We start from the raw sequence: 62,304 nt of genomic DNA on the forward strand, positions 1-62,304 counted from the left end.
GCTCACTCCCCGAGGGGAGGTGAGCAGGTTCCTTAGATGGAGTGAGGAGCAGAGGGTTGGGCAGGAGGTGGTGCTGTGTGCAGAGGTCGTGCGCAGTACCCTGCTTTGGCTCTGAGCCTCAGAAATGGCAGTTTTTACACAAATACTGAATGTGGCAGCTGCCCTGGAGAAAATGCGTTTGGAAGTCATTTAAGTATTTCTTGAGTGCCTACCGAGTGCTAGGCCCTCCCCTGAGCATAAGGGAGGAGACAGCCTTGCATGAAGTGGACCCAAATCCTTGTCCTCATGGAGCTTACAATCTGATGTGGAGACTGAAAATCAGACAAGGCAAAGAAGTAAAATGTGCTATTGAGTGTTAAGAGCTAAAGAGGACAGGGAAAGGGGTATGAAGTGTGTATTGATCTGAATGTTTGTGGGGGGGCAAGGGTGTGGCTCAGCGCTGAAACTGCAGGTAAAATGGCTGGGGGAGGGTTCACTGGGGTGACCCGTGAACCAAGTCCAGAAGGAAGTGAGGGAGAGGATGTAAGGATGGACGCAGAAAGCATTGCAGACAGATGAACAGCGAGGGCCGAGGGCCTGCTTCTGGGTGTGCTGGGGCAACAGGACGGAAGTCTGTGTGTGAGTGTGTGGGCACATGTGTGTGTTTGGTGGGGGGGTTCACACAGGTGTTATTCTTGAGTGAAAAAAAAGCTACTGAGAGTGGGACCACTCTGGCTACTGGGTGTGAAATAGATTGCGAAGGGGCGCAGGTGCAGCAGAGTTTAGATAAGAGTCTTTGGCAAGAGACCAGTTGGGAGATGGCAGTGGCTTGGACCAGGGCGGTGGCCCGATTCTGAGTATCTAGTGAAGATGGATTTGATGGCCTGGATGTGGCATGGAAGAGAGAGAGAAGTCAAGACTGGCATTAGTGTCACTAACCCAGAGGACAGGTTAATGGTGTGGACCAGTTTGCAAGTTCAATTCAGAATTCTTTTGAGAAAGATGGAAGGTCTGACCTCAATTTTAAAAAGAATGTTCATAAAGATTCTTTAAAGCTTGTCGGTGCTTTTTATTCTTTCCCATAATCTCATTGTGCTTAATCTCACTGTCAATTAACTCACACTCAGAAGCAGAACAGTGGGTTTTGATGAGCCAAAAAAGGTTTTAATTAGCCTAAACTGTTTCAGTTAGCATAACTACTTCTGCACTAATTATTGGTGATTGAGTTTTAAGACCCAACAAATGCAGACACTGGCTGGAAAAATTCTACCTGGGCCTCCTTCTGCACCAAGACCTGAGTGTTAAAAGAGGAGGGCAGAGCGCTTTGGCTCCCAAAGAGGGAAAGGCTCTCTCTTTTCAGCCCCAAGCTCATGAAACGTCCATTGGGTTCAGGCTCAGGCTGTGGCTTGGGACGGTGGTCTTGTGGAGGGTTAGAGCAGGGCTGTCACAGCTAGATTTCTGTCTAGAAGAGTCAGGGCTGGAATCCACTTCCCATGATTTCCAGCACATAGCCCCAGCCAGCGCCGCTCCAGCAACATCGCAGCTCCCTGAGTGAGCTCACCCAGGGAAGCTGAAATCCCACTGCTCAGGGCCCAGCCCCCACACCTTGAGGGCCTATCTTACGGTTCCTTGTATAAAAACTCTCTTAGCTCTTCTCCCAGCCCCATACGTAGGCAACTGTGCACATGTTTATGCCCTAACGACTTGGACCATTGACTCTGTTCTGGCACGTGCCCTAACCTGGGCAAAAGAATCTTAAATGGCTTCACACATGATGCCTAAATGGTTTTGCTATGTCTTCATATAAAGGCAAACAGGAATGCTCTGCACCTCCTGATGCCAAGTAAAAATTATAGTGTGTGTGTGTGTGTGTGTGTGTGTGTGTATGGTAAATACCCCAAATGGGCTAATGTTGAACAGTGGACAAGAGATAAAAGTAGGAAGATGAGCAAGGGCCAGATGAGAGGAAGAGAAAGAGAAATGAGAAGATGGAGGAGGGTAGAGCTCAGTGGTAGAGCACATGCCTAGTATGCATGAGGCTCTGGGTTTAATCCCCAGCACATCCATTAAAAATAAATAAAGAATCCTAATTATCCCCTACTCAATTTAAAAAAAAAATGAGAAGATGAAAATTTAGCTAGATAGGGCACTGAGCAAAATTAGTGGTTGAGGACAGAAACTGGAGTTCATGAAGACAGAAAATATCACTCCTGTAGCCAAACAGTGAGCCTACGGCGTCTTCTTGCCCCATCCGTCATCCTCCTCCCACGTGCTAGCATCGCCCTCCTCAGAGAGAGGTCACAGGCACAGCTTCTCTTGAAATAAGTCATGGCTGATAAAACGAGCCTTCCTAACCTGGCTGAGAACCTGCTTTTACAAACTCCAGAGTGCGGTTGGTCAAGCAGGTCTTGAGTTGAAGGGCAAGGTTATAAGCATCTCTCGATGGAAACAAACTGTTTAAACTTTGTAGTAAGTGACGGAGTAAGGCTCAGGTGCAATTAGGATGGGGAGTAAGACGTAGGCTCCTCCGGAACCCTGTCCCTTGGAGGCGAGGAGCCTGTCCAGTTAGCCACAGAGCCAAGTCCAGGATGCTAAGATACTGAGAGATTAAGCCGATGCTCAGCCCAAGGTCAGCTGTTCTGACAGCAAGAGCTTGAGCTTCCCTTACACTTGAGACGGCAAGTTCCCATGGCTGTCAGAGAGCATGTGGGTTTCCTTATTCACTGAGGCTGACTACCCTGGAGTGTTTCTGTTCTTAAAGCAAGATTTTCTTAGACCCTTCAGGGAACACTTTCTCGAGTCATCCTCATCCCCAGTCACAGAAGGTAGAAACTAGCAGAGCCACAGACGGCAGCAGAGGAGGTATGACCATGTACTTTGAACTTGGTTTGAAACTGTCTCTGCCCCCTACTAGCTGAGTGAACTTATAAAGCTTCTGCTTCCTTTTCCTTTTATGTAAAAGGTCAGTGATGATCCTTAAGTAATTGTAAAGGTAGAAAGAGAGAACACATGGGACCCCTCTTAGAACACAGCCTGGCACGTGGTAGGCACCTGGCAAACATGCCTTTCTCCCTGTAAACACTGTGCTACGACTCCAGTGGAGGTCCTGGGGAGCCAGGCGGCCAGCCTAGAGGGCAGAGGAGAGGAATTCATCCCCCAACACTAGGCAAGAGAAGTAAGATATGAACTGTCCAGATGATTAGGGTTTGTGAGAGCACATTTACAGTCACCTCAGCGGAGCAACACAGCAGTGCCCTCTAAATTCACCTTTTCTGGAAACTTTGGTGTTGACAGCTTGACTCCTGTTGTCATTAGAAACTCTTCATTCAGCAGACCCTTCCCCACCCCAGGGGGTTCAGGCTCTTTATGGCTTGAGCTGAGGGATCTGTTATAGCAGTGGTTCTCCTAAGGCGCTTTCAAAATATTGCCGCCCAGGCATCAAACCTCATTAAATTGGAGTATTTTTAAAGCTCCAGTGACTCTAATGTGCAGCCAGGGTTGAGAACTACTGCCCTAACTCTTTCACTGCTGCAACAGGTTTAAAAATATGTCCTTTAACATGTAATGAAGCTGTGCCATCCCAGCTGGGAGAACAGCTTGTCACCAAGCACAAGAGGAGCTCCTGGTGGGGGTGCGGGGCCACAGGCTACTGCTCTCAGGCATTTCCTGGTGAAGCTCCCAAATTACTCCCCAGTTTCCGGAAGAGACATTAATTCCTTCCACATGGTCTTAACATAATTACTGCTTAGATGCAGCCCAATAACCAAGAATTATTGCAGAGACAACAAGAGGTGAATTTTGAGGCGCAGCAAAATTATTCATCCATTCTTCAACTGTATTTCTTTGTGATGTACGCCAAATGCCAAACAAATAAACCAGACCTGCCTACACACAGTCAGACTATCAGCAAAGATGCTGGTGCAGAGCTCTAATGTGAGCAATGCTATCAAAACATCTCCATCCTAGCCCCACCCAAGAGATAAGATTAATAGTCTTTCCTGGTGCTAGGAGGTTAATTTAAGTGCAGCTATATCCAGAGATAATTTGGATTTATTTCCAGGGTATCTGATTCTCTCCTGAATAGACTCCCCTGACTAAGACAGTCATTATCATTACCCTAAGTTTATACTAGTTAAAAGAACAGTAAACAAAGTTCTAGAATGAATAAATGTCATCATTTATTAAAATAATTTTGCAAATTATTGTCACAAAGAATTTAGATATTTGACATATCTAGTACCATGCCATGTGGCTAGTAAGCTCATTTCTACATTTATATGGCTTGGCAATGAATTCCCTTTCTGGAACATTCATCTATAATCAGTATTTTTACTATCATGAGTGGTTAAGCAATATTAAGGTTCTGGACTCCTGCAGGACTCAGGCCCAGACCATCTCTCTGGACATACCTCCTCCTCGTATTTGACTGAATGTCCTGAGTTCCAACCTCAGTTTTAAAGAAACTACTGGGTTTATGCACATTCCATGTTTACCAGTTAGACAGTTCCCCACTCCTGTTTTGGGGGAGAGTGAAGAACTAGTGTCACTTCTCTGAGAGACAGTGCTACTTACCCAGCTCTTGAGCGAGCCCGTTTGATACACACAAATACATAAATAAGAAAGGGCTTCACAGAGCATCAAGCCAGAAAGACCCTGGTTTTAAACGCACATTGAGCTTGAACAGTAGAGGGGTGTGGGCACACAACTCTGGTGTGTAAGGAGCCTCTTTGTTTAGAAAACAGTTCTTCCTCAGCTTGTGCTTAGAATCAAGCATACATGCTACGAACAGAAGCAGAGAGCTCTGCTGCTGGCCCATCTTCCCCACTCAGGTCATCAGTCACTTTAGAGACAGGGTGTGTTCTCCCGGGAGAAATCATACAATGCATCTAGGGGGAGGAACAGAGAACGGGAGGGCTTGCAGAATTAATATCCAGCATTTAACTCATGACAAATGTACTGACTAATGAAAAGTGAAGAGAGCTTTTGTTCCAATACCTTTATGATCCAAAGTGGGTAAATCCCACTGTGCATTTAACATATCTTTTCCTATTAAGGAGCTCGTAACAACGTCTGAGGCGGCGGTGACCGTTTGACTACGGAGGTGCCCACTGTAAAAGGAAGTAAACGGGAAGAAGGAAAGACAGTCACCTCCCACCCCCATGTGAGAACGCTAGACTACACGCCAAGTTAAGAGCTGCCTTATACGGAATCGAGGTAAAAGGAATCCCTAGTAAATGAAAGTTTATTTAAAATCTAGTTCCTTCTAATTTAATAACGAATACCTTAAAAAGCACCAGGCAGAAGAGAAGTACGCTTCAGTAAAAGGCTTCCGCAAGAGGTTTGTTCAAAAATTCAAGACTCACCCTAAGTTTACTGACTACCTACTATGGACAGTGCTGTGGCGGGCATCTTCAGAGATGACATAAAGATGAGAGAATCCCTTGGAGGATCCAAGACAAAGGAAAACACTCGGGAGCCTTTTACTGTCAGAAGCTGGGACTCTAGACAGTCTTAACTCTGCTAATAAAGAGTTGTTCAAATTCACACATTCCTATTTTTCCTAACAAATAAACACATGTGTTCTGAGCGTTCTATACAAACACATCATAGAAGTGAAGTCCCTCAAAAGCTGAGCCCAAAACTACAAAACTACTAGGCTTGAATCAAGACACTGATGGTTGAGAAGTGCTAAGTCAGACAAGGCAGAGACAAGTACGCCTTAAAATAAAGAGGGCCTCTGTCGGTGCGCCCCCTCCTGGAGACTTTGAACAGCAAAGACTTCCATCAGCAGGACACTGGGGTTGGTGGCCCGACCCCGCCCCAGCACGCAGCCTCCTCCACTGCTCCCGCAGCCTCCTTCCCACCTCAGCTGCTCCCAGAAGCAGGTCCACCTACGTGGTGCTGCCTCTTTAGCACAATGCACCACTTCTTCAGAAAAATAGAAAGAACAGAAAAGACAACTCTATAGGCATAGAAAGTCGGTAAGTGGTTGCTTGGGACTGGGGTTGGAATGTGAAGCAATGCTAAACGCATATGAGGTTTCTTTTTGGAGCACTGGAAACATTGTAAAATTGGACTGTGGTGGCAGTTGCACAAGTCTGCAAATATACTAAAAACATCAAATTGTACACTTAAAACAGGTGAATCTTACGGTTTTATGAATAAAGTTGTTAATTAAAAGAATGTATTAACTGTGTTTAACATTAAGTATAAGTGTGTTTACCCAAAGATGGGAGAAATTGTTTTTTTGCAAATGCAGAAACACGAGCAAGTAGATCACAAGTTTGTTCAGAATTCCTTCAACTTTAATTGTGGAAGTAAGATCAGGCAGCCACTGAGGATAAAATGCAGTCCCTGGGAGGGACTGCAGTGCTGTTTTTTTGTAAAGTGGACATGACAAATTATTTTTTAATTCACGCAAATGGTCAAAAGTTGCCCAAACTGTCCTCATTCTTCGATTGTCTCTTTTTTCCCAGTTTCTTGACCTTCAAAGAGAGGATACCTGGCCTCCACGTCGGCCCACGTGATGCTGCCATTGGCCAGATCGCGGACTACACTGGGCAGCTCAGAGACCTGGGGTAAAAGGAGAGACAAGTCTCAGTGTCACCCAGCGTGATCAGACTGCCAAAAAGAGGATTCACCCTGAACTTGGGAAACCACAGAGAGCGCCAAGTCAGTGTCTATGTAATGACAGGATCCCTCTACAAACTGGGCCCCACACAACGTTCCTCGTGACTCCCACTGAAGCCTCTTTACCTAATTACACTCACCTCCTTCCGGACTCGGGTTCCTGCCCCTCTTCCAGCCCAGAGAATGCCCGCCAGCTCCCCTGCATAACTCAGTTCCCCCACAGAGCCTTTTCTAATTATTCAACATCTCCGTGCCACCTGAAGTGTGTGTGACATTTCCCTCTTAGAACAGTGTCAGTCAAGTAACACGAGTGAAGGGAGCCAGGGAGTGTGGGAAACTGGAGAGCGGCAACTAGGGGGGCCAGCTGTCCCTCAGCCATAACCAAACGTTGGCTGTCACCCAGCAGGGGTTCTCAAACCTGAGTGACAGTCAGAATCATCTGGAGGTCTTACTAAAACAGTTCTGCCCACCTTCTTTCCCTCTCCAACCCCCAACCCCACTCCAGTTTCTGATTTAGTAGGTCTAGGGTGGAGATTTCACTTTTCTAATCAGTCCCAAGGGGATGCAGGTGCTAGTGGTCCAGGGCCCATACTTTGAGAACCCCTGCCCGATGCGAACCTAGGTTCAGAGCAGCCAGATCTGGCTTTGTAAAAACACGAGCCATAAATCTGTGACTTCTGAAGTAGACTATACACTCCTGTGGAAAAAAGTGGTCTCTCACCTCTGTTTTCCCTATTATTAATTCTCTATATCAAGCAGAGCACGTAATAGGCACTCTAAATAAAAACTTGCTCAAAATAAATTAGTCAGGTGGCTAATTAAAGTGGCCACTCTGTCCTTTCCCTCCTGTCCTTTTCTCATCTCCATTATTCCCTTCTCATTAAGTAAGATGACTGAAACATTATTCACTGCTTTGAATGAATCAACATGAAAAAGTTATACAAACACATGTACACAGAAATATAAAGATAAAACTGTCTAAGCCCCCCCCAAGCCTGCCGATAAAACTATGGCAGCAACCACTTAGGATATTTCTCTTGTCCAAACCACCAACCAACTATAAAAGCAAGCTGTCAGAGAATGAGCCCAGAGTGATCCAAATAGCTATAAAATACTAGAGAAGTCTTAATGAATATTTTCATAATTAAACTGAAGGGATTTGGGAATCTGTGTTCCGATACAAACTTACGATTAAAATTAAAAAGGAAAAAAAGGGGGGACCATACATACAACAAAAATCCATCTCAAATCAGAAGGAAGCTGTACACATTTCTAAGATTAAAAGTGCCAAAGAGAGGGCAGCCACCTCTGCTCTTATCTGCCGCATGGAGTCTCGGTCCCGCAGGGTTGCCGTGTGAGGGGTCTTGTTCACTGTATCGAAGTCAATGGTGATGCCGAAAGCCACGCCAATCTCATCAGTCCTGGCATAGCGTCTTCCAATAGACCCAGAGGAATCGTCTACTTTGTGAGAGACACCGTGCCTGGTCAAGGCTTCCGCTATCCAAAACACAATAAGTAAATTAAACATTTGAAAAAGGACGAAGTCCCGATGTCAGCTAAATGTTGTCATACAAGCTCAGGAAACTTATAAAAGGGACTGACACAAAAGAGCAGTAAGTTGCAGCTGCAAGAGAAAGAAAAATCCTGACAATTTAATCCTCCCTGGAGCCCAATCCCTCACTCTTACCTACATTTCATGCGGCTGCAGGGGAACGAGTATCAGATTGAGAGCCCAGGCCAGGAGGCCTGCAGGACCCTGGGCAGTTCAATGAACTCTTCCCAATTCCCAACTCTGAAACACGTGGGCCGCAGTAGATGACCACCAGGATCCTTGTCCTGTGGATGTGGGTGGGTCCAGTGGCTGCAGATCTACTGGGGTTGTTACCCTCCACTAGGGTTCCCCTGATGAAGTGAGCACCAGGGTCAACAGGAGAAGCAAGGGTGTTTTAAATCTGACTCCTGGGTCCCACCTTGACTCATTCAACTGCTAGGAGAAAACATCCTGAGCAAGCACACTCTCAGCAGTAAGAGCGGACACTAAAAATCACAGATTCATTCTTTATTCAATACATATTTTTGTCAAAAAAAAAAGAGACATTTCCTAAAATTCAATCTACTTGACAGTGTTCCCTTGGAGATTACCCAATTGGATTTGCTTACATAATTCCTTGACAAATGGCATGAACTCCTGGTTCTGGCTCAGCGGAAGGACGGAACATTTGAATGGAGCTACTACAGCCGGGAAACTGAAGAACTAGATGGTTTAAAAAGAAGGATAGATAAATATGTTAGCGTATAAAGATCTCAACATTAACGTCCAAACTGCACTATCAACATACCAGAAAACACAGGAAAAGCAGTGCAACAAGACAGAGGAAGCAAGATAACCAGAACTAGAATCAGAAAGATCTGGTTTTCGGCTCTGCACTTGGACCAACTCAGTGAGCTTGACCTCTCTGGGTCTCAGTTTCTCCATCTAAAAAGGGTCTCTACCGTCGGTGCTGCTTCCTTGGCAGGTCCGTTGTAAAAAAGTTAAATGATGTGAAAGCATTCTGAAAGTTACCATCTAAGATGGTAATTTTTTGGTACCACATAAAAGCCTGGCTTCTTCTGTGGAGATCCCTAAAGAACCTCCCCCCCCCCAGATCATGAAGTAAGTGGTAGTGTCAACAGATAAAAATTCCATTCTGTCCTTTAAAAGACTCAGCATAGCTGAAGGATCTATGAGCCTTACTAAGTAAAACAGGAAAGTTTAATTAGCTCACAAATGCATGTTCAAAAGAAATAGTAGAAAACAAACAAAAAGATGCGCCATATACCCAAGTGAAAAATACAGCCCTCCTAAACTGCGCCTGAAACAGCCTTCAGAGTTACTCAGAAATAAAAGGAAGCAAAGATATTCTGTGAAAGGCAAACCAGTCTACCATTTTGGGCTGGAAATAAGAGCTGAAGATAGTTCTTAAATAATATTTGTACAAAAGGTTCACTTGAAGGCAAGAGTATGGGACTCAGAAGGAATAGGTCTCATAAAAATAATGAATTTCACGAGTTCCAGTTTAGCGCCCCCAAAGCCTAATTAATCTTAAATAAATGCCAGCCAATGGTGAATATCCTGCTTTATGTAAACCCTAGACTCTATCAAGATGGCACCTGAATCATGGAACGCTCAGAATTCCACTCCTCTCCTCCATCTTGTGAGAATTCCATTTGATGTGAGAGAGAATTGGGGACCCACCTTTACAGAAAAATAATTTTGGGGTTATCTCACCAGCAATGTTTTTATATCAAATTTATAGGAGGATGGACTGAGGGACTTTGTGTTAATAATTTAGAAACATTTTTGGCTTCTCACAAGCTACCCAAATTTCTCTTCACAATGAGAATCTCTATGTAATTCATAAAACACAGTAATTAATTTATTCTTTCTTAGCCCTTATAAATTTCTATGAAAACTCTAGTTATATCAATATTGTAAGATTCAAAGGAATAGCTAAAAGGTTTTCAGGAAGAACCACGTTTTATGTTTGCATGGTGTCTAGCTCAGGTTCTTACTATCTGTTAATGAACGAAAAGCTGCTCTTTAAGTGTCAGGAAATGAAGATGTAACTTTAGGGCAGAGAATAAAAGAGTAACTTTATTAGCTACACATTACCAACAGTATGTCAGACTTTTTAAAACCCTGGTGCCAGGAACACATCAGTCCATCCTTCAAGATTAAATGCCCCAGAAAGAACTACAGAGCTGATGTCCAACATCACGTACACACTCAGCTTCAGATGGTCATGCAGGTAAGAATGCTTATTTCGGTTAATCTGACCTATGCAGCCTCTCCTCTCTAGCCATTCTTCTTCTGAGTGATTTTCCCAGAAACCTGCAGCTATAAATTAAAAGAGTGTAACTTCTGCAGGCAGAGGCGAGGTGAGGAAGGCGAAGCCAGGCAGGATGAAGAGAGACTGGGGATGGCACAGAGCAAGGATTCTGCAACATTTGCAGAATCTTCTTGCAAACATTTATCTCTAGCAATACTTTAATGCTAAGAAAGGCTATACTTCACAGACTACTGCTCAATTTATGACCTGTCAATCTCCCACATTGCTATCACCTGGGGTTCTTCTAAAACAAACCAAAAAAAAAAAATCAGACCCCTGGGTCCCAGACCTATTGAACCAGTATCTTTGGAATAGGACCTAGGAACTTAAATCTTTACTCTCAAAAATACCCTAGGCAATTCTATACAGTTTTAAAAGGTTCCCTTTAATGCTTTACCAGTGTATAAATACAATTCTTTGGTCTGGCCAAATTCTATGAGCCATCTCCTCCTTCCCAATTTTCTGAAAACCCAAACAGATCCAGAAATTACCATTCCTTCCACTGATGCAACACACAGTTCCCTCAAAGTAACACGTCCTGTCTCAGGACTCGGATGCAAGTGAAACAATGGCATCTTGAATAACCTACACGTCCTAAAGCTCAAGTGAGATAACACAAGAAGGTGCTTTGCTTTGTAGGCAGTTAAGCAAAGGGAAGTGTTAACCTTAAGAGTAAATAACGACTAAATGATCATTCCAGAGTCGTCTTAACGTCTCTCAGTGGGTTTCGTTCATTGACACTGCAGAGAACAGCACCCTGCACAGGACAACTCACCGTCCTCTGCTCGTCTCCCTCGCGGATGTGGAATGTATGTTCAAATACCGTATACATGATCCTGCCCAGGCCAAAGGAGGGTTCGATTACACTCGGAACAACTTCTTCCACTGCAAAAGACATAGAAATTCAGTAACACTTTCTCACCCCCTACATGATGCACTCCAGGTCCTCTCTTAACAATTCTTATTAGCCCTAAAAATATCTCTATTCTAGATGGATTGCAATCGATCCTGTACCTCAGGACAAAGAAATCAGAATAAAAGACCATTCGCAGAGAAGTTTGGAGTAAAAAAATTTTTCACCGAATTTAATTCTTTGTTAATCTAAAAAGTAATAACAATAATAATAGGACACAAATGAACTAATTATTATTCTGATTCCTTGAATATGTGTAAGCACATTTGACTGTCCGTTATGACTGGATTAAAGCATTCTATTGGTTCTTATTTTGTAGTTGGCTTTATTTCCTTGATAAGTATGTAAGTTTAAAAACCTAAAGATCTAATCTGTTCTTAGAAACAATAATTAGTACATATATGAAAACTAAGAAAATGTGCAGTGTACTGTATATATGTATTTACATGCAATATAATGTGTATGGGCAGTCGAACTGTAATAATTCTGCATAATAAAACTGGGAAAAAATTTTAATTCTTTGTTCATATACCACGGTATTCCTTCCCGGGTTGGTAAGCGATGAACAGCAGGGAGCTGCCTTACCTCTGCAGAAAGCATGAAAACTCTAGAGCTTCTATGAGACTTTGCTAGAATTAAAAATCTACCACCACAGCCGGGAAAATGAACAAAAACAACTCCTACATAGAATAAGTATCGTATGATTTTCATTTTACTTGCTGTCTTGCTGACTTGATAACTCCTTAAGAGAGCCAAGTTACTGCCCTTGTACTTCCACAGTCCTGGGGTCAGGAGCCCCTTAGAGAAGAGTCTGCTCAGGGACCAGTACTCAGTCAAAGACACCTGCCAGGTGCCCCACAGCTCCTCCCATCAGGGACGCTATTCCTGTGGTATGCACAGCAGCTGGACTCATCACTGCTTATTATTCAGAAAGGAAGCAATGCTAAGCACTGTCCAGGTGTAAGGTAACTGACTCTAATCTTGGAAAGTTTATGTTTCAAGGGAAGTGAGATAACTGGAATCCAAAACTCACATATGTGGAAGAAAAGAGAAGCTGTTCCTTTTGTGTGTGATAAAAATAAGAATAACATTTTAGAACTATGATCAAGGCATTTTCTGTCCATCCTTTCACGGCATCCTTGCTATGTGAAGTCCAGCTCTGAGCCAGCTTCCGGATGGTGGCTAAAAAGCCAGAGAGCATGAAGGACCCCCTGCTTCCTCCCACCACCGTTCAGACTGCTTTAACTGCTCACAGCAGCCTGGCGACAACGAGACAGGCCAAAAACAAGTGGGAAAGGAGGCCTGCTCGCTCCACGCCAGCGGCTTCTGAAATACCCACTACTCTCAGTTTCCAAGAGTTTCAATTCAGCTACAATTATCCAGAAGCATCCTTTACATGTTCTCCAAAATACTCATTTCCCAATTCATAGAATTTGTTCTACAAAAAATAAAATCACTTCCTTGCTTTTTAAAAAAGCATGAAAGATCACAAATCTAAATTACTTATAACAAGTTAATCTGCTAAAATAGGCAGAAGGGTGATTCTCTCTTTTGCTTAAGAACTGAAAGGACTTTACCTTAAAGAGAAAAAAAAAAGATGCTTGTTTTTAATCAAAGAGGTATTTAAAAATTTTTTTTTCCTTTTTTTTTGTTAATGGAGGTGCTGGGGATTGAAGCCAGGACCTCGTGTGTGCCAAGCACGTGCTCTACCACTGAGCTATACTCTCCAGCCCCAAAGAAAGTCTTCATATGTATGTCAGGTCATAGGAAATACAACGGTAGCATTATAAATTATTCTTCAGTATGAGTACAATTTGGAAAAAAAAAAGCCCAAGATAATGCCTTAAACATATTCATCAAATTTAGGGTTGTGGCATTAAGGATTTATTTTTCTTCTTCAAGTTTTCTGTAAAATGGTTATGCTATAAAACTTTAAAAAACGAAACACCTTTAAGGAGTAATGCTTTTAGTATGTTTCTTAATTATTTTTACAAATTTACCATGTAGTGTTTTCTGGAATCTCTTCACATTGACCATGTCTTTTGTTAACTGAAATGTTTTCCCTTCAGTTTCAATAGTAAATTCCCTACAAAGAAACAAAGCACAGTATTTGTTAGTGAAAATACGTATCCACATGCCTTCATTTAAAGGAGTTTTAAGATTGCTAAATTGTTTCTCATTTTAAGTGTAATACAACTTGGTCAACTCTCCAGATATAAATTGGAAGTAAAATTTAAGTGATTTCATAAGGAATACCAAATTAAGTATTGTTCTAACAATGGCGCCAAACAGTATTGTGGGAGGCACGCCAAAATGTGGCTAGTTTTATAAAATTCTGCAAGTGACTTAAAGACCAATTCTTTTGGTTTTGAGATCAAACCAAAACCAATTTTTTTTTAAAACAGAGTTTTAGAATAATTACAATAAATTTGTCAGAAACAGACCTGTCAGCAACAAGAACAGTTTCTCTGTTGTCCTAACAAATGTAAAAATGACCAACTTGCCATCTCAGAGAGAAATTTTAAAACTCCCACGCTATTTCCAAAATAAACATTGACACTTACGCTGATGAAGATCAGCTTAAAAGTTTAATGATCCTGTGTGATATGTCATTGTAAAATATTATCCCTCCCCACTGCCAAATCACTGCCTGCCTTATGTTCATATCCTGAGACACGCCCATTCCATTTCAGGTTATAAGAATTCACCTTTATAAAGTGCTTCATGTAATACCCGTATTTCAGCTATGAGGTATTTATTTCCTCACATTATGAAGATCAATTTGGATGTATCTTGTCTCATAGGCAGCTCAGTGCTGGGGGGAGAGAGCCCTCATGTGGTTGTCCTTGAAGCTGGAGAGCTGGTGCGTGGTACCCTGCATTTTGCTCGTTTCTAGCAGTGATAATCTCAAGCAACACAGGAGTGGTTTTCAGTGATTTTCTCCATTTTCTACCATTCTGTCTGAAGTTTGTGTGCACGTGCGTTAAAGGTGCCATTACATACACAGCATCATATATATTCTCTCTGTGCATACAGTCTTAGTGTAGAGTGGTAATAGTTACAAAAAAGCTGAAATCAGCAAGGAGATAGCCATTATTTGAGAATTTAAAAAACAAAACAAACAAAACAAAACTGTTCTGTTTGTAGATGATGATATCTGACTAGTGATCTAACCATGTCAATTTTAATGGGATTTGATGCTATTTTAGACAGATATTGCCTCTAGATGTTCCATTTGGTTTTTTTAATATTTTTATATTTTATATATTTCCATTTCTCACCTCATATGTTCATGTTTTCCCTTATATCCTTTAGCATATGAAGCATATTTATAATAACTGTTTTAACATCCTTATGTCTTCCCTCATGTTTGTCATTTCTTGGCATTCCTTTTGACTGATTTTTCTCCTCACTATGGGGCATATTTTCATGCTTTTTCTTATGTCTGGAAATCTTTAACTGTTTGCCAGACACAGTAAATTTTACATTGTTTATGGCAGATTTTGTTGAATTCCTTTAAAGATTCATCTCTATTGTCTTTATATTTATGCTTACAACAATTACACAGACCACTCCAAAGCTTAAAAAAAGATCACTGACTTGAGAGGCAGATGTAGTTTCTATTCCCTCCTTAGTCACTACCTTGGATAAGACTCTTCCTCTAAGAAAGTTATTGGGGGGAAAAACATCTGATCTTTGTAGTTCACTTCAAATCTATTTCTAGGCTATAATGCCAAAATCTTGATAAATGCAGTCCTTTCAATGTAGCCAAGAGATGGTACTTACCTGCAAAAAATTTCTACAGAAACTAATCTCACTCTAACTTTCAAAATCTGACAGAGGACATTGCTGACTGGAGCCCATGTAAAAATACACATCTTAAATCTTACCCTTTTTCATTCAGTAGTTCTTCCATTTCTGTAATGTAGCACTCATCACAGACGGCAAGGTACTCCATCACCAGCTTTGCATCCTTTTTATATGCCTTACCAATTGCTCCCTTATTGGGCTCAAACTGAACAACATTGACTGTTTTGTATGAAGTAGTCAAGGAATGTAAAACTGCAGACCTGCCTCCGTGTTCTGGGAAATGACCCTGAGGACAAGCAACCAGTGACGTGAAACAACTACCAGGTCCATGTCGGTGCCCTAGGTCCCCTTTCCGCTGATTTCAGGGGCAGGGTGAGACCACCACCCATAAAAGCATTCAGACAATCCTCACTCAAAATAAGGAAACATCATCAAGAAAGGCTTTTTCAAAGTTACAGTGAGATAAAGGGATTTTATCTACTCAGCAACATAACCCGATAAGTAGCATAATAATTTGTTCATTTCTAATATGTCTCAACACAACAGGATCTATTTCCTATCACCAGCCTAGCCCTAAGATCAGCTCACAACCTCACTGCCTGGTAAAGGAAGGAAATTTCTCCTTTGCTGGTTTACAGATCCAGTGAGCTAAATTATTTCATCTACCATAAAAGAGCACCCATCTTTTAATAGAGAAAGTATTCACCAGGCACCCTTTATTTAAAGAGCATATACGTAGATGCAGGTGTGGGAAATGGTTGAGAAAAACTGGTCACCATCCTGAAAGACATCAGAGCCTTTTCCTGAATGAGCTTTTTTCAGGGACCAGACACTGAGTGGGCACATGGCAGATCACAAGTTAAGAGAACAGGAAAGGAGCAAAAAATGGGTAAAATAGTATGTTTAAATAAAGTGCTACCACAATATCCAAACACCTCAGTGCATCCACAGAACACGGTATAGACCTGGACTTATCCATTTCTAAGATGTTTACACTTCAGTCCTGAGCTGTTGAAATGACCAGAAAGGATATGGGTTCCTTCAGAGGTTTCTCAGCTACAAGTGGGACTTTGGTGGCTCGTGCATGACAAGAAAGGTCATAACAGGAACGATCTGCACATCCAACAATCTCGATCCAGCCCTAAGAAGACATAATAGATAAAAACACTTGTGACTTACGTAAGGTTCATTCACAAATGCAAGAAGATTATAACTAACTCTTTCACATACGCAAGAGTAATTCACCTATAGAATCTCTACTCAACTTTTACAATGTTTGAAATGGGAATAATTTTATACACCAGGCAGTAACACCCCTATAAAATATAATTCACACATGTACACAAAGTAGTCTATTTTCTGGACAGATTTATTTTGGCCGACTGTGAAAGTGGGGTTAACTAATATCTTCAAGGATTTAATTATGGAAATAAAATGTGGAACCTAGACAAAAGTGGTAGATTTGTTTCAAATTTGTAACTAGGATTCAAAATGAGTCTGGCAGAAACCACTAGCACAACACCATTTTATGCAAAGGACTTTAGCGTCCATGGATTTTGGCATTCACAGGGGGATCCTGGAACCAATCCCCCGCGAACACTGAGGGATGATTGTAACGATTCTCCCCACCCCTCACCTTCATACATTTATGTTGTTAAAGCTCTGGCTCAAATCAAAGAATTCACACCTGCTCAGGCATTACTGTCGGTGCACTTTTAAGAACTACAAAAAGAAGGGCATGGCTCTTTGGGAAGAGCCCTACACTGGCAAGTAAATGACATCCATGGCCAGAATTCGACCTCCCGAATTGCACAGAATGCACACAACAGCACACTCCCAGAGACTTTCTATCGCCGTACACATGGAGGGCCCAGGGGTCAACAGAGATCCCTTTTGTGAGTCCACACAGAACACAGGCACCCACAAATCAAAAGCTGGTGTTCACCTCAAAAAAGGTCTGTGGAGAAGGGAAACAGGAAAACAACTTTCACAACCTTTTAAAAGCATGGGAGAGAGTTAAGATGAGGAAGAGCTGCACCAGTTTTTACTACAGGTTACAACAATTCATGGGTGAGTGACCCAATTAGCCACTTGATAATCCCTTTAGGGTTCAGAAACCAACACAGGTGACAGAAAAGTAAGGTCAACAGCAGCAGGTGGGAAGGCAAGGACTCACCAAAGGGACCAGCAATCTGAGAGGAGGAGACAGTACAACAGACATTGTGACTTTACAACAGAAGAGCAGCAGAAACGAGAACATGCTATGATGCTGCAGTGATGGTGAGTCTGACTGTAGGTGACAAAGATTCGAAGGGTAACACGTGCGAGAGGAAATCCGTTGGGTAGTTAGTTACATCGCAACATGCCCCATGTTGCCTAAGTCAGTCAAGTTCATAACTATTCGCTGGAAGATTCTTAAGGGAAATTATTCAACAAAGAACATAATATAGTGTGCATGCACGTTTCTGAACCACTAAAAAGGAAAGAAAAAGGAGGGTAATAGGAGACTACGATGCATCAGAAGGAGGAGGAAATGAATAGGTGCTAATGCATCCCATCAGCCTTGAAGAATAAAGAGAGGACACATGCCCAGACCAGGACCGAGGAAGAACCCAGGAACTAAGAAGAATGTCCACGTGCCAAGCTAATAATGATGGGGATACCGAACTCACCGTCAATTGTTGTATATTAGGGAGGCATTAATGCACTGGGACATGAATTTACTACATGTCGCCTGTTTTCTCCTCTTTCTAGTATCCTATCTGTTCATTCAAGTGGGTAAATTCTGAGTAGTTATTTACCACATGGAGAGGTCAAAGGAGAGACCACACAAATGTAAACGTAGCTCAGAGAGCACAAAGAGGAAAGGGAACTTTTTCTGTTGTTACTTCACTGTTTTATTGGCTTTCTCTCTCTAAAAAGCCTTTGAAAGAGAGGGAGGGTATAGTTCAGTGGTAGAGTGCATGCCTAGCATGTACAAGGTCCTGGGTTCAATCCCCAGTCCCTCCATTAATAAATAAATAAATAAACCTAACCCTGCCCCTCCACCGAAACAAATTAAAAAATATAAAGTTTTTGAAAACTGTAAGTAGATTCTGAAGAGGGCAATCAAGTGATAACACCCCATAATACAGCCAGCCCTCTGTTTCCGTAGGTTCCGCATCTGCATTCAACCGTGAATCAAAAATTCTCAGGAAAAAAAAATTCCAGAAAGTTCCAAAAAGCTAAACTTCAATTTGCCACATACTATTAACGTTGCATTTACATTGCAGTAGGTATGTTAAGTAACCTAGAGATGATTTAAAGTGTACGGGAGGATGTGCATAAGGTCTGTGTGGATACTAAGCCATTTCACACAGGAGACCTGAGCGTCCAAGGATTTTGGTGTCTGCGGGGGTCCTGGAACCAAGCCCAGGCAGACCCTGAGGGACAACTGTACTCCCTTTGTATCAAGCGTCTATGGCTCTCACAACTTGGCATCAGACGGCTGCACTAAACACACACCTCAGCTGGCCACGAACGTGGGCATTTGTGCTCAATTCAGTTTCCTACCCAACAAAAGAAAACTCAGTAAAGAACAGGCACTGTTTAGGTTACAGAACAAAACCTAATAACAGCATCACTACCACATGGATGGCAGGTTCCATTTCTTGTTAATGCCTAAGGTACTTTTCAAAAGCACAATCTAAAGTGCTTTCAAAGACTCTTTAGAACCTGTTATTTGAATTAAGAACATAAGAGGTAAAAGGCTTATTTCAGGAGATATCTAGTTAGTCCTTCTCATGAATACTTATTTTTGCCTTTTATCCAAAGAGTTTGGGAAAATTCAACCATTACAACTGCTAAGCTTTCCAAGCACATGTTACCACATGGGGTGCTTGGAATAAAGAGGCAAATATAAAACTCATATAAGCTCAGAAACCCTAATACATGACAACAACAACAAACTACAAATTAAAGAATAAATCCTAAACCCATGTAAACTGATCATCTGACATTCACTAAAGATGTCAACAAGTTTATCTATGTTCTTAAATTTGCTCATTATCATTTACTAAGGATGTCAACTAACGTATTCATGTACTAAAAGGTAAAGTTACAGAAACATGCCTGAAAATGGCAGGCAACAACTTTAGGCTCGGGGTCACCTCTGAGGAGGGAGAGGAAGAGGGTGGAGCGTCACCTGTATCAGGAACTTGTTCCACCTTGTCCTACTGCCACCAGTGCAGGAAGCATCTCCTATATCAGATGCACTTCAATCCTCAGCTTCAGTACTAATGTTCATGTTTGGGGAGTTGGGGGTGGGAAAGTACAGTGACAGGTAACCTGGGGGTCTTCTCAGAATTATTATTAAATATGCAGAATTTGAGAAAAGGAAGTTCCAAAGCAAGAGATCATAATCTCCTAGTCCATTCCCCAAAGCTACAAAATAGCCCTCTAACTACGAGCACTACAACCTTCTTTCCTCGGCCCCACCACCACTTCCAGCATCTGCTGAGGTCCTGGTCTGGAAGGAGGCCACTCCATCTTGGCTGCGCTCAGGGATGTCACCAATCACACTGCCTACTCCAGGAATGACACACCAGTACTGCCCCATCACTGGCCTTCTCTCTCTCTCTGTAAAAGCCACTGAAGTCTACAAAGAGCTCCTTTGACACAAGCCCCTTCTTATGAGAGGGCAGGGACAACTGTTTTTTCCATTTTGCTCAGGAAGAGATCACTTCTCTTTTTGTTCCACTCTGACATAAAGCACACAAAAGGCAATTTTGATACCCATGCTTCTAAGTTAACAAGGTGAAAATCACATGGTAAAAACCATTCCATTCTACTTACGTAGGATGTTTTGGATTCAGCATCCCAACAGTCACAGGCATAATGGGCCATCTCGTTCTCCATGTGCTGTCGGAAGCGGAGTTTATCTGGAGATATTCCAACCTTCACGAGGTAGAGGTAGATGCGGCCAATGAAATAGCCTAATACTGAGTTGTTAATCACACCCTAAAAGTAAATGGATGAACAAATAAGTAAATAAAGAAGCAAGCAAGCATGCAGGAATGAAAAAGCACAACATTAACGCTTTTGAAGGCCAAGGTATCATTTTCCATTGAGTTATTCATCATCTACTGAAAAATATCTGAAACACAAGGTAAGCTAATTCATCCAGCTTTCAGAACAATCTCAAGTACCCAAAATGTGATCTTGGTTATTTTCAAAAGGTTTACCTCTCAAGTTAATAAGTGGATAATAATGGCGTTACTCAAAATCTTTCTAGCATACTCATTGGGTGGGTCAGCAAAAATTCAGCGTAATGCCTCTTATCTTCTAAAGCTACAGCACTAAAAATGACATTCATAATAATGAGCCTAAGGAATGGCGGACATATTCCTTCTGAACTGACAAAAGCAATAAGACAGGTTGAGGGGATTTTAATGTATTCTTAACCACTGGAATTTGTGAACCCCTTACAGTACATGTAATCTTACAATTTTAGTGTGGAAGGCTCTCACCCCCTCCCTGTAGGGCTCTTCTCTGCAAAAACCAGCTGACAAGTTATCACCTGGCCTCTACTCGAATATTTTCAGGCAGGAGCCGCATTGTTCCCCAGGGCAATTCATTCCACTGTTGGGCAGCAGCTACTACTGGAAAGTTTTCATTCACTCATTTCTCTAGGCAAATAATTAGAGAAATTCTACCATACGGAAGACCTTATCCCAACTGCTATGGTAATACAGAGGGCTTGCTTTCTCTGAGCCAAAATGTCTCCCCAAAAGTAGTACATACTATTAAAAAGTCAGACTGCTTGAGCACAGTTCAAACCAAGAACTTTTTTCTAAGCACTCTGCTAAACTTTTTTTTCACATTAGCCCTAATGTCCCACACATTGGCATGTTCAGGTAATTTCCTCCCACTGTAATAATAATGTATAATAAATAATGTATAAAAACACATACTGTATAAAAATACAATGACTGCTAAAATAAACTATTTTATTACCCTGTACACAGAAGAACTTGCTAAGTGCTCTAAACCCTGAATAGGTATAATCTAAATTAAGTCACCTACTGAATCTTACCTGTTCGACAGCATCTCCTAGGCGCATTTTCCGAGCAGACTGCCCGCTGACCTGGGCTTTTGCTGAATACAAATAGAGGTGGAGGTCTGCCACATTCTGGAACTTGGGATGGTCTTTCTCACTGGGATCTACAAAGTGCTCAATTTCTGCCATTGTGAATTCTCTGAAAGCAAAAATATAAGGGATAAAAGTTGCATGCTTAACTATAAGAAACAATAAACAACGCCCTGATTTTCAACTTCATTGTACAAACGACATAGAATGATACGGAAAATAGTTTTTTAAGAACAGATTGATACAGTTTCTAAACTTAGGAAAACCTGGGCAAACATCAGGCACACACGAGAAATGAGATACTGACCAATGACTTCCGAGTAAAATGGTTTTCCTTAAAGCATTAGCAAGTCTTTATAAAATGTATACTAAATGAAGCTCCTGATACTTACTTTTCAAAAAATGGGAAATTAAAGTGCATTGAAATTGTTCTTTAGCGTCTATAACTGTTTGATTTCTTCCTTTTTACTGCTCTGAACAAGTAAATGACTGATAATGGCGCCATACAGCTGGTGTCTTTAGAGTAACAGCTTCTTAAATAAAGTGTTATTCAAGGCAGAGGACATAAGGCATGAATCCAACAAGTTAACATCAAGCTGACTGCACAATGATGAAATAAATATGCACATAGTAATGGTTTCCCAAAGAAATTTCCCCTGAATGGCAATTTAGTAGCTATTTGGGGGAAAAGTGTTTCAAGTTAATTTTATGAGTCAAAATCTCTTCTTTAACACACAGACACACAAGACACACACACACACATTTACTAGCGCACTTTCACAATCATCTCAGATGTTTCAGAAGTAATGAAAAATTGCTTAAACTGGTCCGAAAAATACATGAAATGTACTGCAAAAGAGTTTTCTCTTTAATTTTATTTTTTAATGGTATCTCTTATTTGGTCCCACAGCATTTATGTCTTAATTGTCTTTCAACAGCAATCAAACATCTGTGTGCACAGAAATATGAGAGACGGAGAAGCACTATGTCTGCCCTCAAATAGCTTCTAACTGGGATGACAGCAACAGAATATCTAAAATGAAGGGCAGACAGAAATAAGGACCTTGCTCAGATTCCCAAAATAATCTGCTGCCAAAGTCTTCCCATCTGTTCTGTCGAATAATCCCAGCTCACGGACAGGAGATGGACATCAGCACTAACACTGACTGCACCAGCTCTCAGAGACTGTACCTGCAACTGTGAGGACAAAGGCATGGAAGATAGAGCCAGCTAATCCAAATAAAATTAAATCAAAAAAATATTTCACATCAACAAGCTAATACTCCCAACCTGAACCAAAGAAATCATAGCTATACAAAGACTCACCACGTGGTAGCTCTATGTCATCAAGAAGAAACTGTAACACTAAACCAACAAGTCCCAGCCCTACCATGGAGCGAAAGCCACGGGAACACTGACTCGTGGAAGGATGAGTGGACGTCTAGCCAGGATCCTGTAGAGACACGTGGCAAAACCAGCCAAAACCCAGGCAGAACGCTTTGAAGTGAAAATGACCAAGGAATAAAACGTTAGGAAGAACTGAGGCCCTCTCCCCAGTTAACTCTGGGGACTGCTCCTCAGTTCTGAGTTGGTTTTCCTATTTACCACTTTTTACTCCACAGGCCCCAGGTTTTGCCTTACTTCACAGTCTTTTATAGTCTTCCAACAGCTAGTCTACTTGATTTAAATCTTCTCCAAGACACTGGCTTTAAACAAGCTCAGTCTTTCAGAGCTTCCTCGGTATTCTGAAAGCATGCTCGCAGACATTACTGGAGCAGAGGGGAAGCCCAAAAACAAAAGGAAAAAAATATGAAGAAACCCAGACACTGAGCAATAAAACAGAACAAATCTGGCAAGTCTTTCATTGCTCAGGTTTCTGACTACCTCTTCTTTCTGCAGCAGGGCCCAGGGGGGTCCTCCCCACTGCAATTCCTTTGGTCGTGCAAGCTCTTTCGTCCGTGAAAGAGCCTCTGTCTAGGCCATACAGCTGAAGGGACTGATGATCCAGTTCGGTGAGAACACAGGAGCATTTCCTCAGAGGGTGTCAAGGAGACTAACAAGATTAGGCAGGTGCTCTGGGTGCTTTGATGTAGAGTCAAAGGCTGAAATATGCTGACTGATGTCTGTAATTACAGCGAGTAAGAAGAGAGAAAACGGGTGGGGCACTGGGGCTGCAGAAAATACTCTGGAGTCTAGGAAAGTTAAGTTTCCCTACATATCCCATTTTTGTATGGAATTTAAGAACTTAAGAGATGATATCAGTAAGAAAACGTACAGAAATCACAAAAAGGTTAAGTCATAAATAGCTAAGTCACAACCAGTTTCTAAAGAAAAACGTCATGCAACAGTGCCAGCACGCCTTCCCACACGTTCCGGGATACACCTGACAAAGGGAGGTTATTAGAAAAGACACAAGGGAGTGTCTGAACTAGGGTAGATACAGGTCAGCTCGCTGGCTGCATTTTCTTCATAAAGGTTCCCCAAATATCTGGAGGAACACCAGCTGGTTACTGAAACACTCTCACTCCCAACACCAGCAACGCTGTTTGCCTTGGACACCTAGAATGATCTTCCAGCCATAACCATCACCTCCTCCCCAGTCACCCTACACTGATCTACATCGCCATGCCAAAACTGCCTTGGTATAGGTAACCAAGATCCAGCTATCCTCAAAACCTGTGATGAACAAGGGGAAAGGATCGTTTGCATCAGGTGTGAAACTCAAGCTATTCTTCACCCCTATTCCTTTCCCTTCAAGTTCATTTCAGTCACTCAAAACTGCCCGTCATCCCAGAGATTATGTTTGGTTACAAATGTAAAACAAGCTTGTTGGGAGGATAAAAATAAATACATAACCAGGTAAGAAAGAAGCAGACTTGTTTCAAAACAGCAAGCTTTTGTTTCCAAGTCAGTCCCAAAGTCACTCACTCATTCCACCAGAAGAACACCACGAGCAGTACCTGACTCTGATCAGTCCAGATCGAGGGGAGATCTCATTTCTAAAAGAATTTCCAATCTGGGCAGCAGCAAAAGGCAACTTTCCTTGGTTGAATTCTAAAAGTCGTTTGAAATTCAGGAAAATTCCCTGTGCAGTTTCTGGTCTCAAGTACCTATAAATTTAAACACATCAGTCTGTTATGAAAAAAGAAACTGTCTCCCTGTAAATCTGAAATTCTAGATGCAAATCCTTAAAGTCCTAAATATACTATTTTCACACAAAACTGTACAGGCCCTAAAACGAAGTTTTAGAAATAGATATTTTTCTTGATAGCAAACATTGTCACACAAGTGTTAGAGAAGGTATCAGGTGATTGGTACGGCAGCGCTATTTTCAGAAATGTCATTTTATTTAATCACTCCAGTGAGTCAAACACGATCTTCCTTACAATGTCTCTCAAATCTCTGATATTCTCCTGACAGATCATTTACTTTAGAGGCAGATGACAATTTTAGGTCCTTCTGAAAATACAGTAAGTACATGTCAGTTAACCCACATATATCAAAGCACAACTGTGGAGCTAAGAAGGCAGGATGGGCTCACATTTAACATTAGACCTCACTCGTCATGAGCATCACACCCTGCCAGGCTATTTTCCAGGTTTTCCATGTATTTTCTTCTTTGTACCCAGAGACAGAAAGAAATGGAGAAGTCCAGAATGATCAAATCTTTGTGGTATTTGACATTTTCAGCCAGAGGCCCCTCCTGTATTCCTCCACATTTTAAAGCTACAGCCAGTCAAGCACGCCATGACACTGTTTTCTTCCCAATTTCACAGAAAATATTCTGTGCAAAACATCACACAGAAAGCGCTCCCAACAGCCTACTTCAAAATAAAAATTTTATGAAAACAACTTTAAAACAAAGAAAAAATAAAATAAAATTTTACCCTCTTCTCACTCTAATATACCAACACTTTTCATTTTGTGTTTTTTTCCAGATTTCATCCAAATGTAAGAATAGCTACACTTTATATGCATATTTATTAAGTTGAATGTAAAATGAATTCTTTCTTTTATACTTTTCCATTATCTAAGAAATTGTAAAATCTTCTCACATCTAACAGTTGTGAAGTATTCCACTAAAATGAGTTCTATAATTTAATCATCCTCAAATTATTGGATATATAGGTTATTTCTACTTTTTAAAAGAATTTTTTAATTGAACTATAGTTGATTTACAATGTTGTGTTAGTTTCAGGTGTACAGCAAAGTGATTCGATTATAAATATATATACAATCTTTTTCAGATTCTCTTCCATTATAGTTTATTACAGGATATTAAATACAGTTCCCTGTGCTATACAGTAGGTCCCTGTTGTTTTATCTGTTTTATATATAGTAGTGTATATATGTTAATCCCAAATCCTAATTTATCCCTCCCCATCTCCCCGTTTTGGTAACCATAGTTTGTTTTCTATGTCTGTGAGTCTATTTCTAGTTTGTAAGTTCATTTGTATCACTTTTTTTTTTTTTAAGATTCCACATGTAAGTGATATCATATTATATTTGTCTTTCTCTGACTTACTTCCCTTAATATAATAATCTCTAGGTCCACCCATGCTGCTCCAAATGGCATTATTTCATTCTCTTTTATGGCAGTTATTTCTACTTTTAATTTATATACTCTTGATAAGTACAGCTTCCTTTCCTTTTGAATTATTTCCTTTGATAAACTCACAGGAGTGGGAAGGCAGGTCAGAGGTTACGGCCCATTTTACGACTCTCCATATGTACTGCCAAAAGGAAAGGCTCACTCTTGGCCTCTTTCCACAAAATATCCCAAATTGACCCACTGTCTTATTAAAATAATTTCAAAATGCATTCTGTCACAATCAATTTTTATTATTCTTCAGTGTCTACTCCAGAGAACATGATCTATCCAGCCTCATCTAGCAAAACCTACCCTCTCTTACCCTAAAATGAGACTATAAGAAAAATATCTGATGCTATGAAACGGAATCCTTTGACTGAATTTGTTAACAATGGAGAAGGAATCTGGAAATACAGATTCTCCTTCTGGATCACAGTGTAAACTATTGAGATTTTCTTTACTATATCTGTAAAAACCACATTTTTTGAATCAACAAGCCAAATCTATGCTGTCTAACATGGTAAGCCACTAGTCACATGTCTATTTAAATTTAAATTAATTTAAATTAAATAAATTTAAAAATTCAGTTCCTCAGAAGCACTAGCCCCATTTCAACTACTCAACAGCCACGTGTGGCTAGTGGCTACTAGACTGGACAGCGGAGATTACAGAACATTTCCACCACTGCAGAAAGCTCCACTGGGCAGCGCTGACCTACACTAAGTGGTTTGTAAAGTCTCCTTCAGCGGTAAGTTCAATGACCTTCAAAATCATTCTTCAACTATCTCTCCTGCCCTGTGCAACTATACCTACAAGTTACGATGATCAGACTTTTGTGTTTATTTTATGGCCAAAAAGTCATCATATATACTAAAAAAAATTGTATTCAGAAAGAATTAGAAGAAATAAAATTTAAAAATACATCTGTCTTTATTTCTCATTCATATATTTATTTGCATTTTCTACAAATCACTTTTCAAAAAATTTCCTTCATGGCTGATACTGATATTTATCTTTTATTACAAGCAATTTTATAAACAGTAAGAGATACATACCCAGGCATGTTTCCTCCAGGCCCAATGAAGGTCTTGAACATTAAGTTAAAAGACACCGGAGGGGACAGATCATTTCCAGTAATGGGGGATTTTACATTATAGTTCACAAAAAGATCTCCCAGTTCTTGCTGTCCGTAGTTCTCGAGCTAAAGAATACATCAAGGAAATAATTAGTGTAAAAGACTAAGAATAAAACAAAGCATATGATAAAGTATTATATATAAAACCCCATCCATCATTAAAACTTACCTAAAATAAGGACATCAAAATTAACATAACCTTCAAGAATTCTAAATTAAAACTATTACCAGTTTAGACACTTTCTATTTACCAACGGAGAAATGAAATATCTTTCTCAGGCCGACCTAAAATTCATATCTTCACCATTTTACAGTGAAAGGTAAGGCAAAACCTCTCTTGTTCAATTATAATAGCTTTTGTTTGGCAAGAATCTGAAATCATGTAAATAAGTTTTCACAATTGAATTTTACCACTTTGTGCATATTTAAGAGTCAAGTGCAATTTTCTATTAATTAAATGTGCATGTAACTTTCCTCTCCCAGTAAGTATTAAGTTCCTTAAAAGTAGAAGCTGTGTCTGAATCGTTTCTGCATTGTCCAGTGCACTGTACATCCTGCACACTGATGATCAACGCCGAACAATCTAAATGATTATGACCTCCAATACAAAACCAAATGACTATGACAAACCATCTCATTGTAAAGAAATTTTAAAACTTTAAGAAAAATCTAATAGAAACAAAATAATTAGATAAATCAATTTATGGTCATTTGGGGTCAGAAAAGCCAGGGTAAACTGCCCAACTCCACCACTTATGAGTTGTATGATTCAGGATCAAGTGCTTACCTAATCTGAGCCTCAGTTTGCTTATCTGTAAAATGGGGAGAATAGAATCTACCTCACAATTAAGGGCTACTAAAAAGATTAAATAAAATAATATATGTAAAGTACTTATCACAGGGCCTAGCACACAGTACCTACTCAAAATGTAACTATTACAATATATATTTGCTCCCCTCATAAATCCAATGGACGTTTTCATTCCACAGAAGGGTAACCTACTCACACTAATAATGTTCGAAATTTGAATGAACAATTAAAAATTAAGCTGTCTAGAATTTATTTCTATAGAAGTTCTAGGGGCAATTCACAAAATGCCATATTTAAACCATTACCCAGGAGACTGGATCAATGAGGAAACTGTCCCAGTGACTTTAAGATACAAAGACTATAAACATAAACTGGTCTCCCTACTCGAGGAGAAAGTCAAAGAATCTGTGAAACACCTCCGTTTCCAAGGCAATTCAAGAATATACAGTGCTTTTCAATAGAAGACATAAAGAAAAAAAGAAGTCAGAAAGAAAAGATTGTGAGGATACAGACAGGAATCCAAATCTCTGTGGAAGGGAATTTGGCAACATCTAGCAAAATTATATGTGCGTGTACATTTGACCAAGCAATCCCACTTCTAGGAATCTATCCCAAAGATACAGCAGCAAAAATATAAAGACACAAGCACAAGCCTGTATCTGCAGAACTATATGTAATAGCAAAGATGGCAAAGGCCATGTCCATCATCAGGGGACTGGTTCTATAAACTAGCAGATCTATACAATGGAGAACTCTGTAGCTATAAAATGGAATAAGGTTTATCTCTATACAGTATTCTCGAGCAACCTTTGAGATCTTCTTAGTTATATGAAAAAAGAATGCGGAGGATTAAGTTTTTACAGAATGCTTTCATATACCTAGAAAGGGGGGCATTAAATTTCTACATGTCTTCATTTATATTCTGTAAAGACAACAAAATAAAGGTTTTTTTCAAGTTAAAAACTAGTACCTATGGAGTTGGAAGGGAAGAGGGACAGACACTGGATCTATTTGAATATACATTGTTTTCAAGATTTAAGTTTGGATCTATGAAAATTTTTTTGCCTTAACTATAAAGTTAACTTCGAAAAAATGAAACCCTAAAAATTCTAACTAAAATAAAATAATGGATTAACTGTATACCCAGTTGGTGACTGAGATATTCAGAGAAAATGGCTCCAAGTGACTTCAAACACTTAGGCTTCACATTACTGGTGTACCTCTTAAAGGAAAAAAAGAACAAAAAAATTTTTTTAACTTTTTTCAATATTCATGCCGTTGATGGTAGTGTTGGTAGTGTTATTCTGAGACAATATGTATAGTGTGGGATAAAACATATTAATAATTACGCTGGTGTTGCTGAGAACTAGAATTTGTGGTGTGGGTAAAGGGGACACAGATTTAAGATTAATAAAGTCAAGCCCCATAAACCAAAATAAGTTGCCAAAATAGATTAAAAAAACAAATTTATTCTGTATAGTACAGGGAACTACATTCAATATCTGGTAATAACCTTTAAAGAAAAAGAATATGAAAATGAATATATGCATGCATGACTGGGACATTATGCTGGTCACCAGAAACTGACACATTGTAACTGACTTCACTTCAATTAAAAAAAATAAGTTGGCAGAGGAGTCAATAGCCAAATTAAGAAGTTTTTCAATTTAAATGAGGAAGGGGAAAAAAAAAAACTTCTCAGCTGATGTTGGAAAGCTAGATATCACAGAGGAAAGTTAGCATGTTTTAAAAAATTAGGGCAACCGTGGATAAGTATCCAGTAATTCTCATGAGAGAAAAGCAGAGTTAGAGAGTCCTACATTCAGCCTCACTTATTTATATACCAATGTAAGAAAATATGTACATAAGCACAGTACCAGTTGTTGTTTTTTGTCATCCAAGGAAGTAAATAAATTTAAGAAGTGGACCCTGGCGGGCCTCATGATCAAACACAGAGTTGGAGAAACGTACTTTGCTTGAAAGGATAGATGAGGTAAGGAATCAGCAACATTTACATATGGACACGTGCATCTCCCTAGGGCAAAGATGTGCAGTTTTCATCATATTTTTAAAGTAGTCTGACTCAAAAAGGGATAAGCATTATTTCTGATATAGAAGGTATTTCCACACTTGGTAGTCAAAATAGATTATCTCTATGGTCTCTTCTGCCTTCTCTAAAATTTGTCAACTTAAACGTAAACTATAAAACTGTAAGTCTACAGGAACAGCAGGGGCCTGCTCCAGCAGGTTCTAAGAAGAACAGCACATAGTCAAGGTCAATGCAACCGGAAGTAGGTCAAGTGGCAGTGCTCATATAGATACCTGCCCCAAATCTCCACACTGAATGCTATTCACCATTAGACACTCCCCTAGATTTTGCTATTAAATCCAGGAAACTGGTTTCCAAGAACAGAGAACTAATCTCATGCCTATCTACACTGACTTGCTACTTTGACAGAAATAAAGGGTTAACCACAAAAGGTAGAGAGAGAAGAAAATAATGCAAAATGAGATGATATGAGGAATAGAGGTAAACTCTCCTTCTTCACAATTGTGACCACGTCGACACAACATGGAATTCAACAGTTATGAAATGCTGAAGGACAGACAGCACCTAACTGGGTTACTGTGATAACGTCTCTCAAGCACTCACCTGGGCCAAGACACTTTCCATCTCTGATTTCTTCTCAGCAGAACACTTCTTATCAGACATCAATTTCTGTAAATGAGCTACAAGAACAGTGTTGGTTCATATCAATTCCAATTAATGGGAAAAAGGACAATGCATTTTTGAGTTTCAATGCTGGGCAGGAAAAAAAATAAATCCAAGGATAATATTCTTAATTTATATGAATCCCATAATTGACTTTTACAGGGACAGTCATGATATTGTCTTGATTGTTTTGGTGACTTAAATTTCTAATTATCTGTATACAACTTTTTTTTTAAATAAGGGACTTGATCTGAATACTTAAGACCTATGCACCTTACTCTTTGTATGTTGTGTTTCAAGAAAAAAATTTAATGAAAAAAATCTGGGAGAAAAGTTCAATCCAAACTCTTTGTTTTGATCAATCCTATCTGAAAGGACATATATCTGAGATGAAGAACCATACCTTTCAACAGATGGTCAGCACGAAAACATTCTCCATTTTTTACATCTTTCACCATGAAGTCAGCAAATTTGTCTACGTGGCCAGAAGTCCTAAGTTAATGAATGCCAAACCAATTTGTCATTTTCATACAAATTAACACACAGATTTTAACCTGATAAGACAATCTCCCTTCTACATGTTTATCCACAGTTTTCACAAACCTGTATGGACTCTGGTATTATCTCTATACAGTTCCTATTCATGAAGCAAGTAGCTAAAGAATAGGCTGTCCTGATCTTTTACATCCATCATCAAGAGTTCAACTTGTTTAATTTTCTGAAATTATTAAATGAGAGCCTAAAGTATACAAACAGTGAAAACCAGACCTTTAACAGGCAACGTTAAACGAAGTGATAAGATAACAAAATGGTAAGAAGTCCTCTTTCATTTTAATATTTGAGAAATCCTGCTTTTAACAATGTTGGCAGGAATAATTTAAATTTCTGCATTGAAACTTTAATACAAATAGTAGTATTTGATTTTAAATGTGTACATTCCTTTGCCCAGAACTTCTATGAATTTACATTAAGGAAATAATCAGAGATATACATGAAAATTCACCTATCAGGATGTTCAGTACAATCAAAAACCAGAAACAACGTAAATGCCTACACTAATGCACTTGCTAAGTACATTATGGCACATCCATAAAACAGAATACTATACTGTCATTAAAAATACTTTAGAAAAATATTTAATGACATAATGTTCACCTACATTATGTGAAAAAAAGCACTGTGCTACTAAAATATTCATATATATTTATATGGGATAATCATATAGGGACTTAAAAAGAGAGAAAGGATAAATAAAACATCTTTAACATGGCTATCTATGGGTAGTGGGTACATATTTTCTTTGCATTTCTTTATTTTCCAGATTTTTACAATGAACATGAGAAGTTTTTTGTTTTCTTTTTAAATCAGACGTAGCTACTTAAATATGCATATTAAAGAATTTCAGCCCTCAAAGTAGAAACCTTACTTTAAAACTGGCTCAGGGGTAAGCATGGTGCAATCAATCTCCAGGATCTGTTCCTCTTGGATAAAGTGCTGCCTCCAGGTCTGAATAATATTGTTTTTCAAAGCACACCCAACTGGCCCAAAGTCATAGAGACCACTAACCCCTGTAAAATAGGAGAGGAAAACGTGTACTTGACCTTGTCACTCTGCATAAATCAAAGCAAGGAGACATGGAAACTGACCCTTATCAGACTTCACATACCCCCTAAAAATGTGTTCAAGTCAACCCTTCAAATCCCTCAATGCTGAAGAGCCTTACTTCCAGCTACCTGACAGAAGTAAAATTAAAAAGCTCTTACTCCATTCACTATCTCCATATTTGACATTTCAACTAGGACTAGCAAAAAACTAAGAACAAAAGAAGTTCCTCCATATATAAGAAACAGAATGAGAAAGTGGATTAATAGTTTTCTGCCATGGAAGTTAGAAAACCATTTGTTGCATCAGCTGAATAAAAATGATCTCAAATTTTAGCACCCAAATCTCTAATTTATTCTTAGGTACCCGAGCCACTGTTTAAACCTCAAGAAGTTAAACATTTAGAGATCTGCTCAGAATAAAACTCAAATCAAGTTTCAGTGGCAAAGTACTAGAAGTCTAATACTGTTGCAATGATCTCTGTTAACTATGAAAAATATCGTTCCACATTACCAGTAAACTATATTCGCCTGCATACCTTTATGTAGCATTCAGAAAGATGCAGAGAGGGGCTTGCACATCTATGAAGAACGTCTTCTCCTGGCAGTTGCCATGTGAATAATCTAGGAACTACGGGTTAGCACTGCCCTCGTGTGGAGGGGCACAGTACAGCTGGCCGGTGCTACAATGGCCCTCTACTGCTCCCAGGTCTCCACTGGGATTTTTAAGAAGAGTCTGATATGTATGTGGAGACATCAAATGCTTAATATCCAGGTTCTCCAAAATTCCCTAAGTCCTAATGGGGAAAAGTTGTCTTCAAGCATAAGTAAGGCGGAGAGAAATAAGAACAGATATCACACCAAATGACCGACTCTATACGAATGAAAGATATCTATGCTCTGTTTTGTGTGATCTGATACAATTAGGTATCAGCTGGCATGCTGTATTTTGGACTGAAGAACAATATTAAAGCTACTAACAACACAACTGTTCTTTCTCTCATTAATCCCTTACCTCCATAAATAGCAAAAGCTTGATCATAGAAAAACCTCCTCTTCAGGGTATCTTCCATTTTTGTTCTGTCTACAACGTCATCTTTGGGCTGTAATGCTAGCTCCTGTAAGGGATTTTTAAAGGGAAAACATGTGACTGGAGGAGTGAGTGAAAATTTCAATTTATACATGTGAATTTACTTTATTCCTCAGAAGAATTCAATATAAAATTTACCAAAGAGACAAGATTTTGATACCCTTAAAACAACAGAAACCCTAGGGTTTTTTCCTCTTGGAGTTACAGAAAAAAATACCCTTAATTAATTCTTTAGGAAAGTATATAATCATTTCCAAGATAAGGACTATGCTTACTTAGATGCAGGTACTGATAAACAATATCTGAATTTTTAATGGATCACTGTAGCGAAATAGTGACTTAAAACTCCAAACTATTTCAGTTTGGTGATGGAAGATTTACTACTTGAAAGGTCTGGGAGCAGGTATCAGGTGAATAGAACTTTTCCCTAAAACAAATTTTTTTAAACAATATAATCATTATTTTCAGGTATAGGAAAACTCATAAAGGAGAGGACAGTGCCTTCCAGGGAGACTCATGGAACATAACCAGTCTAGGATGGGTCTGGGGGGAGAAGGGGCGGGTCAGGGATAAGGAAAAGCAGACACTTTGAGTTACACATTGAAAGGATGAGGACTCCGCTATTTCTTCAGAAACTCCCACCAAAGAGACTAAATAAACATGAACTATCCTACATCTCCTTACGTTCCTTTTTGAGGATCCCAAAACTCACCTTTGCTTCCAGAACCCTCTTCCGGGCTTTGAGCTCAGCCACTGCTTTGTCTACATCCACTTGGGGTGCTTTATCTTCTTTTAGTTTTCGCACAAGATCTCCCTAGCCAACAAAGAAAATCTGTATTCAGGATTGATTTAGAAGTCAAGAAAAGTTAGGAAGGTGTTTTTAAGCATGCCTTTTAAAAAGTATCTGTGTAAGAATGAGGAGATTCAAATGTTTGACTGAAGATCTTTGCCTTCACCATTTATAATCCAGCAGAATATACAGACAAGTACTTAAGTAACTATGCTTGTAAGGTGATTATTACTGGTTTGTTTGTTTGTTTTCTTTGTGGGGAGGGGACACACAGAGGAGAGAAAAGCATTGATAAAAAGCAAAAAGCAAGATTAGTACTGAGAACACAGAAGAACCAATAAACAGACTACCCTCTCCTGGAATCTCTCTCCTTTCTTGCTTACAAAGAAATGACTGTCTCAGTTTTCCACATACTTCTCTGGCCATTTCTTCTCAGTCACTACTGGCTTGTCTTCCTCTGTCTTTTATTGTTGGAATTTTTTTCCTTGCTAATTTCCTTAGACTACTTTATTTGCTTTCAACAACCTACCACATGTACACCGATTTCCTTACAGTAATGTGTTGGAATAGGTAATCTGGGGAAAAAAACAAAACACGTAGTCTGGGAAATTTCAAGTAAAGAAATTAAAGTTGCCAAATTAATAGAGCCCTTGGGTGCGCAAAAGAAGCAACAGCTCTCTTAAGTAGACCTTCCATAGAGGCCTTTTAGGATTTTTACAGATTAAGGTCACCAAAATAATAAGTACTCAACTCAAAATTTAAAAACCCCTGAGGAAAGAAGCCATCATGACTGAGACTCAGCAGAAATGACAAGTAACCAAATGAGATCCTTTAAAAGTATTAGAATGACCAAATATACTTTTTAAATGCTCAAGATGTTTAAAGTAAAATAAAAGGAAGAATAAGAACATGAGCAAAGAAAAAGAGATTATCAAAAACAATCAGGCAACTTGAAAAAAAAAATCACACAGATCACCTGGAAATAAATCACTGATATTAAAAACTCACTGGACAGTTTAAATAGCAGATCAGACACACCTGAAGAGAGAATTAGTGACCTACAAGACACACTTGAATAAATCATCCATGGATAATCCACGGAATGGAACAGAGAGACAAAGAGTTGAAAATGTAAATAAGATAATGAGATACAGAGAAGAGAATGAGAGTCTGACATTCATCCATTCAGAATTCCAGAAGAAAAGAATAAAGAAAATTTGTAAGAGGTAGTGTTTGAAAAGATAATGACTATGAATTTTTCTGTAATTGTTCAAAGACATGAATTCTCAGATTTAGGAAGCACAATGAAACCCAAACCATATACAAAACAAAAATTCATCCCTGTATAAGCTGTGTAAAACACAGTGCTTAAGAGGCGTTAAAGACCTGGATTTTAATCCCTGATCAGCTAATTGTGAAACCATGAGCAAGCTGAAACCTCTTCAGTTTCCTCAACTGCAAAATCAGGATGATAATACTTACCTCACTGAACTGTTATAAAGAGTAAATGAAAAAATATACGTAGAATATCTTCAGCAGAACCTAACACACAGTAGATATACAAAAAATGATAGCTGCTATTATGCTATAAAGCACCTCAACTTGGCTGGAGCCAAATTATTTTTTTTTATATTTCAAATCCAACTACTTAGAACTATATTATTTTTCTCTGTCCCAACCTTGCTCCTTCTCCTGTGCACTGTATTGCTCTCCATCTGTTAATGGCAAACAAATCTACAATTTCTCAAACAAGAAATGTCAAGTTATCCTTCTTTACCTCCAACTGCTGGTCAATTTCACCTGAGCATTTCAAATCTAATCTCTCTTTTTCATTCCTCATGGACTAGATTGCTACAATAGATACCAGTTTGTCTCTCATTCAAAAATGTCCTCACCAAAAAAATAAGGTGGGGGGCCTCACTACGATTACATCTGGCCCCAAATGACTCTAATTCATGTCATTTCTCTCCCACCTTTGTAAGCCTTCTCTTCACAAACACACAGCATCCCCAATTTGGTGTCTGTTCCCACCCTCATACCTTCAATAATTTTTATCCTCTTACGCAAAGGTGCTTCCCTTCATTTGATGAAATTCTATCACATCCTTTATGAAGCATTTCCTAAATAATGCAACCTTACAATCATTCCCTGGGGACATTTCTCCCCTTGAAGCCATATTCAATTAGAGGCTGGATTTTCTCCCACATCCCTTTGACCCTCAGAAACTGGAAATGTGATATATGTCCACTTAGTCTCCTCTGTACTTTCAAACTGATTCCTCTTTTCTCCTTTTAAAACTCCAGCTCCTTCGAGGGTCCTGTCATCATCCTTTCCCCTTGTAGTTGACATTTTCCAAGCTCCTGCCTACTTCCCCTCATTCAATGACAGTCCCTTTTTCCTGCAGTCCATGCTACTTTAGAATGTCCTGGTTACGAGGTGAAAAAACTGTTTACACAGATCTGAACCTAAAACCGAACTCTGCTTACATACAATCAGAAGCATTTTCCCAGTTTTAACATACACTGTATTTTCCAGGAATGTAACCAGGAAAATATAATTTAAAGAAAGACTAAAATCAACTAGACTTCAATTAAAAAAAAAAAAAGGAAGACTATTTCTTGCTTTGTTCAAAATTTTACAAAGTTCTTATTTGAAACAAAAACCAACCAACCATGTGACCAGTGGCAATGCTGCTGTTGTATCTGAATAAACAACACAATATACCCTTATCAGTATGCATTTATAGCAGCTGCATTCATAGTAAATCTACGTATAGGTATAAACATCTGCTTACTTCAGTGTCACTTCCACTGGAGTCATACCCCAAAATTTACATATTGAAATACATGGTATTTTATTATAAATTATTTATTTATTTGTACTGTATTTAGAGCATTATGTGTATACATATGTTTCTTTAATTACACTTACATAGATATTTCACATGAATTTCATTACAGGGTAGTAACGGGGAATTCCAAAATATCTACTGTAAAAGGGGACATCGGGTCTTAGCTGAGAGCCACTGAACTGGTTATTCCTCATTCTCTTACCGCATACAAGTAAGTCTGGTCTGTTAGTACACTAGCAGTTTTTATTCTGTCGTCTCGACCTCTCTAGCTAAAGCAACATCCTCACCTTCTAACTTTATTTTAACCTCTTCTTTACACGTGTAACGCCTGAAATCACCCTATCAATGGACTGGCTTACTTATTTACATGTATTTTATGTGCCCCTGTCATTATAGAGTAGTCTCTATTAAGACAGGAATTTGGGGAAGTCAATTCTGGCACTCAGATATTTGTTGCCTGATATCACAACCTAAACTGAGCACAACACTAAGCACTTAGTACGTGGTAAATATCTACTGTCTTATTCTTTGCTCATTCAGTGGTTTTTTTCCCCCTTCCTCCACCTGTCAGAACGCTTATCTCATAAATGTTCACTACCAGTGCTTTCTGACAGGGATAAGAACCTCATGAGAGTCTGTGTTCTGAAGAGAGGCAAGCAGCTCTTTTTGAATGTCTATCCCAGTGTGTCAAATGCTGGCACTCCCGTATCTTCTTCTGGAGCTTTTCAAAGGGGGCTGGGCAAGCAAGGCCACAAGTAAGGGTAAAAGTAAAGGTAGGAAGAATTTAAAATTAATTTTCCTGAATCACTTTTCCGTCTTTTAAAGTTCAGGTATGTAATTAGGCACACATACATTCGGGGAGAAGCTAGCTATCAACAGAAGCGGACGCTATCACCACTCATCTCATCAGAAAAAGTAAGTACTATGAAGCTGTCAAACTCACAGCAGCAGATACAAATTTTCTAAAATTCTTTTCTTTTTCCCCGAATTGAATTTTATTATTGACCACAAATACTACCAGTTGTTTTCCTGAAGTGATTGTCTCACTTCACTCATTTTCTGGAAAATGAATGAATGCCCAATACCCAAGACTGAATGACAGCTGTCTGTCAGACATTTTACAGTGTCCCGGGAAAAGCAGCCGGTAGGTGAGCTTGCAACTCCAACAATCGTTAGTGCTTTTCCCAAGACAACCATCATATTTGGGTATGCTTTATGCACACTTCCCATTTAGTCACACAGAATTTTCCAAAGAGGTGTGCACAAAGGTCTGAATTTAACAAAATTAATCATTTTTACTGCTTTGTCAAGAACACTCTAAAGCAAAACTGACTTTCTTTTAAAACCGTGAGAGTGTGGCAGAGAATATAATGACTTGGTTTAGTGTTCCTGACTTGAAGGGCCAGCAGTTTTACTCACCATGCTTTGCACCTTCGGTGCAAATGTCAACACAGTGAAAAATACAAATGACATCTTAGTTCTATTATGAAAATGGCTCAGGCCTTGGAGACCTCCAAGGGTTTGCAGATCACACTTTGAGAACCACTGCCCTAGAGCAATAGTTCCAAACAAGACACTCCAGGACAAACTTTTCACCAATACATGGTTAAAAAAAAAAAAAAAAAAGGAGATAAATGTATTAGCTAAACCTACTAAATATAAAAAACTGTTCTTTATTCTGAGTTATGGTCTGCCTTTCTGGCCACCCTATACTAATACCAAGTTTTTTTGGTTTCTTTTTAAAACTCAGCTGCCCTAGGGTGCCCTTTTTCAAACAACAGTTTTCTAGATGCTCTGAGGCCCTCCTATAAGCTCCGTAATTAAATCATCCAGGAAATAACTAAGAATATGCCATGGGAAAATACATTTCAGTCAATCAACAAACCAAACCTTCAAAAAAAAAAAAACAACTGCAGCATCCTCAGAGCGCAGCAAACTGGCAAATTTATATGAAATACATATTTATATGAAACACATGGTACTAACAAGACCAGTTGTTAAGCACCTTAAAAATACCACCCCAAGGATGTCTCCAATTGTACAAACTTCACATTGCAAATATGTAAGTAAAATGTGTAAAGATGACAATGTGTCTCACTTCCTCATAAGCGGGGAAAAAAAGGGAGGGGGGGGCGAGTTTAACTCAATGATCTTTAAATTCCCTTCCAGCTGACCCTGGAATCAGTGTGATTCAAAGTTTCAGGTAGTTAACTGATACATGTGTGGTCCTGGAAAATTAGGAAAAACAAAAACAAAACAAAACCCACAAACTAACTCAGATTAACTTACATACTCAGAAAATATCTTGAAGTACAAAAAAACTAACAATCAAGCCAACATTAACAATACACAAGATAATAATAGCATCAGAAAGTCGTCTTATCATCAAAGTTCACTTCAGTTAACTAGTTCTACAGTCTTACTACAACATGGGTAATTTGCAGTGCAGTTTCAGGCTAACGTGGCAGAGGGAGGGGTCTGGATGTGTGTTTTTCCAAATTAGATATATTCTCCCTTCTAAAGTGAAGGATATGAAAAAAGAAAAAACAAAAAAACCTTGGGAGTTACAGAAAAGACAAAGAAACCACACCTAATTTCATTTGGGGAGGGTGGGTGGAGGGAAACGGAGAACAAGCATTCACAGCGCTCTGATACCAAGAGTAAAGGAAAAATTAAGCCAATAGTCAAATTTCAAAATAAAACGCTATTGAACCAGTCATCTCAAATAAGAGAGAAGTAGATAAAGTGGCAGAATTTTCTGAATTTTCGGCAGCTCTGCCCCCAATGAATTATTTCCGAGAGAGAGAGAGAGAGTCAGAGAGAGAGAGAGAGAGAGAGAGAGAGAGAGAGAGAGAGAGAGAGAGAGAGGGAGAGGGAGAGAGGGAGAGAGAGAGAGAGAGAGATCGATCCATCCTCCATCCTCCACCCTCCCGAGCTAAGGCAAGTTATTGCATCAGGCGCCCGTGCATGAGAAACCCGTTCGGTGTTTACTACTAGGTCATACATCCTCGGGGTCCTATTCCGAGCTTTTGGCTCTATCCGACTGGATGTGAGAATCCCTCTGAAATGATCTTTTCCTTGTCCTCTCTAAATTCTGATAATCCATGCAGTGCCCTAGGAAAAGGAGGCCTGCATTAAGTCCCCAAGCCCTCCAGCCCAATAAACCTCCCTCCCTTCCGCAAAATCAAATTTCAAAATGTTCCATACAATGGATGGCTGGTTTTACAGAGTAACTCAGCAACATTTACAGCTTCCTCAGCTTACGATCTGAAAGCTCGCCCATTTCAAATGGCCCTTTCGGAACCCAGAAAAGATGACAGGAGCGAAGGACGATGAACTCACATTATTAGAAAAGAAAAAACAAACAACAACAACAACACAAGTTCAACACCTCCCCACATCCACGTTTCAACTATTTTTATTTTCCCAGCGGACCATTCAGCTAACTAAGCAGTGAATGAAGGAAGACGTCTAGGAGCAAACACTATTCAAAGCACCTTTAAGATTAAAAGAGGGTCAGGCCGTAAGAAGAGAGAACCCGCAGCTTCGGCTTGTCATTGACCAGGAAAGAATTAAGAACCTCGCCACCCAGGGAACACAAAAAACACAGCAAGGATTGGAAAACTGAAGTTGGGGTTATTGGGCTAGGACAGGAGAAGAACCAAAGGGTCACAGATCCCAGCCCGATCGGAGAGGGAAGAGGCAAGCACAGTGGGAAAGGGAAACGGATCGCAAGGGGAGGGACGCAGGATGTCAGAGGGAATCTGAGGGAGCGACCCAAAGAGAGGGGAGGACAGGGGTCCATGGGAGCGCAGGTGGCCGACGCACGCGGAGACTTAGGTCCAAAATGAGGGAGTCGAGGAAGATGCCAGGAAACCAAGGGCTTCCAGAGAATGAAGGAGAGGGGTAATCGGCGAGGTGGACTGATGCCCGGGAAGAGAGAGAGAATGAGCAGGAGGCAACTAGGGCGAGCAAAGTCGGGGATGAAGGGAAGGCGCGGAATGCCGGTACCTGCTGGCGCACGGCTAGCCTGAGAGGTGCCAGCACCTCCTCAGCCCCGGAGCCGTCCATGCTGCTCAGGGAGGCGGCGGCGGGGAGCGAGGTCGGGGAGCGGGCGGGCTTGCTGATGGGTCGGCAGGGCAGGAGCGGAGGCCGGGCCGGGAGCCGGGGCGGCGGCGACAGCAGCAGAGCGGCACGGGCGGCTCTAAGCAGCGCAGGGCGCAAAGTGGGCATGAGCCGGCGGGCCTGGGAGGTCCGGAGGGGGCGGTGGCGGAAGCGGCGCGCGCGGCACGGCCCGGAGCATGATGAAATCGCCGCGTAAACGCCGCGGCGCGCGCGCAGCCGCACATTCCCCACCGCGCGCCGCGCCGCCGCGGCGCCATTAGCCGATTCGACACAAAACCCCGGAAGGACCCGGTATCCTTCAGAGCCCCGAGGATCCTTGCTCCACGTTGGGCGCACGGGAGGGCTGCAGGGTCCCAGGTAGACACCCCCCCGCCACCTCCGCCGAGCATACGGGTTTGCACAATCATGCGTCAGTGGACATTCAAGGACGCAGCTCCATCCCAGACATATAGACAAACTCATGAGGATCTTCAGAGCATGGGCTTCTACACTGGCGCTGACCCTCTGGCTGACCTAGGGGAATACATACTTCTGTTTCTGTTCTTTTGCCCCCGGGTTCTTAAAGAGTCATTAAACATCAAATCAGATAGGGACTTAGACTAAATGATGATCCTCAGATAAAGAAACAGGTCAAGAGAGGTTAATGATTTGCCCACCTTCACGCATCCATGCCTTGCCAATGTCAAGACAAAAGAGCAGGGAAATGGAGAAGAATGACGGGCTTTTGAGGGAAGATCAGTGCTGACCAGCCTTTGCAGGGCGAACAGGATTTGAACCAGTAGAGATGAGGAAAGGCAAGAGGCAAAGAGATGAGAAGAGGCTGGGAAACAATGATATGCCAGGGATTGGAGATGAGCATCTAGGTGCCTGGGATTCCCTCTGCGTGGCCTTGCCTCAGCTGACCTGCCTCTTGCGGTTGAGCCCCAGAGATGGACCCTCCAGAGATGGCTGCCTCCTTCCCTCCTGCCCGAAGAGCGCATTGGCTGAAAAAGCTGCATTCGCTTTCCACAGAGGGAATAGAAAAATAAAGAATGTGTTGGTTATAGAAATAGCATTGTACACACCCACCAGAATGCCTAAAATGAAAGTAATGGAAAATGCCAAGTGATGCTCTGGGACTCTCTCACACAGCTGAGAGGTGTGAGGGCTGGTGCAGCCACTTTCAAGAACTGCTGGACAGTGTCTACGGAAGCCAACCATACACACCTTCCCTGTGACCAGCGGTTCCGCCCCAGGAATGTACAAGAATAGAAAGGCTCAACATAGTGAAGTCGCCTTCCCCAGAAGTGTGAAAGCCCATGTTCTCTTCCTGTTCCAGTTCGTGGTCCTGGAAATGCACTCACAGTTTAGCCTAAGCAAAGCAGGTACAGGAGGCTCTTCTGCAATATTAATTTGTATTTTTAAAACTTCTATTTCAAGACTATTTATTCATCATAACTTTTATTTGGCTTTATTGTAATACATAATTTTGAATTTATCTTAATATTTTAAAATATTAAAAGCAATTTAAGTTTTTATATATACTTTTATTTACATTTTTATTAAAACATTCAAATTCTGCACGCAATTATGTATATTTTTTAAATTCTTTCGATCATAATGCCTCATCCATGTTCATGTGAGGACAGTCTCGTCACTAATTTCCAGATCTATCCTTCCCCACTCCTGTTCACCCTCCCCACTGTTGCTCCGTGTCAAGGATTATTTCTAAAAGGCAAGCTGTGCTTGTTGCGCCTCTGCTCAGGACACTTCACTAGGTCCACGTGGCCCTTAGTGGAATTTATTAAGTGGTTTTCCTTAGAGAACTATTTCTGCAAGACAATAATAATAGCTTATATTCATGGAAGACTTACTATGTACCAGTTAGTGTTCTGAGTTATCTCACGTAATTTATTCACTAATCCAATGTGATAGGCTCCATAATAATTCCCATTTTACAGATTTGAGATTCAAGTCACTAAGATATTAAACACACAATTAAGAGAGCAGAGGGCCAGAATATGGGGACCAGGAGGTGGCAGTTTTACCGTGCAGCTGATAAAGCTTTCAGGGCACATAAGGACCGAGGACCCCTCATTGGATGGGCTCTCTCAAGACCCTGAAAGAGGCCCTGGCACTGTATACTCATATTTTTTTCTTTCTTTATTAAAGTTACATTCTTTATTTGAGGGACTAAAATTTGCATGCCCTGTAATGCACAAATCTTAAGCATAGAGTTCAAAGGGTTTTAACAAAGGAATACCCTCTTATAACCCACACCCCAATCAAGATAACATTTCCCTCAAAAAAAAAAAAAAAAAAAAACCAAGAACATTTCCCTCACCTCACAAAATTCCCTCCTGGGCTTGGTTAAGGTTCTCTATTGCTTTGCCCGTTTTCTATTCCATTGATTTCTACTTTAATCTTTATAATGCTTTCCTTTTATTTAATTTGGGTTTAAATTTGCCCTTCATTCTCTGGCTTCTCAAGGTAGAAATTTAGATCATTTATTGTAAGCCCCTCTTCTCTTTTAAAACAAATACTTAAAACTATAGATTTGCCTCTAAGTACTGCTTTAGTTGGATCCCCAAATTTTTGATTGTTATTTTTGTTTTCCTTTAGTTCAAAATTCTAATTCCCCTTATGATTTCTTCTTTGACCTATTAGTTATTGAGAGGAGTGTTGTTTAATTTCCAAATATTTGGGGCTTTTAAACATATCCTATTATTTTTATTATTGCTTTCTAGTTTAATTCCCATGTGGTCTGGGAAACACTTTTGAAATTTATTGACTTCAATCAGTTTTATGACCTGACATACTTTGGTGACTATTCCATGACTTTAAGAGAATGTGCATTATATAGTTGTTGTATGCAGTGTTTTATATATGACAACTAGAAAAGGTGGCTCATGGTGCTATTCAGATCTTCTATATCAATATTAATTTCTTTTGTCTAGTGGTTCTATCAGTACCTGAGAGAGGATTTTAAAATCTTTCGCTATGACTGTGAATTTGTCTGTTTCTCCCTTTAGTTCTTTCAAGTTTGCTTCATGTGTTTTGAATTTATTTGGCATATACACATTTATAATTGTTACATCTTCTTGCTGGATGACACTTTTGTTAATATGAAATGTTCATCTCTAAATGTACCTTTTATCTTTCAATCTATTTAGTCTCATGTGAATATAGCCACTCCGGCCTTTGTATGAATAATGCTAGTGGCCAGTGAGAAGCTAAGTCCTCCTACCACAAGCCAAGTGAGGAAGCCACCTAGGAAGCAAGTCCCCCAGCCCTAGCCCAGCCTTCAGATGACTGCAGCCCCAGCCAACATCTTGACTCCAACTTTCCGGAAAACCCTGATCCAGAACTACCTAGCTAAACTCCCAAATGTCTGACCTATGAAAACTGTGAGGTAAGAAATGTTTGTTGCTTTTTAAATTGCTAGCTGCTTTGGGGTAATTTGTTACACAAAAATAGATAACTAATACAGTGTCTTCCCTGAACTGACTATGCAACCCCTTTTTTTGAGAAGTGAGTGACCAGAGTGTTGGCCTGCAAGGAACTTTTTGGGACTTTTACAGTGAGAATGTCACTGCAGTAAGAAGAGTGTCCTCCCTGAATCCCCTTACTATAGAAGAACCAGGCACTGATCATAAAGTCATTCAATAAACATGTACCCCTTTACCTGAGAAGCAGAGGATTTCAAGGCTTGATTTTCTGGATCTTCTTTCCTTAGGCAGCTATAGTGGGGGCCAAAGCAGGGAGGTGCCCTGAGAAAGATTTTAAATGCAGGATGAGTGAACACAGGCTGTGATCAGCTGATATGGCTTCCTTAATTCTCCCTCACTGACTCTCTTTCCTGGGTCCTGACATTAACAAAGTTTTGCCTCAACTTCTGGCCTCCCTTAGCAAAGATTGTTTCAGCCTCTGTCCTGTAAAAACAAGGAGGCAAGGTCCCTTGAAATCTGAGTGATAATGTCTATGGCTGAGGCAGGGTAATTTATCATGATTAATTTCTGTTTTGATTTTACTGGTGTAGAAACATCAGGAGGAAAGAGAACTCCTTCTCTCCTTGATTCCCAGGGCATAGTTAAGGACAGATTTTGTCTTCTAATACTGTTAAAGTAGGGGTCAGGGTAAAGATGTCCACTGAAGGGCTTGGAAAGTAAGAAGCAGAAGTGGCTAGAGTGGCAGGATTTTCTCTGAGACAAAGAGCTAAAGTCCGTGGATCTCAAAGAAATGGAGACCAGCACTGTTTCCAAACATCGTCCTGGCCATAGTGCTGGATCTAAGTGAGAAATGGTTATGCAACACCACTGGGGAGACTGGATCCAAGGGCTGGGACTCCTAGCCTTTGAAAGAGTTCCTGTGTTCCAGCTTGGCATGCAAGTGACCAAACTGTTGACCTTCAGGGGACTTGTACAGTGAATGTCACAGTAGTGAGACAGTGGCCTCCCTGAATCTTCCATGCTGCTTAAAAGCCCTAGCACCTGTCACATAGTCATTCAAAAAACATTTACCAAATGCCTACTATGTGCCAGACATTGTTCTAGGAATTGGAGGGACAGCAATGAACAAAACTGACTGACTTTCTATTCATAAGGAGTTTGTGTTCTTTGGACCAGACTGGCAATATGAAAATGAGCTGATTAATAAACTGTTTCAGATAGTGATAAAGATTCTAAAAAATAATAAAATGGGGAAATTGGATAGAACATGATCTTGGGGTAATGTGGTCTTTAGATAGGTGGTCAGGACTCTCTGAGGAGGTGACATTTGAAGAATATAAACATGACAAGGAATCAGCTGTGAGAAGATCTATGATAATAGCATGTGCAAAGGCCCTGAGGTAGGAACCTACTTGGCCTGTGTGAAGAAAAGTGAGAAAACCCATGTGTCTGGAATGTTGTGAGTGAAGAATAGAGAAGCAAGAAATAGTATTAGAGTGGTAAGCAGAGACCAAATCATATAGATCTTGTAGGCCATGGTAAAAAAAAATGTGTGTATATATATATAATATATATACACACACTTTTTTTTTTCAGTGCAATGCGAAGTCTCTGAAGCATTAGAAGCAGGGGAGTGAGTGGTCTGATGTCTCTAAGATGATCATCCTGGCTATGTGTGGAGACTGGGCTGGAATGAAACAAGAGTGGAAGCAGGGAGACCAGTTAAGATGCTATTGTAGTTACCTGTTAGATTGCCTGGATCAGAGCAGTTATAGTGGTGATATTGAAAGGGGTTGGATTTAGGAAATATTCTGAAGGTGAAGCAAATAAGACATGCTATGGATTAGTTGTGTTGGAGAAGGAAAGTCAGGAAAAGCAAATAATAAAGATGGACTCATAGATATCGTTAGCTTGAGCAAATGCATAGATCGTGGTGTCATTTCCTGATGTGGTGAAAATTGGGAGAGGGGCAAGGTTCCTGCATCAGAGGAAAGAGATCCAAAAACTAGGATATAGATTAGACTAGAAGAAGAATATGGCGATTGAGGGCAGGAGAAGAAGGCAGAGACAGTGAAAGGCAGGTACCGCATGAGGTTAAAGGACTCGCCTTCTGTCGGCGTCCATTTTTCTGTGAAGGAGGCGCTAAAGTCATTGAATGTGAAGGGAAAGGTTGCAGGGCTGTAATGTTGAGAGTGGAGAAGGTTTGGAAAAGCCCTGCTGAAGAGCAGTAGAGTAACCCTGTAGGAAAATGCGGACAGGAGTCAAGCCACTACTGGAGGCCTAACCAAAGGTGGAGACTATGATGAGTTGAATTGTGTCCTCCCAAAAAGCATATTGAAATTCTAACCGCTGGTACCTTTATATGAACTTAGCAAGTTCTGGGATTACCCAGAGCATCTTTTGTTCGAACAAGTCTTGTCCATCTTCACTACCTGTGCTAAATGACTCCAACCAGCATTGGGGTATTCACCAGGGAGTAGTCTCCTGTGTCAGACTGGGTCCTCTAAGTTGCAGATGCCAAGACAGGATTAAGAGTGCAAGGATTTTATCAAGGGAAGACCCTATGTGAAAGGAAATAGGGAAGAAGCCAGGGAGGCCAGGAAAACCACCAGACCACAATGCAAGTCTGACCCCAAGAGAAGGAGAGAGAGAGTGATAGTTGGGTGAAGCATCTTAGCCTGCCACATAGTCTAAGGAAGGCTCAGCAAAGCGACTGGAAGTTCTGCAACCAAAGTTGACAACACAACACACAAGAGTCTTCTGTCGTGGCAGGAACCATCTGCCTTAGTGTGTCAACTGCACTCAGCTGCAATACAGGGAGCAGCCTGTGGGAGGCGTGCTTTGGCACAAGCTTTGTCGTGGATTTCAAAGAGCAGCAGTTGGGGTAGGAGGCCTGTGAGGTGGATTCTTGTGTTACCACACCTCCCGTCAGATCAACATCTAACCCAGGTTTGGGCTTGTTTTTTTCCTTGTCCTTTCTGGGTCCTTTGAGTTCTAGCCAATAGAACGTGACTGAGTTTGCTGTACACCACTTCCCAGCCCAGCCTCTAAGAACTCCTGTGTGCCATCCTCTGCCTTTCCATTTTCTGCTGGTTGGATATCGATGTCTGTATGTTAAAGATGGCAGAGCCTGGTCCGTGAGTGACTATGTGGAACAGAGCCCATCACCCCACCACTTCTGATAAGCTCTGTGAACTGTTTTTTGTTTTTTTTTACATTTTTCTATTGAGTAATAGTCATTTTACAATGTCGTGTCAAATTCCAGCGTAGAGCACAATTTTTCAGTTATACATGAACATACATATATTCACTGTCACATTTTTTTTTTGCTGTGAGCTACCACAAGATCTTGTATATATTTCCCTGTGCTATACAGTATAATCCTGTTTATCTATTCTGCATATGCCTGTTGGTATCTACAAATTTTGAAATCCCAGTCTGTCCCTTCCCACCCACCATCCCCTTGGTAACCACAAGTTTGTATTCTATGTCTATGAGTCTGTTTCTGTTTTGTATTTATGTTTTGGGTTTTTTTTAGATTCCGCATATGAGCGATCTCATATGGTATTTTTCTTTCTCTTTCTGGCTTACTTCACGTAGAATGACATTCTCCAGGGACATCCATGTTGCTGCAAATGGCATTATGCTGTCATTTTTATGGCTGCATAGTATTCCACTGTATAAATATACCACATCTTCTTTATCCAGTCCTCTGTTGATGGACATTTAGGCTGTTTCCATGTCTTGGCTATTGTAAATAGTGCTGCTATGAACATTGGGGTGCAGGTGTCTTTTTGAAGTAGGGTTCCTTCTGGATATATACCCAGGAGTGGGATTTCTGGGTCATATGGTAAGTCTATTCCTAGTCTTTTGAGGAATCTCCATACTGTTTTCCACAGTGGCTGCACCAAACTGCATTCCCACCAGCAGTGTAGGAGGGTTCCCTTTTCTCCACAGCCTCTCCAGCATTTGTCATTTGTGGAGTTTTAAATGATGGCCATTCTGTCTGGTGTGAGGTGATACCTCATCTGATAATTAGTGATATTGAGCATTTTTTCATGTGCCTATCGATCATTTGTATTTCTTCCTTGGAGAATTGCTTATTTAGGTCTTCTGCCCATTTTTGGATTGGGTTGTTTGGTTTTTTCTTATTATGTTATATGAGCTGCTTATATATACTGGAGATCAAGCCTTTGTCAGTTTCATCGTTTGCAAAAATTTTCTCCCATTCCATAGGTTGTCATTTTGTTTTACTTATGGTTTCCTTTGCTGTGCAGAAGCTTGTAAGTTTAATTAGGTCCCATTTGTTTATTCTTGCTTATATTTCTATTGCTTGGGTAGACTGCCCTAGGAGAGCATTTTTGAGATGTATGTGAAATAATATTTTGCCTATATTTTCTTCTAGGAGGTTTATTGTATCTTGTCTTATGTTTAAGTTTTTGATCCATTTTGAGTTTATTTTTGTGTATGGTGTAAGGGAGTGTTCTAGCTTCACTGATTTACATGCTGCTGTCCAGTTTTCCCAACACCACTGTGAACTGTTGACACAAGCACAAAGTAAGTTTCCATTGCGTTTGAGCTATGATACATCCTGGTCCACTTTTTAGAGCAGTAAGCTTGCCCTAACTGCAGTACTACCACTGGGCCACATGTGAGAAAGGTGGTCAGGGTATCTGGGACACAGGAGTAAGAGGGAGAGGGTGAAAAGAGCATTTGATTTACAAAAGTTCTGTTTATAAATGACTTTTTAGGAGTATGGAGTTAGGCTGTACTGGGATCACTCATACAGGCTGATGGGGAATCACCCAGAGTGAGTGGACTGACTGCTGGTCCTGGTTCTCTTCCCTGGGTCAGTGTCTCTCCAGCTTTCTGGTGCCTCTTCCTGAAGTAAGGTACCCGCTCATTCTTTGACTTCTCCTCCTCTGGCCGTTTGTCCTCCAAGGTCTGCAGTATGCAGACTTCCAGGAGCCCCGCCGTGGCTTGTTTCCAACCCATGCCTCCAGGACCCTAACGGATGATGCTTCCCAGACCTTAATATGGGAGGGAGGCAGCTCATGCTTGGTCTCTGTGTGGCCTTAGACAGGGCCTTTCCCCACTCCAGCCTCAGTTTCCCACTCTGAACAATGAGGTAAACTGGACCTGCTGATCTCTGACCCCTTCCTGTTTCTACTATGGGGTTGTGAACTTGTGGCATAGGGAAATGAACTCCTAAGAAATGGAAAGAGAGCAGATTTCCTTCTGTCCAGCAGAGGGGAGCAGCTCCCCACAAACCAGCAGCTAAGCTGTGTGAGGGCTGTGATGGGCATGTGCAGGCCTGGCCTTTTGGGGCCTTCTGCGCAGGAAGGAACCTCTGAGCCCAAGTTCTGAGCACTAGGCATGCTGCCCCTGGAGAGTGACCACAGGGGAGCCCTTGAACCCCTTCTCAGCTCTTCCCTAAGGCATTCCAGCCCCCCACGCCTGTCCTGCAGAGAGAGAGTGGGTTAGTCACTAAAGATTAGTGGGGCTCTGGCTTTGCCAGTTTGATCAGGAGAAGGAAGTTTATGCGAGCTGGGAAGACAAGACAGCAAAACCAGGCGAATAAAAGACTCACCAAACCTAGATGTTACCCCTAGGTTGACATGTCTCCAGCATCTCCCCAAAAGATACCGTCACCTCAGAATGTGACCTCATTTGGAAACGAGATCAGTGCAAGTGTGACTAATTAAATTAAGATGAGTTCATACTGGGGTAGGGTGGACCCTTAGTCTAGTATGACTGGTGTCCTTGGGAAATCTGGACACAGACATAGACGGAAGATGTCCACGTAGAGATGGAGGCAGAGATTGGAGTCATGTCTAGTCAGAAGCCAAGTAACACAGGGGCGGCTAGAAGCTGGAAGGATCCTCCCCCAAAAGCTTCAGAAGGAGCATGGCCCTGCCAGCACTTTGATTTTGAACTTCTGGCCTCCAGAACTGTGAGATGATAGATTTCTCTTAAGCCATCCAGTTTGGGGTTCTGTGTTCTGGCAGCACCAGCATATTAATACACTCTGCCCCCCACCTTCAATGGCAGAGGCTGTGCGTCCACTCCACCCCACCTTTGCAGTGGGCTTTGTTACAAATGCACAGTGTTTGTTGTTGCTGCTGTTGGTTTTAGTTTTGAATTTGGGTGCCTTTAGCTGGACCGCTCCTCCGAGTGCCTCACTTGGCTCCTGTGGGCATTTGAGCTGTGGTCCCAGTTCCACTGTCCCTGGAGGCTGGTAGGAGGAACCCCTCAGCTGCTCCCCAAACTCTTCTCAGTGTGGGCTGTTCATTCCTTCCCTAGGCTTCCTGTTTACATGGAGCAACTCTGACCCAGAGAAGGTTTTTGTGTTGGACAAAAATCAGCCTCCCTATAGCTTCAGCCCACCAGTCCTTGCTCTGTATTCTAGGGCCACACAGAACCCTCTGCTCCCTCTGCCTTTAGATATTTATGCACAGGAGCCTTATCCCCTTAAAAATTGTCTGGTCCCAGGTCCCTCTAAATGTCCTCGTTGCTGTGGTTTCCTAATGGTCACTTTACACGGACAAGCTCTAGTTGTTAAACTTCTCTTTGCCATTAGGGACCAAGACTGGATATGATATAGCTGGTATATGTGCTAACCAGAGTCAGGAGAGCAGGAGCATCACCTCCCCGGTTGTGAGCTTAATATCTTTGATAATGCAGCCTGAGACCATCTGAAAGACTGTGATCGTTGTGATTCCAAGGAAGGGATAAGAGATGACAGGTTCTTTGGTCACCAGGAACACTTCCACAGGTATAGGGGTGTGGTATGAAGATGATAAACTGCCTGCTGGAGGAAAAAAGTGGTATCCATCCAGGTGCTCAAAATAGAATTCTTTTTTAAAAACCTGAAGTTTAGTTGATTTACAATATTAGTTTCACGTGTACAGCAAAGTGATTCAGTTATATATTTTTTTCTGAATCTTTTCCATTATAAGTTATTACAAGATACTGAATATGGTTCCCTGTGCTATACAGTAGGTACCTGTTGTTTATTTATTTCATATATAGTAGTGTGTATCTGTTAATCCCAAACTCCTAATTTATCCCTCTCCTCTCTTTCCCCTTTGGTAACCATAAGTTTGTTTTGAGTCTGTTTCTGTTTTGTCAGTAAATTCATTTGTATTATTTTTTAGATTCCACATTTAAGTGATATCATATAATATTTGTCTCTATCTGACTTACCTCATTTAGCATGATATTCTCTAGGTCCATCCATGTTACTGCAAATGGCAATATTTCATTCTTTTTTATGGCTGAGTAATATGTATACATCACATCTCCTTTATCCATTCATCAAGACAGAATTCTTGATTCTGAACTTGACGTCTTTTTCTCCTTTACCGACCAGATATAGTTCTCGCCTATTTTATCTCCACACCTCTCTGAAATTTGTTTCTCCTTTCCCTATTGCCTCCATCATTCCTTACATGGAGCCCTGCCACAAGTTTCTCTCTTCAAACTGGCTCCTTGTAATCCTTTCTCCTTGCTACATTTACAGCAAGCTTCCCAGTTTGGAAATGTGATCATGTGACCTTACACACACACACAAAACCTGCCCATGACTGCCCACATCCTTGGAGTTAAAGTCCAGTCTCACCATAGCCTCCCTCTCAGCCCCACTCTAGTCAGCCCCCCCACACACACACTCTGTGACCCAGCCTTACTAACCTATGGGAAGTGTGGTCTTTTGCCTTTGGCTTCTGTGTGTCCTCATACCTCTCCCTGGAACATTTTCTTTCATCTCTACTGCCCTCTGCCCCCCATCATGCCCCTAATCTCCTTAGTTCCTCCTACCTGGCTTATGACTTATATCAGGGAGGATTCTTGGGTGCAAACAAGGTCCCATTCAGACAAGCCCAAATGACAGGACACTTATTGGAGAGACATCAGAGAGCCTCACAGGGTCTGTGAGAGCCTGGGGGGCCAGGCTCTAGAATGCTCAGGCCCGAGGGAGGTCTGAATGTCCAAGAAGCAGAGAGTATTAGTTAGGAATTGCTTCTGGCTGCAGGTGGCAGAGACATGAGAAACAGAGGCACAGCAACCCAGTGCTCTGTTGTTCTCTCATCTACAGAGGAGCCCCAAGGTGAGAAGTCCGGGGTGAGTGCAGGGCTTAAGGATGTTGGGGCTGAGTTCTTTGAGCTTCTCTTGGGTTTTCCGAGGCTAGTTCAAGATGGCTAATGAAGTGCCCATCACTAGGCTCACCTCTCAGGCAGGAAGGATGAGAAAAAGGTAACAGGACGTGGGCCAGCGTAGCTGCCCCCCTCTTCAGGAGCCCTCCCAGCAGCCCCACTCAGCGACTTCTGCTGACATCTCATCGGCCAGCACTGGGTCATACAATGTGATGTTTCATTGTGTGTGTGACCTTGGCTAGGCCACGGTGTCCAGACATTTGGTCAAACATGTTGTTGTGTGAAGGAATTTTTTTTAGATGAGACTAACATTTAAATCAGTAGACTTTGAGTAGAGTAATTCTCCGTCATGTGGTTGGGCCTCATCCAATCAGCTGAAGAAGGCCTTTAGGAAAAGACTGAGGTCCTCTCGAGATTTGGTAGCAGCAGGCAAGGAGGTAGAAAGGACCATGCAGGGGGAGAGGAAAAACTGGCCTGAGAATTAAGGGAATTCTGGCAAAAGACGAGCCCTTTAAATCAGCCAAGGACAGAAAGAAGGCAATTCTTTGATTTTTATTTGCCTGGGAGAAAAGGGCAGAAAGGTCTGGATAGCTGGAAAGGGGTCTCAGCCATCTCAGGGTTGGCGTGGCCTCCATCCTGCTGAATTCTGCAGCTCCTGCTGGCCAGACGCCCAGATGCAGTCAGCTCACTGTGATTTGTTCCTTCTGAAAACAGCGGGTGGAGAAATCGCTCCCTCAGCACCATGGCAACCAGATCGCCTTCTCCTCTCACAAGAGTGGCGAGTGCAGCCCTGCAGACCCTGACCCATCAGTGCGTGCTGAGCTCCTTCCAAGGTCAGGCCCTGTGCTGAGTGCTTGGAACACAAAGATGCACAAAGCCAAGTCCCCGCCTTACAGGGGTCCTCAGACTGGGGAAGGGGACAAACGTGCAAAGCCAACAGCATGAAGATTGACTGTCCGAGGGAAGGACAAGCCAAGTGCTGCGGGAAGGGCTCCTCCTCTCTGGGATCAGGAAGCTGACCTGCTGGGCCTCTCTGAAGAGCTGAGCTTGAGCTGAATTTGGGAGAATCAATCAGACTTAGTCAAAAGGATGAGCTGGGGAAGCTTGAGAGCTGCAGGACCTTTGAGGAACAGCAAGTGTGGCCGAGCCTGGAGCTCTCGAGGTGCTGGAGACGGACAGGGAGCGCTCTGGGGGCGCTGCTCTCCACCCCCACCTCATGCCCCATCCAGGGGCCATTTTCCAGCCCTTCTAAAATCTCCTTTCTCTTAAAAAATCCTCTCTTGGTGTCCTAGTGATCACAATATCAGGTACTAACGGCATCTGATGTTCCTTCTGCGTCTGGCTGCCCCTTGTCACTGCTCCCATTGACCCCTCACTCCCTTAAGGCCTGACCCTTCTCCAGCTGCGCCACCTCAGCCGTATTAGGAGGCTCTTCACGTCTCACTCCCATCTCTAGTTCTCTTGGCCTGTTGGTCTCAGTTTCTTCCGTCATGAGCCAAGCCCCCTGTCCGTGTTGGGAAGGCGGCCGCAGGAACTCCAGAGAAGCAATCCCATGGGGATTCCCGTATTCATCTGTCAGTCCTGGGGAAGGAATCTGGTTGGCATTGGTTGGTTTAGGTTCCTGTCCTGGGTCATCACTATTACTAGAGTGATGGAGCAGTATGACTTATGATGAGAGAAATGAGATTCCATGATTGGCCCCATCAAAGTCACACTGAGTAAGAGAAAGACAGTTCCCAAAAGCTGGTGTGTCAGTCAGGGTCCCAGCCAGGAGACAGGAACCACACGATGTGAACAAGGAAAGTTTAATATAAATAATTATTAACCGATGGCAGAGGGTTAACCACTGAGTGGTAAGGAGAACTCTAATGAATACAGAAAGAGATAAGTGGATAAACAAAATGTGGTATATACACACAATGGAATATTATTCTGCCAAAGGACGGAAGGAAATTCTGACACGTGCCCCAAAGTGGATGAACCTTGAAAACTTTTGCTGAGTGAAATAAGCCAGACACAAAAGGACAAATATAGTACAGTCCCACTTATACGGGGTATCTGGAATAGGCAAATTCATGCAGACAAAGTAGAACAGAGGTAGCCAGGGGCTGATGGAGGGGGAATGGGGAGCTGTTGTTTAATGGGTAGAGAGTTTCAGTTCGGGATGATGGAAGAGTTGGGAAATAGATAATGGTGATGATTACCCAACATCATGATGTACTTAATGTCACTGAATTGTACACTTAAACAAGGGTTAAAGTGGTGAATTTTATTTATGTCCATTCACCACACACTCACACACACACAAAGAACAGGAAGAGTGGATGTAGGAGCAGGCAGTGGCTCAGGACTGAGGCACAGCACCCAAGGAAGAAGTCACCTTGGGGAGCGCCTTTTCCGGGGCTGAGACTCAGACCCCATTGGAGAGACATGCAGTGGCCCGTTCTCCCTCACATACAGAGATAGACTCCAAAGGGGCATGGGTCACTCCAGCTTGGGATTCGTTGTTAAATTGGATTTGGATCACTACTATGATAGTTTGGTTAAGGGACATGAACAGGGCCCTGAGTCGTTGCAGCCTTGATTGCCACACGTGGCATAACCCAAGACCACTCGGGCATCAGAAGCAGCATGCGAATTTGACTCAGTCAGATAGAAACAAGGTGTTTGGACAGTATGAGGGGTGCTGGGAGGCATGACTGGGGCTGCTACTGGCAGCATCAGGCACAGAGGATGCTTCAGAAGCCACCATTTCCACATGAATTTCTCTATTTTCATTGTGTTCAGATCAGGATGACAAACCCCACAGAAGGGTATGTTGCAGTAATAGCTGCTGCCTGATCTAGGCAGACAGTGTGATTGTGCCAGGTCCTGTGGATAAGGAACCATTACTTGCACCCCTGCCCCTGCAACTCAGCACCCCCAGGGTCCAAGGCATGCCGCCCACAGATGCTAGGGTTCTGCTTCTTCCTCCATCACCACAAAAGTGGCCATCCCATCCCGTTCCACGGCCTGTACCTTCATCTTTCCTTAGTGATCCCCACAGCACGCCCAGACCTTCTGTCCAGGAGGGCCACATGCAAGAGTGACAAGGATTTTTAACAGATTCACAGAGACCCACAGCAGTGCTCCAGGGACTGCTGCAGGAGGATTCGGCAAGCAGCGCTCTCAGCCAAGTAGCCATTAGCTTTATGATCTAGGACCGTCTCAAGCCAAGAAGAAGATCCAGTGGCTGATCCAGAATTGTCTGGATCCCCTCGTCCCCTTTTGGTTGAGCCGCCCCCAGGAGGGTACACACCAGCCTGGCCTGGTGTTGCATCTGGGGGAGAAAGGAAGCACCATGCCCGGGAATGGTCAGGGTAGAATCCCAACTTTTCAAAATAAGCTTATAGAGCTCACCACCCCTTTGCTCTGGACATTACCCAGGAAGCAAAAAGAGGAGATGGTCCCTTTCCGGGCGTGGGCTACATTCAGTGACTGTATTAGACTGAGCTGACATAATAAAATCCCATAGGCCGGGTGGCTTAAACCACAGACATTTACTTCTTTATGGTTCTGGAGGTTAGAGGTCCATGGTCAAGGTGCCGCAAATTCAGGTTCAGGTGAGAGCCCTCTTCCTGGCTCGTAGCCGGCTTCCTTCTCACGGTGCCCTCACCTGGCCTCTCCTGCGTGTGCACTCACTCCTGTGTCTCGTCCTCTTATAAGGAAACCAGTCTTACTGGATCAAGGCCCCATCCTTATGACCTCATTTAACCTTAATGACCTCCCTAAAGGCCATATCTCCAAATACAGTCCCATTTTGAGGCTAGGGCTTCATCCTACGAGTTGGGTAAGGGGACACAATTCAATCCATCACAATGACCAAGCTGAGGAGGAGGTGACAAGATAAAGTTAGAAATGTGTGGAAAATTAATTTTTGAGGAGGCTGTTCCAATGCTGGATAATACCAGACACCTGTTGATGGGAGGGAGCAGAGGGGTCCATGGGATACCTTGACTGTGGGCCCTCTGTTGCGGGGTTGTACGGCTGTTGGCATAACTGACGCCATCTTGGGCACTTACGGTTTCTCCTGCCCTTCAGCTGGCCCTACCCAGGACTGTACTGTGCAGTGAATCACCTCTCTGTCATCAAGGGCTTTGTAGTTAATAGATATTGTTTAATAGTCACTGAGGCCAGGTGGCCTCTGTAAGTCCCCAAACAATGATGAAAACTGTTGCTGGTATAATCCTGGCACCCTTGAGGCTAGTTACGCATTCATAAATCTCAGCTTAGGAATGCACGTCGTGCTTCTGAGCACCTGCCGCCACATCCTAGGTAACTGTAAAGTGGTCCCCACAGCCCCTCGGTGGTGTGGAGGGCAACTGCGAATCCTTCCGGATCGTTGCCCACCAGATCCAGATCCCACCCTGTGTGTAAGCTGTCCCGTAATAAACTGATCATTGGTTATATGGAGCTGCCTGCCTCCAAGTCTCAAGATGATGCCTTCTCAGTTCGGTGGGCACTTTTCATTCCTTCCATCCTCTGACAGTGGGCTTTGCGTTTTCGACTGTAGATGGTATGGAAAGCTGAAAACAAGACACGATTTTGTTCCAGGGGCTACAAGGGCCTGGTCAGTGTCATCATGGAGCCGCTGTATTCCTATGTCAGGGAGGAAGAAATGTTCCTCTGCCCTTCTGGCCGGTGTAGGAATTAAGTTGACATGAGACAGATTAACAGGAGAAAGTCAAACAAAAGTTTAATAATGTGTATACATGGGCGAGACCCAGGAAAACTGAGTAACTCCAAAATGACCGAAACCCTCACCTTAAACACTGTCTTCAGCTAAGGACAAAAGAGGATGTTGGGGGTTGTGGTTTGGGACCTCAAAGGGGAGGAAGGCAATTCACATGGAGATGGAAAAGCAAATTTTAGAAACAAACATTTGCTGGGCCACACAGAGGCAACGGGCCAGAGTGGACTCTAATGTTCAGGCACTGCCAAGTTTCCCCCACCCCAACCAGCCTGTAATCTTTACAGAGCTCCCTGGTGACAGCTCTATTCCAGGAGCAGGCCCTCTATCTAAATCCATTTAGGCAGTTAAGGAGAAGATCGAAGTTTGTTCCTGAGTCTTTTGAGGCTCGATTGTCTTCCGTTGAAAATTCTCCACATGCCAAAGAGACCCCTCGGGGTGGCACGTTTTGCTCCCCTACACGAGTGCCTAGAATGGTGCCTGGTAAGTCATAGGTGCTCAGTACATCCGTAAGGTCTTTGCTGATCCTTTGCATGTGTAATTCTTTTAAGCATTTTTATTTCCATTTCATTTTGCTGAGTTTTTGTTACATCACTGCAATATTTTCAGCAGTGGTTTTTCTTCCTTGGGCTAATTTTTCTTTTATTTCCCCTACTTGTTTTCTAAGCTCATGTTTTACGTCCTGGTGTCTTACCGTCTTTTTCCCGTACTCTTTCTTCTCAGAGGCAACCATTTCTTCATTTTCTAAATGCCTGGCGGTTGTCTATTTACAGCTCTTGTCTGCTCCAAGGCCGTGTTTCTGGTGAGGATTCTGCCTCTGCCACTTGCTTTTTCTGTTCTTTTCTTCTGCTTGAAGCAGGGGTCAGGGCAATGTTCCCCATTAGCTGGAATTTTCCTTATGACCCAGGGTTCCAGGCTCTAATTGTTTAATTTGGGGGGGGGGTAATTAAGTTTATTTATTTATTTTTAAATTTTAAATTTATTTATTTTTAATGGAGGTACTGGGGATTGAACCCAGGACCTCATGCATGCTAAGCACCTGCTCTGCTAAGCACAAGCTTTGTGAGCTTGATCGGCCTTTCCTTCTCAGCTCAGGCAGGTCTGGGCAAGTTTGACAACCCAGAGATATTTGGCCTCTGCCAAAGAGATTTGCATGATTTGACTTTCACTTATTTATTCATTTGTTGCTTAAATAGTAAAAGAGGATGTTTATGTCCCAGTGCCTGGGGGGCAGAAGACAGAGGTTGGAAAGACAGTGTCTGCGCCTCAGCCTCACAAGGACCAGGTCTGAGCCATCTGGAGAGAGGAGCTGCGGGCAGCAGAAGACAGAGCTCTCCTGCTCCGGGGGCCAGATACCCAGGTGTGATGGGGCAGCATGGCAGAGAGGGCGGGAGCCTCTTCCCACTCCTGCCTGGATGTGTTATGGGAGTAGCTTCTTGTCTCATCGTAGAAAGAATTCAGAGACAGGACACAAGAGGTCAAGAGAGTAAAGTGAGGATTTATGAAGCAATAGTACACTTTTAAGTGGAGAGCGGGCAGACTCAGATGAGAAGCTGTGCTCAGTTTCTTTGCAAGCTGATTCATGGGATGTAAAAACGACTGGGCAGAATATTCATTGGAGAGGAAGGGGCTTGGGTCGTATTCTCTGAGTTTCATCCCAGCTCCACCTTCCCAAGGGAAGGAAAGATTTTTGTCCTTATTTAGTCTGGATCAGAAGTGTCATGGCATCAGTGCATGGTGGGTACTTCTTACCTGCAAGGCTCATTTTATTGTAAGGAGGGTATAATGAGCAAAAGGTTACGTTCAGACACCAGAGTTTCTTGCCTTTTCCCACCTTTCTTTGTCTGCCTCTGGGACCCTTATCGCCCCAAAATATGTGGTTTCCTGTCAGTCTAGAGTTTCCTCCTTTTCTTTGTCTGTCCAGGGACACTCCCCGTCCCCCCATTGTTTATAAGCTGTATGGTTTCCTGCCATTTGGCCCATGCCCCCCTTTTCTCTGCTCATATCTAGCTATGTGTCTGCTCTAATAGGTAGGGGGCTCAGGAGCAGGGGCCAAAGGGAACACAGCCCTGCTTTAGCATCGTATCAACTGAAAGCTTAAGTTTTTAAAGTGAAATATGGAGAGGAGAATCTCAGTGAATCATTGAGGCAGGAGGCTGGGTTCCGCATCCCTCAATGACCACAGACTGGCTGGTTCTCTCTTCACGTGTTATCTCACCCACGTGATCTGCCTGCAGGCTTGCTTGCTCAGGGGGCTGTTGAGGGTAGAGAGCTAGTCATTCCTTAACTGCTTAATTCTTCATTCTTCTCTTATCTAGAGAAGGAATCAACAGGTTAGGCAAGGCATGTTGTGCACTCAGGAGAGCAGAAGTCAGGAGTTGGTTTCAATTGCTTATTGACCTTCCTGTAGTTAGGTTCTTTTCAGGTTAGAGGGGGACAGAAATGGGCAAACAGGGAAGGGGCAAAAAAGCTGTTTTCAAAAGGATTTGAAATTGGACCTAAGTAAGGAAAAGAACTCATGGAGAAGGAAAAGATATTCAGTAACACTGAGAAATTAAAATCTGAAGCAGTTTTCATTGAGATTTTGTTCAGGAAATGAGTATCGACTACCTACTGGGTGTCAAATGATATATTTAATGTTAACGATACCAAAATAGACAAGACCTAGGCCCAGCCCTTCAGAGCTCATTGAGCAGTGGAGAAAGTATTTGAATGTTTCAGTGGAATCATCAGGAACTGGAGTCAACAATCTACTATATTTTAATTGCCTTTTTTCCTGATTATAAAAACAATGTATGTTTATTGAAAAGAATTTGGAAAGCAAAGAAGAAATTAAAATCAGCTCTGATCCTGCCACCAGAAAGAATCTCTGTTAATAATTTTCATCTTTTTTATAGTCATATATGGTTATAATAATAAGTACTAACATTAATCAATGCATCCCATGTGTTAAGGACTATGCATGCTAGACTCTCATTTAATCTGCACTTCGGCCCTATGAAGTAGGTACCATCATTGTTCCCATTTTACAGGTGAGGAAAAGTAGGTTTTGAGATTAATCTGCTTAGAATCTCATAGCTTGGGAGGTAGGACTCATTCGAGATCTGTCCTGTCGTAAGTTTATTTCTAGGTGTTTTGTTGTTTTTGATGCAATGAAAATGTTTATGCCAGTTATAAAATTCTGGTTTTTGAAGTGAAAAAAAAAAAAGTGAATGAAGGACCACAAATGGCAAAATATCCAAAAACAAAAAAAAGTAATGCAGAGGGGATGGGTAGAGCTCAGTGGTAGAGCACAAGCTTAGCTCACGAGGTCCTGTGTTCAATCCCTAGTACCTCCATTAAAATAAATAGATAAACCTAATTACCCCCCCCACAAAACAATACAAAACAAAAATTTTAAAAGACAAAAGCTAAAAAATTTAAAATTTTAAAAGTAAAAAAAAATTTTTTAAGTAATGCAAAGGGGAGAAAATAACTCTTTGTTACAATCTAAAAGGAGGACTCCGTGAATTAAGGCTGTGCCGGCTAATGTAGTGCTGCCACCTGGTGGAAATGATGATGTAGAACACCGTGTCCAACAAAACCAGCCCTGAGAGACTGACCCTCCCTGGGATGGAGAAATAGTTGCAGAGAAATTTACAAGAAGAGGGAAGTCTTGTGTTGGCAGGTAGGGAGAAGAGTTATAACTGCTATTGTGACTTTATAACTCTCTCCACAACCTGAAAAGGCTTGGAGAAACTCAGAACTACAGATGCTCAGAGGCTGTATGAGAGGACCCTGGGCAACAATCAAGTGGTCCACGTTCTGAGCCTGGCTCTGCTCATAAAAGCTTGGTGTCTTTGGGTGCTAATTCCCCTGGCCCTCTTTTTTTTGCTTGAATCATAAAGCCTAAAGATCAGAGACAATTCTGTGACCATTGTCTCTGCATGGCCCGGCAAACATTTATTTACCAAACATTTTCTTTTCTGTCTTCATATGAGGTGCCTTCCTCCCTCCTAAAGTTCTAAACCACTACCCGCAACATCCTCTTTTGTCTTTAACCAAAGATTGTACTTAAGGTGAGGGTTTTGGCCCTTTTGGAGAGTTAGTTTTCCTGAGTCTCTCCCATGTGCATGTTGGGAAGGGGAAAATTTCCCTTCTACCCATCTTGAGTTCTTGTGACTAGGCTAATAATAAGATTGACACAAGACACATGCAACAGGAGGGAAAAAAAACAAATTTTAATTTGTGCACACACAGTCTCTTAGAAACAGGACCTAAGAAGAGGCCAAAGCAGGCAACTTTTGTACTTTTTTAGACAAAGAGTCAATAAATTTGTGAGGAGTTGGTAGGTGTTGAGTGCTCCATTAGTGAAGAATCTAAACAGAATTTGGGCTTGGGGTAGTAAGTTAAAGAAGTAACGAAGTTCATTTATATAAGCTTCTTGGTCTGAATCCCCATCTCTGGGGACAAGGGGTCCTTCTACCTCCAGATGCAAGGGGTGCACCTTTCACATGGGAGATTTATTTCCTACTTTCAGGGAGACGGAAAGGAGGGTCACAGTGTCCCTCTTGCATTGGCTATTTCTTAAGTAATTTTAATCCAAAATTATCAATATGCCAGTGTTGCATATTCTGGAGAGGCCCACTCTGAGCCCCAGCGTATACATGTTATTAAACTTCCCTTTGATTTTCTCCTGCTAATCTGTCTCATGTCAATTTAATTCTTAGACCACCTAGAAGAACCTAGAAAAGTAGAGGATAATTCCTCTCTAGAAGTGGCAACTTATAGAAAGAGCTCCTTGATTTCTTGGTTTTATAAGTTAATTGGTTTAATAATATACTCAATATGCAAATTGAAATCACAATGATATGCGACCATATCCTTCCCAGAATGGCTACAATTAGGAGAGCTGATGATGTCAAGTATCGAGACTGTGGAGCAGCTAGAACTTTCATATATTGCTGGTGGGAGGGTAAG

General features: G+C 41.7%; 1 protein-coding gene across 1 annotated transcript; it reads right to left on the minus strand.

Moving 5' to 3' along the window:
• Window positions 1-6,262: 6,262 nt before the first annotated feature.
• On the minus strand, window positions 6,263-41,201 carry GARS1 (glycyl-tRNA synthetase 1). Its single transcript, XM_064487476.1, has 17 exons — window positions 40,922-41,201; window positions 33,982-34,083; window positions 33,195-33,297; window positions 32,005-32,146; window positions 30,982-31,070; window positions 30,519-30,595; window positions 26,975-27,120; window positions 24,289-24,438; window positions 21,275-21,437; window positions 20,035-20,199; window positions 16,234-16,342; window positions 15,282-15,426; window positions 13,392-13,477; window positions 11,254-11,363; window positions 8,770-8,863; window positions 7,916-8,106; window positions 6,263-6,552 (listed from the first exon to the last, which is right to left on the minus strand). The coding sequence occupies exons 1-17, from the start codon at window positions 41,141-41,143 to the stop codon at window positions 6,427-6,429; spliced, it is 2,220 nt and encodes a 739-aa protein (XP_064343546.1). The 5' UTR covers window positions 41,144-41,201; the 3' UTR covers window positions 6,263-6,426.
• Window positions 41,202-62,304: the final 21,103 nt, after the last annotated feature.

Source organism: Camelus dromedarius, chromosome 7, assembly GCF_036321535.1.
Source record: "Camelus dromedarius isolate mCamDro1 chromosome 7, mCamDro1.pat, whole genome shotgun sequence".
Classification (NCBI taxonomy): Eukaryota; Metazoa; Chordata; class Mammalia; order Artiodactyla; family Camelidae; genus Camelus; species Camelus dromedarius.

Excerpts from the sequence above, each read along its gene's own strand:
- GARS1 (XM_064487476.1), bottom strand. The coding sequence starts at position 41,143 with ATGCCCACTTTGCGCCCTGCGCTGCTTAGAGCCGCCCGTGCCGCTCTG. Across the intron at positions 34,084-40,921 it reads GGCTAGCCGTGCGCCAGCAG|GGAGATCTTGTGCGAAAACT; the intron begins GTACCGGCATTC and ends TTTGTTGGCTAG. Across the intron at positions 32,147-33,194 it reads AGCTTTTGCTATTTATGGAG|GGGTTAGTGGTCTCTATGAC; the intron begins GTAAGGGATTAA and ends CCTATTTTACAG.